At 35.6% G+C, this 72,089-nt stretch overlaps 3 protein-coding genes across 3 annotated transcripts; 1 reads left to right on the forward strand and 2 right to left on the reverse strand.

Annotated features, from left to right (window-relative positions):
* The first annotated feature begins 24,079 nt into the window (after positions 1-24,079).
* On the forward strand, positions 24,080-24,724 carry LOC131167808 (histone H2B.4). The gene has a single exon (XM_058126729.1). It carries the CDS (start codon positions 24,192-24,194, stop codon positions 24,591-24,593), a length of 402 nt encoding a protein of 133 aa, XP_057982712.1. The 5' UTR covers positions 24,080-24,191; the 3' UTR covers positions 24,594-24,724.
* Positions 24,725-25,717: 993 nt separating this feature from the next.
* LOC131168589 (pentatricopeptide repeat-containing protein At2g06000) lies at positions 25,718-31,616 on the reverse strand. Its single transcript, XM_058128139.1, has 2 exons — positions 29,508-31,616; positions 25,718-26,599 (listed from the first exon to the last, which is right to left on the reverse strand). The coding sequence occupies exon 1, from the start codon at positions 31,263-31,265 to the stop codon at positions 29,622-29,624; it is 1,644 nt and encodes a 547-aa protein (XP_057984122.1). The 5' UTR covers positions 31,266-31,616; the 3' UTR covers positions 25,718-26,599; positions 29,508-29,621.
* Positions 31,617-38,329: 6,713 nt separating this feature from the next.
* Positions 38,330-43,619, reverse strand: LOC131168427 (mitochondrial succinate-fumarate transporter 1). Its single transcript, XM_058127841.1, has 2 exons — positions 42,958-43,619; positions 38,330-39,284 (listed from the first exon to the last, which is right to left on the reverse strand). The coding sequence occupies exons 1-2, from the start codon at positions 43,351-43,353 to the stop codon at positions 38,748-38,750; spliced, it is 933 nt and encodes a 310-aa protein (XP_057983824.1). The 5' UTR covers positions 43,354-43,619; the 3' UTR covers positions 38,330-38,747.
* Positions 43,620-72,089: the final 28,470 nt, after the last annotated feature.

A 72,089-nucleotide genomic window follows, 5' to 3' on the forward strand; every position in this document is an offset into this window, starting at 1 on the left:
CACCTTACCACTGCAGAGATTTGTTTCAGCATTATACTCCTTGACATTTACTCCAATCGGGAGAGACGGTTCCATGGCTGCCAATCTCTGAGAATAAGGTACCACAGGTTGGTACTCCTTATTAACTGACTTCTTCACTTCTGAGTTTGCTTCCTCTGATTTTTGTTTGACTTCATCTGTCTCAGTTGGAACTTCGGGTGTCTCATATCACTCTCCACCATGTACTGCTCTCAATGGCTGAGCTGCAATTGGTCTTCTGTCAATCCCAGTGTTCCACTGTCAAGCATAGTCAGTTAAATGATCCAGAAAACTCAATGCCTCATAAGGCTCCTTGTCGAAGAAATCTCCTGAACACACAATATGAACGAACTGTTTCAAGTTAGGAGTCAATGCAGTGTAGAAGTAGTTAACCAAGCGCCATGATTCAAATCCATGGTAGGGACACATATTAACCAGATCTTTAAATCACTCCCAGCTTTCATGAAATTTCTCGTCAGCTCTTTACTTGAATTGACTGATCTGTCCCTGCAAAAATTGAGTTCTCCGTAAGGGAGAAAATTTATGCAAAAATTCACATTCCGTATCATTCCAACTAGAGACAGAATGAGGCATCAAAGAATTAAACCACATTTTCGCTCTATCCTTCAAAGATGCAGTAAATAAATGAAGTCTAGTTAATTCATCGGTTCTAGCACTAGGAAAAAAAAATATTTCAAGTCAACTCAAACTCCGTCAAGTGTCGATAAGGACACTTGGATTCCATCCTGTAGAACTGAGGTATCAATGACATCCTCTCATGCTGAGTCATGAAATCAAGTGCACTATCTGATAAAACAATGTAAGATGGTTCAGTGGTGCATGTTGGCACCAAAAAATCCATAAGATTGTGTTGTGCAGGTGTAGCCATATATTCTTCAAAACTCTTTTTTTTTTCTTCTTTTTTTTTTTATTTTTTTTATTTTTTCATAAAAAAATTTAAAATAATAGGAAAAACACTAGTTTGAAACTAAAACTAACATTCTCCGGCAACGGCGTAAAAAACTTGACTCACTTCTAAAAATGAATAGCACTAGGGCTATCCCAAGTATAGGAGATATGTCATGTAATAATTAGCCCAAATAGGCTAGATCGTCTCCACGGGGAATGCAAATTAGTTCAAAACTAGCGCGAAACAGCAAAAGAAAATAAGAAACAATGCATTGAACATAGTTCAGATTCAAAATCTTGGGTTTTTTTCGGAGAATTTGTGATGGAATTAAAATGACGCAAGACTTGAACGATGAACCTAACATGCATAAAACCAACCAATGACTCACCAATTAAACATTCAAATAACAAAACAAGGATAACTAAAATCAAACTACAACAATGACTCAAGGATAATGAATCGACTCTACACAGTAGTGACTTAGACAAAATAGATAGATCCTACGATATCTAGACATAAATCGAACCTAACAATGACTCAACTAAATGAACATAGACTAAACTAGACAATAAATAAAGCTCAACTAAATAAATTAAAATAAACCTAACAATAGATCTCAAAGGGAAATTAATAAATTATGGAAAACAACTGACATTAACCCACAACCCAAGTTATGAAACTTAGCCCCACATGCTTGCAATCCAAAATTTCCGGGTCAAATTACTTCCTCAATAAATCTTTGCAATAATAAAACAAAAGACAACAACTCAAAAGAACAATAAACTAGATGTCTACTAAAACTAAAAGAAAACTAATCAATCCACCCTATAATCATTCCAAACATTAGACTAAATGTATACTCAGTTAAACAACAAGTTAAACCAACCTTGAAGCATTCAACATAACAAACCCAAAGACAAGAAATTAATTGATCAAATAGACCAGTGAAATAATAAAGTAAAAATTGATATTTAAACCCAACATTAACTGCCCAAACAATGGATTTAAATAACATTAAAGTAAAGAGCCAAAATAAGGGAGAGAAAGAAACCCAACACTCATTGGAAAAATAAATATTCAATGCAATAAATAACTCAACTACACTTTAAAATATCTATGGAAGATGACAAAGAAAAATAAATAATAACTCAACAATACTATTTAAATAAACAAGAAGAGAGAGAGAGAGAGAGAGAGAGAGAGAGAGAGAGATGGAAAAATGGGCTGGCCGTGAAGATAGGAACAGCAGCAGCGCTGCCCCCAATTCTGCCTACTCCCAGCCTCCCCCACGCAACCTCTCTTTTCCAAGAAACCCTAGGTTCCTTTTTCTCTTCCTAGCTACCCCCCTTTTCCCCCCAATGCCCCTAATGCATTTCTCTCCTTTTTGCCCTTAATAGCACACACACGGGGGCTACCAAAACTCTCTCCCAGTGTGCCCTTAAGTTGCATGGCTAGGTTACATCAATGGACCCGGCCCACATCTTTTTATTTCTTCAATTTCTTGTTTTGTTTGCTCCATTTTAAGTTTCTATCCCCCAGCGAACAAGTCTGATTTCAACCATACTAAAACTCGTATCTCTCAAAGTTCAAAACACAAAAGTTGTATATCTCTTTCTCATATTTCCCCATGATTTTGAATCGTCTCAATCGGAACTTGGACGAGAAAGTTACGCCTAGATTACGGAGTAACACCGAAATAGTCCATAAAACAGCGTATGGTAACTTCACGTCCGATTTCGACCTTGATAAAGCTAGTATTTCTCAAAACACAAAACATGAAAATTGTAGAGTGTTTTCTTATATTTTTACATCATCTTGAATCATCAGAATCGAAGGTCAAATGAGAGATTTATGCATAGATTACAAAGTATAGTCGATTTTTAGCTTCCAATAATCACTCTACGATAAAAAATACCAAAAATTCATAATTTACTCAATAAAACCCAAATGTTATAAACAAGACATAATATTAATTTATTTATATTAATTAGGCATTTAATTATAAATATAATTCGTAATACATGAATTAAAACACCTAATTATGCAATTTAAGCGCGTAATCATACCCCCCAACTAATGTTTTGCTAGTCTCTAACAAATAACGTGAATGCAATCAAACCAAGGGAGAAGCACTAAAATTTCAATACTTATAAAAATTACATGTCATGAAATTTGCTTAATGAGTTTAGGAACACAGGACACAGATTAATCCAAGTTACGTCTCAACTAGAAGATTTATACACCATTTAGTAAAATAACCAAGGTAATGGAATGTAACAAAGCTCACGTGTACAAGAGATGATCAAAATTCCAAGATTGACCACCAGCAAATATTAACTATTTCAAACACAATCAATTAGTCTGAGACAATCGCACGGTCTTACTCTAATTCAAAACTATTGTATTGGCGGCTTTCACACTATTACACTTTGAGAATTAGCCTCGATTTTAACCCTAAAGATATTCCAAAAACTTTGTATGATTTTAGTCTATTTAGAAAAAGGTTTTTGGTGAGATGTGCTGGTCCCTAGGATCAATCTACGGTCGTTCTGAGCACTCAAACATATCATGCAGATGCATGCATTATTACAGACCAAAGATATAAAAATAAATGTATATACAAGTAAACACACAAATGTCTTCTTCTTTCTTCTTTGCTCTTTAACTCTATGGAATACGCCAGATATAAGATTTGAGTCGTGTCATGGCATTCATGTCCTCTTGATCTTATCTGTGACCTAAATTATACCTGTTCATGCACTTAAAAGCACACATAAGAACCGTTTGTGTTTGTCAGCATAAAAACGGAGATCGAACTGAAAAAGCCAACAATCTCCGTTTTTTGGATAATGACAAACACATAAGAACAAAATGGGTACAACCTGAAAAGGCTCCCCTTAAGAATATGCATAAAAAAAAATATAAATAGTAAAGCTCAAACATATTCATGAAAGAAGACACTTCAACAAATTATGCATTTAATTTTAATGTTAAAGCACATGCTCAAATATTTGCCCCTATGTTTTTGCCCCTCAAGATATTTGCCCCTATAGTCATAAACATTTTGCTTAAAAATATTCTTCCCCTTTTGGCATAAGCAAAAGGGCTAAGCTAAATAGAAAGGATTGAGCATTTAAAACAAGCTTAGCAAAGAGAACACCGCTTTTTAAAATAATTTTTAAAGAAAACTCTCCCTCTTTTTAGTATAAATTATAGGCATAAAATTTTATAACTGTTTGAAAGATATATGATAGTTAAGCACAGAACAATTTTCATAACTGGTCATTAAGAAATTAAAAAGCATATAACAAATAAGATCAGACCTGGATTATCCACAAACTAGAGCAATTTAGACATATCATAAGACTCGTGAAAGGTTTGAGTTCAACACGCCCGACATATGATAGCAAATGTAGGTTTGAGCATAAGAGTGGTTTAACTAGTTCATATGCATTTTATGAATAATCAATGAACCAGTTATGTAATATAACACCCTTAAAAGATTTCATGACATAAAATTTCAACACAGAATAGCACAAGTCATGAAGCATTTAAGCACATAAGCAAGACATAAAATATATTCTATATAAGTTCAATTTTTGCTTTCATAAATGTATATATTATATATATATATATATATATATATATATATATATATGTGTGTGTGTGTGTGTGTGTGTGTGTGTGTGTGTGTGTGTGTATAAAAATATATCCCCTTAAAATTTTCAATAAATACTGGGGGCTTATGCTTGCAAAAAAAAACTTTAATTTAAAACTCAAGTAAGCATTATTTTCCTGGTTTATCATTTAAGCACAAATCACAAAGTATTAGAAAAATGCAACCATATAGATCCAAAGATATTAAATAAATTTAAGAAAGGGGATCATATGGCAAAACCTAAAATACTGTGGCAAGCAAAATATTTTCATTTATTATATTCAATGAAGACATTACAATAAAGCACAAACCACAATGAATTCAAAAACTAAATCTAAGCTAGAAATGTTGTGAGCACAATGAGATAGAAAAATAATTTCTAGGTGCTCCCCCTATCAATTTGAATATGTGCTTAGATTCTTTTAATTACTTATACTGTTATAATTTGTGAAAATTCATTAAAAATCCAAACAGTATAAGTATTAATTTCAGATTTTACTGGATATGTATTAGACGAATAAAGTTCACCACTAAAATGTTCCTAAACACACATGCGCTAAATATCAAGTGCTAAGTTATGCATGGTGTTCATGTGTACCCTGAACAATCCATATCAAAGTTGTTTAGTAGAGACAGGATATGATGTTCAAGGTATTTAGAAAGGCTTCGGACTCAAAAAGTAGAAACAATAGAAATAACGTGAGTCCATAGGTCAGGTGATTCTACTCCTTTTTCAAGGATGGAGCTTAACCTCCCCGGTATAGTCTCAAGCATACAAAAGTGCATTAACGTTCAAGGATGGATTTCATTTAAGCATACTCAACACATGTTCATCCTTCTAAATATTACTTAGCATGTAGGAGATTATAGGCATTAAGTTCATCTTTCTTAAAAGTGGGGCTTAAACTCCCCCGTATATTTGCATGCACACATACTTGCATTAAGTTCAGGATGATAGTCATTTAAGAGCATTCCTAAAAAATTCATCCTTTCAAAATATTTTCAGCATGCAGCAAATATAGGCATTTAGCACATACTAGCATGACATATTACATTTCATTTTAATACACAATAGCCAATTAAGGCTATACTTAGAGGTAATGCAATAGGGGTTCAAAAAGGATGGCACAACTCAAAACACAATGAGTGTGCATAAAATGAAAAACTCCCCCTAAATCATGCAAATTCCTTAGTCAATGGACCATCATCAAAATATGGGATGTTCAATTTAAAAGGGATGATGCTCTACCATTTGGGTCTGGGGTGAAAGTACATAATCTAAAGAATTTGACCAAATGGTGTCCATGAACTAAGTTCATCCTAAGACACAAACTTCATGTGTACATGTCTTCAGAATATATAGCGGTTTGGATTTTACATGTACTAATCCATTTAGTTTTCTAGCATCCTAGGAAATAAACACTAAGACTGTGCATGTTCTTCAATTTAGCATATAACATTTGAAACATTCAACATGCACCAATGGACAATTCCGCATGCACCTATAACTAAGGATGAAAAATAAAATTCTTCATCCTTTCAAAAATATTTTAGCATGCATTGAATTATCTATCCTAATACATGGTTTTATTTTTGGGAAAAATTCTACCGAAATTTTGGCAGCATTTCGTCAGTAAATAGAACATTTCCCATTTTTCCATGTACCTAAAACCTGATAGATTCACGCAATCAACAAATAATAATCCAGTTTAAGCATGCAAGAACCTATTTCCACTACCAGCATGCAATTCTCATCAACTGCATCCGCCATGCAGGAGGCATTCTAGACTAAGTATGCAATCAGGTAGTTCAATCAATATATCAAATAAAATATAAACTATCCATACGAAGATATAATCATTAGGCAAATGATGGATAGTGGCATTCAACTCAAAGCAGATCAAATTTTAAAAAATATCCATCCATCATAAAATATATTCATTTAGCACACATGGTTATTTGCATTTAACTCAACAAAAAATCATCCAAAAAGTATAAGCACAATATATATTGGATGAATTTTCTAAAATTTGCTGCTCCCCCTCAATTATGAAGCCAAAGAATTATATGTTCAATTAATTGTATTTGGCATAACAAATATTTTCAAATATGGAGATGAGCTTTAAGTTCCATTGTGGATTTAGGGCTATATAATATATATATATATATATATATATATAATATTAATTCCCTGAACATAAAATCTATGTGAAGGACAAGTCATGCTATATTTAAGATTTTTAAATTTAGGCATATATAGCACCAAAAATCATATAACAATTAAAACATTTTGTCCATTTGAATGAGATTTATTTAAACATGCTTATGAGGTTTAATTCAAAAACTGATAATGATATAAGCATGCACCAGCCAGTATTATCACATATTAACCAATCCATAATTATATGTATATATTAAGCTAAGATTGGATGTGATCACTAAAACTCCGTATTGGCTAGATTTCCTTAGGGTTCTCAGTAGAATAAAAGAATATACTAAAATATAATCTCTTAAATATGCAACGCTATCTAATCATTTAAAGCATTTTGATTCCTTATTATATATCCTAAAATCTTATGAGCATCAATAAGATATTCTTCTTAAGTGCACCTCATAAGACATCATGCTATTATCATAAAATATTTATCATGATTTATACAAAGATTTAATACAAGATAAATCATACAAATCATGACATGTAATTAACACAAATGTCATATGATTCACAACAACAAATAAATCAAACACAAGATATATCATGTGAATCATACTATAAGTTATTCAATATATTAGAAGGAGAATGGATATACCTTTAAGTTTTACTCCTTAATCGTTTAAGCTCGGAGTGGTGTCATTATCTCTTTCAATTTTTCAAAATCCTTATGATTCCTAAAATCATTAGCATATAGAAAGATATAAACTTGCAAAGCATTAGTAACTAAGGCACATAAAAAGTATGCATGAAACACAGATGATATACATTAAAACACGCAACAAGCAAATTTAATTCATTTTTAATTTTTGGGAAATTATGCATTTTTAGAATCATTTTTCAATGGGATATGATAACTTTGACAAATACTTTCCAAATCCACCAAACATTTGTTTTTACAAAAATATTTTCAAATTTAACACAGTAAAATCTGTGTAATAAAATCATAGAGGATTTGCAAATGAATAACCCTCATAACAAGGATACACCGAAAAATGAGTCATTGCAATTTTTATGCAAATAACGGTTCAACTTATTGCAACTAGGCTCTGATACCAATTGTTGGAATTGGTGTGATCCAAAGAGGGGGGTGAATTGGGTTTTAAAAATATTTCGGCTGATTTAAATGTTTCACCAATTCACCACAGTTCATATCTCATTCAACATATATACGTGTATGTAAAGCGAGTTTAACAATAAAAGCAAACATACACATGTGCAGTATCTTATTTAAATCAAATGTGTGCATGAGTATAATTTTGACATTAAATAAACATACATACACATGCTGAAATTAAAGTGCAGGAATTTAAATAAGATAAAGAGAGCGACACCAGATTTGTTTTCTAGGTTCGGCTAAACCAGCCTACATCCCCGCCTTGGGCATACCCCCCAAGGATTCCACTATACCTGCTCACTTAACCGGGCGGAGCAAAAACCTTTTACATCCTCTCGTTACAGGGTGAGAAAAACCCCAGCTCAATTACTAGGCTGAGCCGAGTCTCACTTACGGGGCTGAGACTCCCTAGTTCAATTCCGGGTTGAACCAAACCGGTCTTATTTACGGGGCTGAGACTCCCCAGTTTAGTTCATGGGTTGAACCCAACCGGTACATTAAAACCATTTTTGTACATGAAAATGCTTGTGAAAATACAAGCTGAGATGTACATGTTTAAGCTCAAATAAATGCACTCTAATATGATATGCAATAATGCTCAATATAGTAAGGGTGCTTAACTATATTTAAATCCTAATAAAAAGTTTTTTCCAAAAATATATTTCAATAATAATATAGAAGAACCTAGAGTTTTGCTCTATCAATAATTTTTGCACAAATAATATATATGAATATATATAAATGAGAAATATGTTCTCCAACAAAGATTTTTGCAAGTAAGAGTTTTTGGAGAATTTGGAGTTTATGTTCAAGGAAGTATTTGTGCAACAAATAATTTTCTCCCAAAAGATATTTATCAAAGAAATAATCCAGGAGAAAACCAAACTATATTCTCAAAAGTGATTTTCAAAAATAACTAATATGTGAGAGTATAACATGTGAATACGAAAATAAATATATTCTCTTTACAAAATGATTTTGAAATGAATGGATGGTAAGAGAGTTGGAGAGTTTAGTTTGAAAATTTTTGTCCCAAAGAAAAAATTTTTATAATAAACATGGCTTGGGGGAACTTTGATTAACAAATGACTAGAGAGAGATTTAGAGTTAATCAAAGTTGCTAATCTGAGTTATAGAGGGGGTATTTATAGATTTTCAACAAATCTGATCATTGAGGGACACACTTGGTATTTTAGAAAAGTTTAATTAAATTTTAATGACGTTTTAACACTTAAAAAATATTCAAACTCGAGAGCACTGGTCGACCGAGGCAAGTTCGGTTGACCGAAGTTCTTGAGGTTTGGTCGACCAGGTATTAAATGACTTGTGAGTTCAATCGATCGGACTTGTAAGTCCGAAGGCGATTTTCCCTTTTTACGAGGTTCGGTCAACCGAGAAGATTTTGAATTGATTCGGTCAGTCGACCAAACAGTTGAGTTCCCGTACGTGGGAACTCGGTCGACTAGGGCGTTGCAATGTAATATGGGCACGGTCGACCAGGTGGTCAATAAAGTTGACTCCTGGGGAGTTTGGTTGATCGGAGTCAAATGAACTGTAAAAGTTCAGTCGGCCAGGGTCAAATGAACTATAAGAGTTCGATCGATCGTGCTATGGTCAACCTATTGACCCTGCACCGATTCGATCGACCGGGCATTTTTGTACAAGGAAGTTCGATCGACCGAGTATGCACATTTAGTGCATTTCGGTCCTATTTAAGCCAACAATCACCCTATTCATATTATGTTTATTTTAATACAATAAGGGACTTTTTCATGCATATTTGTGGGGCCTAAGGTCAGTTTAAGGCATTTGAGAATTAACCCCAAAAATCTGGCATCAGTCGACCGAAGTTATTGTAAACTTCGTTTAGCCTCGATTTTAACCCTAAAGTTATTCCAAAAAATTTGTATGATTTTAGTCTATTTAGAAAAAGGGTTTTAGTGAGATGTGCTAGTCCTTAGGATCAATCTACGGTCGTTCTGAGCACTTAAAAATATCATGCATATGCATGCATTATTACAGACCAAAGATATAAAAATAAATGCATATACAAGTAAACACACAAATGTCTTCTTCTTTCTTCTTTGCTCTTTAACTCTATGGAATACACCAGATATGAGGTTTGAGTCGTGTCATGGCATCTATGTCCTCTTAATCTTATGTGTAACCTGAATTATGCCTGTTCACGCACTTAAAAGCACACATAAGAACCGCTTGTGTTTGTCAGCATCAAAACAGAGATCAAACTCAAAAAGCCAACACGGTATTCGTCGACGGGTCTTATGCTTGGCCTCATCATCGAGACCATGTGTTCGTCGATGAGATGGCTTGTTTTGAATTTGGGTGGCTCTCGGTTTTTCTTCGTCGACGACTATTCTATGGACATCGATGAGACTGACATATCCACTCATTGTCGAGACCATGTGTTTGTCGACAAGATAGCTATTCTGAAATCAGGTAGCTCTCGGTTTATCTTCGTCGACGAGTACCCTATATGAGTAGACGAGACAAACAATTGGATCGCTACCGAGACCATGTGTTCGTCGACGAGACAACAATTCTAAAATTTAAGGTCTTCTCGGTATTTCCTCATCAACGATTCCCCTGTGTACGTCGACGAGTCTCTATGTGTATTCGTCGACGGGGCCTTGTGCTCGTTGATGAGATGCCCTATTTTAGTGTAATTAAAGGAGACCTTAAATGGAATTCTAACGAGTCCAAGGGTATTCTTTGACTGAGTCAAGGTTCATATTTTCTAGAGATAATTTTACCATCTTACAAGATGTCTTGTTTTGATAAAATATGTTTTGAATACATTTAGACATCTTGTGTAGTCTAAGGTGATTCGGTATGTATGTGCGGTTTCAGTGTTAGTGTTTTACCCTATCATGAACTGCATGCATATATAGTTTGTCCATCTTTTGCTGGTTACTTTTGAACGATACCATGCACAAAGGAGTTATAAAATCAATCTTCCCTACAGACGCACACACAACCCAAAGCTTGTGTATTCAGTGTAAGATCCATGAGTGCTTCGGTTGAGTGGTTGAGTTCCGGACATGTCATATTTTGGGCATTATTGATTGTCATTTGCTTTTTTCTGGTCTGATGCATGTTTGACCATTTATGTTCGCTTTGGAACTGTCCTGTGTTATCTGAACTGGACTAAAGAAAGGTGTTAGCACACTTAAGAACCACTAATAGGTTGTTGTCATCAAAACAGACTGGAAAGAGGACCCTTAGCCACTAAGGCTAACAATGGCATAATTAAACATGATGGTTTTATCATATGGTTTTATCAATATAATGATATGGTGGCTATATGACGGTTATGATATAATGATATGGTGGCTATATGCCAGTTATGATATAATGATATGGTGGTTATATGCAGGTTATGATATCTTGATATTGCGGCTATATGCCGATTATGATATAATGATATGGCGGTTATATGCCGAATTATGATATGACGGTTTTATACTGAGACAGAATATGAGGAGCTTTATGCCGAGATATGATATGTCGGTTTTATACTGAGACAGGAAATGACATATTTATTAGAGAATTATGTACATGTTAGGTTTTATACAGTTTTATGGAAATGAAATCATGTTACAGTTTTTATTACATAAATTGAAATATATGGTTTAAGAATCCTGAGCGATCAGATGTAATGAAAGCACGGTACCATAGCTATAGTTTGGCAGGGAATGCAATCCACATTGGTATGATAGTGTGATGTGGGATGGTTGATTTGGCCTGGGTATAGTACTACTCCTGAAGGACATTTCGGGAGACTCCTCTTGAAGGACATTCCGGGACAGGGTAGGCAAATCATACTTACAAACATACTAGTTTTTATTTAGCATTGGTTGGCCGACCATATGCTAAGTCTAGTCTTCGGACCGCACAACCCGTCATGGGGGGAAGCATGTTGTTAGCCCAGTTAGCCCAACAAGATTGGTTCTTCTATGCATATATTTGTGAATTTACGAGAAATGGGCTATATTGAGCCGAATCATGTTATAAACGAAAGTATATGTATTTTCAGTTATACAGGTGAGTGTAGTTTTCAAATGTCATTTTTTGTTCAGTTAAATAAATGGAAATATTATATTCACACTAAAACTCATATTAGCTACACACTGATGATAATTTAATCCATCTTACTGAGAAGTGTCTCACCCCAATATCCATCTCATATTTCAGGTCCTACAAGGAATCGTGCCTAGCGTGCTACGGCGCCGAGATTAGATATTTTGGTAGTTAATGTAAGTGCCAGTGAGACACTAGTTTATTATGTTTGGTTTACTTTGGGATGTAATATATAATATGGAGATGCATATGTATAACTGGGATTGTTAGAACTCTGGTAAGGTGTTTTGAGGTTGTGTATCTTCCGTTGCATGATTTGTTTTCAGTTATGGACAGGAACACCCGGGATCCCCTTTTGGGGACGGGCGGTGTAATTTATGGTATCAGAGACTATTACAAGAAAATTATGCATGTAGAAATAGCACTCCGGGCTCCACCGGGTTCAGGGCGATACAGTACAACTATGTAATTTTATATTATTTGTCTTCTAACTACTCTTATTTATAGTGTTATGTACCTTTGACATTGAATACTTCATAAATAGTTAAAAAAAAGCATGCAAACATTCATAAAAAGCAACTGGAAGAAAGGTAGAAGTTAAATATATATAAACTATGTTGCATAGGAGTGGAGACCACTTAATTTTTCTCCATGAACAAAATTATTCGAACTTTTAATTGTTTAAAAGAATGTTAGGTAACACATCGTCATTCATTATTGGTTTTTATTTTACAACAATTGGATAGATTCTATCTTTCATGTTTACATGTAATAGGATATTTTATATTTTCCTTCTATTTAATTGAAGACTTATCTGTAAATACAAGTTCAAAGTATTCATTGACATTAAAAATGAAAAATAATCTTATTGTGATTCTTTTATTTACATGTTACTTTTTTAGGTATTTTTTTGCAACTACATTACAAAATTAATGCCACAATTTACAATTTCTTTTAGAAATGTTCATATTTGTATTACATAGTTTTTCAAACCAAGTATTAGAATTCTATGATAAACATTAAGTACCTTTTAACTATTACCTCTTAATGTACAATAGTAGATATACACATTATATATTGGAAATTTATTTCATTGTATTACATATTAATGTACAATAGTAGCTACAAGTTTTTGCTAATGACTATTTTTTTTTTCTGTCAACATTTCATAAAATCAAGATTTTAAAACTTATGAATATTTTGTCATAAACCAAAATCCCTAATAAGTTGCAAAGCACGTGCATTGTGCTTAGGGGTGGTAAAACGAGTTAACATGCCAGGTTCGGGCGGGTCATAAATAGGTAGGGATTAAATGTGTTTGGGTTTGGGTTGACCCGTTTTATTAATGGGTGAACTCGTCCGTTTAATAAACAGGTAACCCGCTTAAAAATATAATTTATTTATTTTAAATGTTTTTTAAACATTTTATGTAAAATGACATAAAAATTTTTTTAGGGTTTTTTGGGTGCCGAATGCCGTTGCCGAACAAGGATTGGGGGAAATGGGGAATGACAGTTTTTGTCGATCTGTGTAGTGGGCGCCAACTGCCGATTGCCAAGTGGAGAGTGGTGTGGTTAAGTGGCTGGAGTAGGTAATGTCGAAAAGGTGAAAACTGCAAAGTGCGAATGTAACACCCCGACCCCGAGGGGCCTGGGATATTAACTTTTTACTACTAATTTACAGCGGAAGCAAAATAAACTCAATTTTTATTAAACCAGAGCGCTAATCATCCATATTACAATCATTTATTTCAAAAGAAGAAAAATTACACAAACATAAATATCTGAAACCATACTAATATTTCTAATCAATCTTTATTTTTCTAATCCCCACCCGCATGCTTGCTAAGCCTGATTTCCGACATGTCCTTCAGAATTATCTGAAATAAAATATGATTGGGGTGAGACAACGCTCAGTAAGTAAATAAGATTATTATTAGTGTGTGGCCAAAATGAGCTTTTAAAGAATTTCATAAAATAATGTTTAATACTATAACTTCAAGACTGCTTTTAGAATAAACATAAGTTTAAAAATTTCTGCATAAAACTTTTGTCATCAATTTCAACAGTAAATTTTTACAATCATATACTCTAACTGCTAAATTAAACTTTTAACTTTAAAACTGTAAAAATATTTAATGATAAACATACATATACTTTTCCTTATACGTTTTCCTTATATCGTCATTTAAGCACCAAAATGATCCTTTACACGTAAACTTACACTTTTCCTTCAAATCATCAGTAACTTTGTACACGTAATTAAATATGTATAAACATATATTATAAAAACCCACCCTTATGACTGTTTGCCGTAAGTCATGTTTACCCCCATGACTGGGTTGTACGGTCCGAAGACTGGACTTAGCTGGCTGGCCGACCAAACTAAATCAACGTACGTAAACTTTAAGTGAGATTTTCCTTATTAAGTCATGGTTCGGAACCAGGTGTGCACTCAGGAGAAATCCACTAACATAAATAACCACTCTGTAAACAGTGTGGGTGCACTCTGATCCGTATAAACTTTAAGCTGCGGTACCGAGCATCTGTAACTTTGAACTTTCGTTGCCATAAGGGGTTTTAAAATCATCTTATTATAATTTATGCAATTTAAAATAATATCGTAAAAATCTCATCTTTACTCATATTTTCACCAAAAAAAAATGCAACGTATAAATAAACTCATGCCACACAATTTTTGTGCTAAAAATATATATAATTTTATTTTTGAATAGAAAGAAATGCTGAAAATTTACCCGAGAAGATTAGAACATTTCTTAACCCAAAAATAGATGCAAGTATACTAAAGATAGAACTGGTATAATTAAATATGCGTAAAAAATAAACCCATGGAAATTTTGTGGAACTAATTAACATAATTGAAATTTACTTGTAAAATAAACTCGAGTATAAATTTTAAATAAAAAAAACTAACATAATCAAAATTTACTTACCTTCTTCTTTTACCGTGTGCTACGAACACAATAATTATCTTTAAGAAATGAGATCGGAAAAAGTGGGTGATTGAGAATTTATTCAAAAATTTTCTCTCCACCACAAATTCTTTCACTCACTAATCCTTCTCTTCCTTGGAAAATTGTTGTGAAAAATGAAGGTTGAGAGCTCCCTATTTATAGGAAAATTTTGGGAAAGAAATAGAATTTATAAAAGTGTGGGGAGATAAGTGAAATTATAATTTTTTAAAAATTAAAGATTGGGCAAGGTATGGGTTGAGTATGGGATGAGGATGGAGGCCATGTGAGAGTGCTTGTCACCATTCCCATTAAATAAATTCTTAATTAACTACTTACCTAATTAATTAATCAATTAGTTAATTAATTATTTTATTATTTTATTATTTTTCTTAATCATTATTATCATTATTATTATCATTGTTATTACTTTTAAACTATTTTTAGTATTTATTTATTTTATTATTTATTTTTGAACAAGAATTAAATTTGAATTTTGAAAACTCATGTGGGCCCCACACAACTTCGAGACCCGAATGGATCCTACATAACTCGAATAATTCTTATACGATTTTATGCATCCTAAATAGCTTTGAGACTCGTGTAAACCTCCATACGGCTTCGGGACTCATGTGGGCCCCACACAGTCTTGTGGGCCCCGCATATGATACTTACATTATTATTATTTTATCATATATTTCTACAAATTATGTCAGTCAAAACATTATTTTATGTACTTATTTACGTATATAAACAGTGTTTACCCTGTTTATCCTATGAAATTCCATTTTGACCAGGCCGACCTCCAGGGAGCGACTGAGCCGCAATGGTCTCTGAGCACTCGCTTAGACAAGGTCTTTCTTAGGCATCAAATATGGAATCAAGGATCCTAACAGAGAAACACTTTCTTTTTTAATACTAACTATTATTATTATTATTCATTTTTTTTTTCTTGGATTATTACATCCTCCCCTCCTTATAAAAATTTCGTCCTCGAAATTTACAAAGATTTAAATGAGTACCTTGTATAATGTTGTGCTTTTACCCAATCCTGCTATCGTCGAAAAGATGTGGGTATTTCTAGCGTATTTCTGCTTCTAGCTCCCATGATGCTTCCTCAATGTCGTGGTTGTGCCAGAGCACTTTTACCAGTGAAATCTTCTTTGTGCGCAACTCCTGATCCTTCTTGTCTAAAATCTGGATTGGTACTTCTTCATATGATAGAGTGTCACTAACTTCTAACAACTCATAATTTATCACATGAGAAGGGTCTGGGACGTACTTCTTTAACATTGAGACATGAAATACATCATGAATTCTCGATAGTGTAGGAGGTAAGGCAATTCTGTAAGCGACTGGACCAATCTTCTCCAATACCTCGAATGGTCCAATATACCTGGGGCTTAGTTTGCCCTTCTTCCCAAACCTCATAATTCTTTTCATTGGAGCTACTTTTAAAAATATTTTATCCCCCACTTCAAACTCCAACTCACGTCGACGGGTATTCGCATAGCTCCTTTGTCGACTTTGAGCGGTTTTTATTTTGTCCCGGATGAGCTTAATTTTCTCAGAGGTTCTTTGTATAATCTCGAGACCTAAAATTCGTAGTTCGCCAACCTCATCCCAATATAATGGGGATCGACACTTTCGGCCATATAACGCTTCATACGTTGCCATCTCTATGCTGGACTGATAACTGTTGTTATAGGCGAACTCAACTAACGGTAGATACTGAATCCAACTTCCTTTGAAATCCAGTACACAAGCTCTCAACATATCCTCCAATATCTGAATGGTTCTCTCTGACTGTCCATCAGTTTGAGGATGAAATGCTGTGCTGAAGGTAAGTCGTGATCCCAAGGCTCTTTGCAAACTCTTCCAAAATTGTGATGTGAATCGTGGATCTCGATCTGATACGATAGAAACGGGCACGCCATGTAGTCTAACTATCTCTTGAACATATAATTCTGCAAGCTTGGTCATAGAGTAGTTAACTTTGATTGGAATAAAGTGAGCGGTCTTTGTTAGACGATCAACAACCACCCAGATGACGTTCTGTCCATGGAGTGCTGGAGGTAGCCCAGTTACAAAATCCATGGAGATGTGCTCCCATTTCCATTCAGGAATGTGGAGTGGTTGCAGTGGTCCTGCTGGTCTCTGGTGCTCAGCCTTTACTTGCTGACAAGTAAGACACACAAATTGTGCAATCTCCCTCTTCATGTTATTCCACCAAAAAGACTCTCTCAAGTCCCTATACATCTTCGTGCTTCCCGGATGCACTGTATAAAGAGATCGATGAGCTTCTTCCAAGATTGTTCTTTTGATATCTTTGTCATTGGACACACACAATCTAGTTTGGAATCTCAAAACTCCATCGTCAGAGATGTTAAAGTCTCCCTTCAGTCCACTCTGTACCTTACCCATAATCTTCACTAGCTCTGCATCTTTCATCTGTGTAGCCTTAATCTTTTCTTGTAAGGTCTGTTGGATTACCAGATTAGCAATAAGAGCTTGATGATTTCCTTCTACTATTTCCACACCAAATCTTTCCAGGTCCATCATAATTTGATGTTGGGTCACCATTGCCGAGACTGACGCATTCATTGACTTTCGACTTAATGCATCTGCTACCACGTTGGCTTTTCCTGGGTGATAGTTGATGGCGCAATCATAATCTTTGATTAATTCTAACCATCTTTTCTGTCTCATGTTTAATTCCTTTTATGTGAAAAAGTATTTGAGACTTTTATGGTCTGTGAAAATCTCACACCTTTCACCATAGAGATAGTGTCTCCAAATCTTTAAAGCAAATACCACAGCTGCTAGCTCCAAATCGTGTGTGGGATAATTCTTCTCGTAGTCCTTGAGTTGTCGAGAAGCATACGTAATGACCTTTCCCTGTTGCATTAATACACACCCGAGCCCTTTCCGAGATGCATCACTGTAGATCACAAAACCATCTTCTCCTGATGGAATTGTCAGCACCGGGGCAGTGATGAGTCGTTGCTTTAATTCTTGAAAGCTTTGCTCACATTCATCAGTCCATTCATACTTCACATTCTTTCTTGTCAATCTCGTCAGAGGACCAGATATTTTAGAAAACCCTTCCACAAATCGACGATAATATCCTGCCAGACCTAAGAAACTCCTGATCTCATGAACATTCTTTGGTCTCGCCCAATCCACTACTGCCTCTATTTTACTTGGGTCCACAGAAATACCATCCTTAGATATCACGTGCCCTAAGAATGCAACTCTTTCTAGCCAGAACTCACATTTCGTAAGTTTGGCATAGAGTTTCTTTTCTCTTAGTATTTTGAGTACTAGCCTCAAATGGTTCTCATGTTCCTGGGGGCTTTTTGAATAAATCAAAATATCATCAATGAAGACCACCACAAATTGATCTAGATATTCATGAAAAACCCTATTCATAAGGTCCATAAAAGCAGCAGGAGCATTGGTCAGTCCAAATGGCATGACTAAGAATTCATAGTGACCATATCTCGTTCGGAATGCAGTCTTTGGAACATCTTCTGATTTGATTTTCACTTGATGGTACCCTGATCGGAGGTCAATTTTAGAGAAGACTTGTGTTCCTTGGAGTTGATCAAACAAGTCATCTATGCGAGGTATTGGGTACTTGTTCTTAATGGTCACTTTATTTATTTCCCGATAATCAATACACATTCTCATCGATCCATCTTTCTTTTTAACAAACAGTACTGGTGCTCCCCATGGTGACACGCTGGGTCTGATGAATCCTTTGTCCAGCAACTCTTGTAATTGTTCCTTCAGTTCTTTCAATTCTACTGGTGCCATTCTGTATAGAGCTTTAGATATCGGTGTCGTCCCTGGTAGTAGGTCGATAACAAACTCGATTTCGCGATCAGGAGGTAGCCCAGGTAAATCCTCAGGGAATACATCCGAGAATTCCCTTACTATTGGGATATCCTCAAGCTTCAATTCTTCCTTTGGTGCCTCCACCATGCATGCTAGGTACCCTTGACATCCATTCAAGAGTAATCTCTTTGCTTGGATTGCCGACAATATTTGTGGTGAAGGTTATACACGAGTTCCATTGAACTTGTATTCTTGTTCTCCAGGAGGTCTAAACACCACCTCCTTATTATAGCAATTTATACTAGCATAACTAGAAGTTAGCCAGTCCATCCCAAGAATTACGTCAAACCCGTGCATATTAAATACTACCAAGTTAACCGGTAGTATTCTTTCCTCAATACAAATTGGGTAGCCTTTAAGTATTTTTTTACATACTACCGACGTTCCCATTGGTGTACCCACAGATAACTCAGTCTCTAATGGCTGAGTCTCTACCCTGCATATTTTAACATAAGCTGTAGATATAAAGGAGTGTGTGGCTCCAGAATCAAATAATACTACTGCTTTCTTGGAGAATATGGGAATAATACCTGTCACCACATCACTAGTATTTTCGGCATCTCCTGGAGTGAGGGCATAGACACGTGCCTGAGTGGTGTTCTGTTAATTGTTGCTTCGAGGTGCTTGGTTGCCTCTTCTTTGTTGATTTTGTGGGCATTCTCGTTGCATGTGACCAGGTTCACCGCACCGATAACATACCCCTAGTCCGGCTCGACACTCTCCCCCATGTAATTTTTTGCATTTTGGACAAGGGGTGCCTTGTGCATTGTTTGGGTTTCTCGCTGTTTGCCCTCGCCCCACATTGCTGCTGCTACTGTTGCTGTTGTTGTTGTTGCTCCTTTTCCAAGGTCCTTGATTTCTACCAGGGTGAGACCCTTGTGGCATGGGCCTCTTTCTCTGCTCGGATATCTCCGCACTCCTCTGTAGACTTTCTTCTGCCTTCGTTGCTTTGTTCACCAATTGGGAGAAGTCTTTGAGCTCGAATACTGTTACCATCTCATAAATCCTTGAGGTCAATCCTTCTTCAAATTTTCGAGCTTTCTTTGATTCGTCTGGAACCAAATAAGATGCAAAACGAGATAATTCAATGAACTTTGCTGCGTATTGTTGTACATTCATATTTCCTTGTTTCAACTCCAAAAATTCCCTGGCTTTAGCATCTCTGGTGGTTTTGGGGAAAAATCGTTCAAAGTAGACTTCCTTAAAGCGCTCCCACGTAAGGACGGTTGGATTTGGTCCTTCCTCCAAGAGTAACTTTTTCGAGTTCCATCAACGTTTGGCTTCACCAATCATTTTATAGGCTGCATATAGCACCTTCTGTTCGTCCGTACAATGAAGGACTCATAGTATTTCTTCCATTGCTTGCATCCAATCTTCTGCAGCAATTGGATCAGCTTTTCCCTCAAAAGTCGGAGGGTGCATTCGATTGAACTGTTCAACCGTACAACCTCCATGGGTTGGTGGATCATTCCGATCCTTAGAGTTCCGCAGAAGTTCCTTCATGACTTGTGCCACGTCACGCAACACTGTAGTAGCATTGATGTCTTCTCCATTGCGAGTACTTGTATTATTCTCGTTTCCTTCAACACTTACGTTGTTGTTCCTTGGGTCCATTCTGAGGGAAAGGACTAGAGTTATTTTAAAATCATAACCTCATTTTTAAAATTTTATCAAATTTATAGGCAAAAGAAAAACATCCTAATTTACCCGTTCTTACCCACATCATGGTTATGCCTATGCTCTGGTAAAATTATTTCTTAAAGTCTACAGAACCTATAACCTATTGCTCTGATACCAAATGTAACACCCCGACCCCGAGGGGCCTGGGATATTAACTTTTTACTACTAATTTACAGCGGAAGCAAAATAAACTCAATTTTTATTAAACCAGAGCGCTAATCATCCATATTACAATCATTTATTTCAAAAGAAGAAAAATTACACAAACATAAATATCTGAAACCATACTAATATTTCTAATCAATCTTTATTTTTCTAATCCCCACCCGCATGCTTGCTAAGCCTGATTTCCGACATGTCCTTCAGAATTATCTGAAATAAAATATGATTGGGGTGAGACAACGCTCAGTAAGTAAATAAGATTATTATTAGTGTGTGGCCAAAATGAGCTTTTAAAGAATTTCATAAAATAATGTTTAATACTATAACTTCAAGACTGCTTTTAGAATAAACATAAGTTTAAAAATTTCTGCATAAAACTTTTGTCATCAATTTCAACAGTAAATTTTTACAATCATATACTCTAACTGCTAAATTAAACTTTTAACTTTAAAACTGTAAAAATATTTAATGATAAACATACATATACTTTTCCTTATACGTTTTCCTTATATCGTCATTTAAGCACCAAAATGATCCTTTACACGTAAACTTACACTTTTCCTTTAAATCATCAGTAACTTTGTACACGTAATTAAATATGTATAAACATATATTATAAAAACCCACCCTTATGACTGTTTGCCGTAAGTCATGTTTACCCCCATGACTGGGTTGTACGGTCCGAAGACTGGACTTAGCTGGCTGGCCGACCAAACTAAATCAACGTACGTAAACTTTAAGTGAGATTTTCCTTATTAAGTCATGGTTCGGAACCAGGTGTGCACTCAGGAGAAATCCACTAACATAAATAATCACTCTGTAAACAGTGTGGGTGCACTCTGATCCGTATAAACTTTAAGCTGCGGTACCGAGCATCTGTAACTTTGAACTTTCGTTGCCATAAGGGGTTTTAAAATCATCTTATTATAATTTATGCAATTTAAAATAATATCGTAAAAATCTCATCTTTACTCATATTTTCACAAAAAAAAATGCAACGTATAAATAAACTCATGCCACACAATTTTTGTGCTAAAAATATATATAATTTTATTTTTGAATAGAAAGAAATGCTGAAAATTTACCCGAGAAGATTAGAACATTTCTTAACCCAAAAATATATACAAGTATACTAAAGATAGAACTGGTATAATTAAATATGCGTAAAAAATAAACCCATGGAAATTTTGTGGAACTAATTAACATTATTGAAATTTACTTGTAAAATAAACTCGAGTATAAATTTTAAATAAAAAAAACTAACATAATCAAAATTTACTTACCTTCTTCTTTTACTGTGTGCTACGAACACAATAATTATCTTTAAGAAATGAGATCGGAAAAAGTGGGTGATTGAGAATTTATTCAAAAATTTTCTCTCCACCACAAATTCTTTCACTCACTAATCCTTCTCTTCCTTGGAAAATTGTTGTGAAAAATGAAGGTTGAGAGCTCCCTATTTATAGGAAAATTTTGGGAAAGAAATAGAATTTATAAAAGTGTGGGGAGATAAGTGAAATTATAATTTTTTAAAAATTAAAGATTGGGCAAGGGATGGGCAAGGTATGGGTTGAGTATGGGATGAGGATGGAGGCCATGTGAGAGTGCTTGTCACCATTCCCATTAAATAAATTCTTAATTAACTACTTACCTAATTAATTAATCAATTAGTTAATTAATTATTTTATTATTTTATTATTTTTCTTAATCATTATTATCATTATTATTATCATTGTTATTACTTTTAAACTATTTTTAGTATTTATTTATTTTATTATTTATTTTTGAACAAGAATTAAATTTGAATTTTGAAAACTCATGTGGGCCCCACACAACTTCGAGACCCGAATGGATCCTACATAACTCGAATAATTCTTATACGATTTTATGCATCCTAAATAGCTTTGAGACTCGTGTAAACCTTCATACGGCTTCGAGACTCATGTGGGCCCCACACAGTCTTGTGGGCCCCGCATATGATACTTATATTATTATTATTTTATCATATATTTCTACAAATTATGTCAGTCAAAACATTATTTTATGTACTTATTTACGTATATAAACAGTGTTTACCCTGTTTATCCTATGAAATTCCATTTTGACCAGGCCGACCTCCAGGGAGCGACTGAGCCGCAATGGTCTCTGAGCACTCGCTTAGATAAGGTCTTTCTTAGGCATCAAACATGGAATCAAGGATCCTAACAGAGAAACACTTTCTTTTTTTATACTAACTATTATTATTATTATTCATTTTTTTTTCTTTGGTTATTACGGCGAACTCGCCAAACTACAACTGCGATTGCGATTTTGTGAAGGCTGCAACTACCTTTTCTTGAGAGGCTTTGGGCAAAGGAAGCCTGAGCTTCCAACTTGCAATTACCTCTGTGCGAATGTTGTGAAAACCTCCTTTTCTTAGATTTGTGAAGGCAAACCCTAGCTTGTTGAAGATAACCCAAGATTGTGAAAATATCGAATGGAATGGAAATGGGATGTGTAGGGTTAGGTTATATTATATATAAATGAAACACTCGACCAAAACTCACCAAATCCATTTATTAAATGAGTCAGGATGACCCGTTTATAAACGGGTCATCTTGTATTAAAGCCAAACCCGATTTAAACGGGCGGGTTATGGGTCACTCGTTGAGTTCTGACCCGTTTTGCCACCCCTAATTGTGTTTGCGTGCAGCTAATTAATACTATAAATCAGATTCTCCCTTTGGTATCATCATTCAAAAATGTCAAATTTATCCATATAACTACCAATGATTATTTCAAAATATTTCTTTAACTACCCACAACTCATCTAAAATATCCTTATAATTATGTTAAATTTATCCCTATAACTAACAATGATTATTCCCAAATATTCCTTTGACTACCCACAACTATTTCAAAATACCCTTATAATTATGTCAAATTTATCCCTATAATTACTCATAATTATTCCAAAATACCCTTATAACAATCTACAATTATGTCAAAATATCCTTAAACTATTTAATTATTTATTATTTTTAAAAAAATTTAAAAAATAAAAAAATAGTGAAACATGTGCATAGCTCGTGGCTAGTTTATCTAATAAATATCATATCTTAAATTCGGAAAATACTGGGATGTAGTAGCTTGATTTCCTTATTGGCCAATTCACAATATTTTGTCCACGTAAGTTTTAATCCCGCCACCCAACGCCTTTCAAATCCTAACCTATTTGAAAATTATGCCGCGTCTCATCTCCCGCTCCACCTTCGTTTAATCCCAGCCGTCCGCTCCAGAACTCTAAATGGACGGTCCTCACTCCTTTATCCGCGTCATTTAAATTCCACCAATCACATTTCTCCGCTAACTCATATATAAGAAACAACCCACAACACACTCTTCACGAACTTGTTTGCAGAAGCTCTTGCTCAGATCTCATTTCTCTCCTTCGCATCCTCCCTTTCAGTCCGAGAAGCATCTGCAATGGCTCCCAAGGCCGAGAAGAAACCAGCGGAGAAGAAGCCTGCAGAGAAGAAGCCGAAGGCGGAGAAGAAGCTCCCCAAGGACGCCTCCTCCTCCGACAAGAAGAAGAAGAAGGCGAAGAAGAGCGTGGAGACCTACAAGATCTACATCTTCAAGGTGCTGAAGCAGGTCCATCCTGACATCGGGATCTCCGGCAAGGCCATGGGGATCATGAACAGCTTCATCAACGACATTTTTGAGAAGCTTGCTCAGGAGGCCTCCAAGCTCGCCAAGTACAACAAGAAGCCCACCATCACCTCTCGGGAGATTCAGACCGCCGTGAGGCTGGTCCTTCCCGGAGAGCTCGCGAAGCACGCCGTTTCTGAGGGGACTAAAGCCGTTACCAAGTTCACCAGCTCTTAGGGTTTTAATTTTTGTTGGAATCGTTGTCGTTTTGAGATTCGTCGGTTGGGCTTTATGTGTAAATTAAGTTAGTGCTCTCTGTTCTGATTTGTAATTGCCTGGAACTAATCAAACAAGATTATTTGGCACGATTTCTCATCAAGCCTTTACATTACTTGCATAATTAAGAAATTCTGATGAGCGTTATGTCTTGTTCTTTCTTTGTTTGTTATCGATGGTTCTCTCATTTGGAAAGACCTAATCTATTTGCCAACTAAAACTGTCGTGAAATCCGAAAATGGGAAAAATTCAGATATAGATTTTAGAGCCAACTAGTCATTTTCTGAGTTTGGTTGGGTTTAATTTCTGATATGAATTGAAATTTCAAACATTTCACATTTGATATCTAAGCAATTACCATCAAGTAGCCTAATAAAAGATCTGATATTTCATATTTAGAGCATGTTGTTGCAGTTACCAGTGGAGCACGCTTAGTTACACACAATTTGACAGATGACGATGATTAAAAGATCATCTAGCTAGTGATTTAATCATTTTTTTTTTCAAAAAAATAAAAATACAAATAAAAATACAGAGAGCAAAAAATGTCAAGCACTTCAGGAGAAAAACAAACAATTTGGCTCCATCAAGTCTTATTAAAAGAAAACACAATTTTAAGATTACTTTGATTCATGAAATGTTTATGTTAGAATTGTAATATTTTATTTAAAATGTAAAATTTAATTAAAATTTAAATACTTTATTTTATAATATATGGAAAGTTAAACACTTATTAAATTACATGTGTTAATGCATTTATATATAAATAGATATTTATATATAAATTGTGAAGGTAGGTAAGAAAACAATCACTTATTCTAATTTTATTAAAACTAATTCTATAATTTTAGTGAATAAAAATTGTATGGTATTTTTTTTTTCGTGCTTGTATATCATATTGAATATTTTAAAAATAATTCCAATCATTCAAACTAATTTTAATGTATACAATGTATGTAAAGTAAACAGAAATGTAATACTATACATTTCTATATTTTAAAATAATGTGAATTAAAATTAATCCTATACTTTCAGTATATATAAATATAAACAAATGATAAAGAAAGCAGGAACTTCATCTTTAATTTTTCTCGCAACCTTTCACCCATTATTGAGATTAAATGAAAATTTTGGTTTCAAATATTCAGGGCAAGGCCAAAATATACATACATACGCTTTGCCAAAAGGAATTCCCCAAGGAAACAGGGCCATATGGAAATAAAATGAACAATATTAGCTACTACCTATATCTTGAAACAGAATACTAGAGGTAGGTAATTATAGGGGAGGGAACAGAATAAAAGAACAAGAAATTCAATGCAAAACATTTGTGTCAACAGCTGCAGGTGGAACTGATGAACACCACCCCCACTCAAATATGGAGGATTCCAAAAGATTGATGGTCTGGATCTTCTTCTCCGCTCTTTGCTGGGGTAACCTGCATTTCTTCTTCACCCAGTTAATCTGCATTTCTTCAGGGCCCCTTTGAAAATAATTCCAAAGACACCACAATACCCGTTTTCTCAAATGCCCCTGGTCATGATTGTTTTTAGCAGACAGATTTTTGAGTTTGAAATCACTTTAAGCATCTTTCTGAGAAGCAGTTTGGACCAAATTGTATGCAGTTAGCAGTTAGGACACTGTGAGTGAGATGAATAAAATTTTCAACCAAGACTTCCTATTGCATCGTTTTTCGATTGGAAAATCTCAGTTCACATGGAACACCTCAATGATCTACATATCACTTCTAGCTTTATTAGTGTATCTTTTCTGAGGTCAAATCCGAAAACCATCCATCAAGCTTTCTAGAGTACACAGAACCATGTAGAACATTCACTTGGTGTCTTCATACCATTTTCAAACTGCCCATACATGCTTTCTGATGGAATTTGAAAGTTGTTACGGTGGCCAAGGACTGACTGCCTTCAAGGATCCATGGGGATACAAATCATACACTAGCTCTCACCCTGCAGGGTCAATGACATTAAAACTGAATAAATTAGAAAGTCAAAAAAATATTGCAATGCAAACCAATATATCACACAAAGGTTAAAAAAAAGGATATATGATCATGTTCTTTGATGCCTCATGGATATCAAAGGCAGCCCTATTCCATGACTTTGCTTCAATTTTAGTTAAAAAAGAAAAAAGAAAAAAGCAAAAAATGAAATTAGATTGCAATACAGGAGTCAGGACAGGTCTGACCATAATTTTTTTTTTGAAACATTATGGATCCAGGGCATAAATAAGGTAGATACATATTTTTGCTTAGCGAGTCAGCAGCCATCAATTTTATGTCTAGTAGATCTAAGTTGGCTTTATTAGTGGGCTGTGGTCTTTTGGATTGGCCCTTGTCCTGTCTAGGTGTCCCATTGGGGGTATTCCTAAGCCTCTGATTTTTTGGGAGCCAGTGGCGGAGACATTTGGATGGGTGGAATGGTGCGTTATTTTCTTTAGGGGGTTGTGTTACCCTTATTCATGCTAGTCTTGCTTGTATCCCTCTTTATTATTCAACAAATTTTAGGATTCATGTGGTGATAGCTAGTAAGATTGAGAAGATCATATGGGATTTCCTTTGGTTAAGGATTGGGGATAAGATAGATCATTTTGTTAGTTGGGAGACTGTCCGCAGGTCTAGGTTGGAGGGGGTTTGAATCTTGGTAAGTTTGTGTCAAGAAACACTACTCTTTTGGCTATATGGTTATGGCAGTCCTCCCTGTGGCATAGAGTCATTAAAAGTAAATTTGGTATGCATGTGAATGATTGGGATGCTATGTTAGGAATTAGATGTCCTTCGGAAAGCCTGTGGAGGTGTATTTCTCTGTCTACTCCCTCTTTGTTCCTATACTAAGTTTCTCTCAGGCAATGGTTCTCATATTCATTTTTGGGAAGAATTTTGTGTGGGTAATGCTGCTTCCTATTCTTTTCCTCATCTTTATCATTTGAGTTCAGGTCATAATGAGGATATATCCTTCTTTTTGATTTCTGAAGGGCATTCATTTTATTGGGACTTCCATTCCCGTAGAACTCTTAGTGATAGAGAAGTGGAGGAGTAGTCTTCCTGATTGATGTTACAGGGGACTTGCTGCCCTTCCTTCAGGGTGGATAGACGTTCTTTGTCTTTGGACTCTTGGGGGGGCTTATTCTTGCAAATCTTTCTGACTGCTTGATTAATGCTAATATTTTCCTTCCACTACATAGAATTATTTGGAAGGCCAAATTTCCCTCAAAGATCAAGCTGTTTCTTTGGTTGATTGTTCTTGATAGAGTTAACACCAACAATTTATTGTAGAGTAGGGGATCTTCGAAGCCATTTTCTCATGATATACATTTTCTTTTTCTTGATAGTTCTAAAACAACATCTCATTTGTTTTGCACTGTTCGTTTGCTTGGAATATATGGAATAAGCTTTCTGGTCTTTCAGGAGAAAATTGGGTTTGTCCGCAGTTGGTGGAGGATTTGTTGGCCACTTCTTTTGCTGGTTTGTTAAAAGACGCTTTGTGGATGTGTCTGGTTTTTGCAGTTCTATGGGGGTTTATGGATCGAATGAAATGCTCATATATTTATGTAAAAAAGATGCTGAAGATATCTTTGCTATGGGAGAGGATTCATTATTTGGTCTCGTTTTGCTATGCTTCTGCTGGTTTTTTTTAAAGGAGTGAGGTTTTCTGATATCCAGCAGGATTGGTTGGCATTGTTAGTCTTACTGTTTGGGTTTTGTTATATTTTTTATTTTCTTTTTTATTTCTTCTGTTGTGCAGGCTTTCTTGTTCTCCTTGTACATTCTTCTTTCTCTAATAAATTCATCTTCTTTTGCAATCAAAATATAAATATATATATATCTCCACTCCCCCGGTTTTTATCTGGGGTGAGTATCTGTAGCTCCATCTTCATTTTTCACCCATGATCTCAACATCCACTTAAGTCATAAAACATTCCATGGAATGGCTGTTCTTATTGAGCTTGACCCAGAGCAGACAGTCCTTTGCATCACATCATAAAGCATTTGAAAATTCCCTTCTAATTTACTACCCAAAATTTTTAAGCATGAGTATTTGAATCTTCTTTATTATATTCAAAGATGCATCTTTGTAATTAATTGGAAAAGTAATTTTTCATTAGACATAAGATTGGTAAAATGATTTACCAGTTCATAACTTCAAAATACATATTATTCTAGCATAATTGGGGCTGTAAACTCAAAAATAATGTTTTACTAATTTAAGAATCAGGTATAATGATCTGTAAGTTAAAAATAAAGAATTCGCAGGTTGCAGCCAGTACTTGGCATGCAAAAACTGTGGCATAGTCCAATTTCTATTTAAGGGCAGCAAATCAATTTTTATGTCACCACAAAGCAATCAGTTAAATTTAACTTTCTTCATGATATAGCACTATTCCATATGTTTCTCTCCTGACTTGACTTGGATGCTTTACATCACTGTCCATCAACTGATTTATTTATCTATTTTTTAAATTCCATCTCCAAGACCCCTTCAAAACATTAACGTTATGTTATCCACTTCAGTAATGCATCCTCATCAGTTACTATTTAGCAATCAAAGATTGCACCATCAATATGAAATCCTGCTTCCTCCAATTTAAATTAACAAAACAGCCAATTTTTATAAGTCAAATCACATGGAACTGCAGTAAAAGCTAATTGTTCATTAAATGAACATTAAAGTGAATGGAACTAGATGGCTTATCAACAACTAGTCAATTTGCTTAATTCAAGAAAAGAAGATAGATTGGGGCTAGAGGTAACTTGCACGAGCAATAACAAAAAATATCATTTAGCACCAACTTAAAAGCAATCAAATTGCAAAAACTAGTATACACATCTCAAGGAAAACAAAAAGATAAAGTACTTACTGCTCACTGACTTATTTGATTCATAAGTAGCATGCGCAGTAGTGGAAGGACCTCCAACAAGGCAACAACTGCTAGGTCCACAATGTCAAGTGCACTTTCTCAGCAATTTATCTATTAAACAGCCACTGGGATTTCTATATTTGTTCTCATTGGGATAGGTCTTTTTGCAGATGACAATCCCAAGTTCAAATCCTCCGATGCAGCCTGAATAATCCGACTGGCTTCATTAGGCATCCCAGCCTTCAAAAGGCAAGATATCAAAGAATTCACAGTGATATTATCCGGGGCACAACCAATTGCCTGCATCTTATTAAAAATGCCAAGTGCTTCAAACATTCTCCCCTTCATACAGTGCCCAATAATGAGAATGGTAAATGTCAGTTTATCAAGTTTACATCGCTTCTCCATTTCTGCCACAATAACATTTGCCTCATCTAAATTCCCAGCCTTGCAACACCCATCAATCACAGGGTTGTACATAAATGGCTGGGGCACAATATCCTTCCACTTTGGATGCCTCAACAAGTCACGAGCCTCTTGTACTCTATTCCCCTTGCACAGAGCATTAATAAGAATAGCAAAAGTATACTCATTGGGAGACAAGTTTCTGGAATTCATTTCATGCCAGAGCCTTAGACCCTTGTCCACTTGGCCCGATCGGCAATAGCCATCAATCAGGGAAGTAAAGGTGACAACATCAGGAAGGCAACCAAGAAACAACATCTTATCATACATGGCCAGTGCAGCCACCATGTTGCCAGCCTTGCCAAAGCCATTGATAAGAACATTAAAAGTAATTAAATTGGGTTTTATTCCAGAACTTGTCATCTCAATAAAAAGAATAGAAGCCTCCTCCATCTTACCCAACTTACAAAAACCTGATATAACGGATGTATAAGTTATAATATCTGGCGAAAAATCACCTTTTGACTGAATTTCCTCCAACAAGCAACGCCCTCTATCTATTTGATTGGTCCTACACAATCCATTTATAAGAGTATTGTAGGTAATAACATCAGGAGAACACCCAAAACTCTCCATATCATTGAAAAACTCAAAAGCCTCGTCAACTTTCCCCACTCTGCATAGACCACGGAGAACAATATTAAATGTGCAAGCATCTGGGCGAGAGAATGAACTCAATTGCTCTTTGAAGAGGCGAACAGCCACATCTATTTGATTCATTTTAACCAAGATATTCAACAAACTATTATATACAAAAGAACTAACCCTTACTTCATCACGCTGCAGTTGGGCAAGTAATCCCCTGACAATGTCAAACTTGCCCGCTCGTGCAAATGACGACACCAAAAATTCTAAAACCGAAGAATCAGGCAAATGCCCATCATTCCTCATGCAATCAAAAACAAACTTCGCTGAATCGTGGAGGCCTGACTGGCAAACTGACCTCAAAAGGAAATTATACGTTCTCAAAGAATGCTTGAGCTTCAAGTTCAAGCTACTGAATTCGAAGAACTTCAAACCCAACTTGGGATTTAAGCATCTAATGACTTCAAAAGCAATCGACGGGTTCACTGTCTTACCCAAATAATCCTGGAAATCGTCTAGAGAATGTGCACGGACACAAAGTGTGCGTACGACCTTAATGAACCAAATCTCAGGGTTTTGGACGACCTCTTCGCAGTCGTGGAATGGGCGAAGGCGAGATCCTCCGAAAGGGTGGTCGTGGAAACAAGCAACGGCGATCTTGGAGGCTCGAATCCTCAGGGGACGAGCGAAGAAGAAGAAAAGGATCATCTGTAGCGCCAAGCCATCACAAGGCCCCGTTGTGCATATCAACAAAATTTATACATTAAAAAAAAAAAAAATCTTCTTTGGCCATCATGTTCGGGGAAGATCGGCTGGAAGACACCATGTATGCTCTGGATTAGCTTGAATTCCTTCTTTCGACTTTCATTTTGTCGATTAGGTCGAACCAGGTGGGATCAATCAGCATACTAGCTTTGCCGCGGTCCAAAACCCTAGCTCTCCCCAGCTGAGCCTGATAGACTGAAACTCGTTGAAGCCTCGTGAGGTCTAAAACTCACGGCACGGTTCGGTCCGGCTCAGACGAATGCTGAAGCTGTTAGGTTTGTGGACCGCAGGCCCAGTATCGTGTTTCAAATGAGTTCCTTTAAGTTCGTCAGACGAAGCTTCAGGCTATCGTAGGCCCTTCTTAAGCCCATTGGGCCCATTATCTCCTCTACTGGGCCTATAGCTGAGTCGATCCAAATTTAATTAGGATAGTTATTGGGATTAGGCTCCTAATTTTATGTGGAACAATAAATATTAATTCAGCCTATCTTGAAAAATAATATTTTATTCACAAAGAATTACTATGAAAAAGGTTTTATACTTTATGGGTAGTGAAATATGTTATGAGATCTTTAACCTAATTTATTTTTTAGGATTCCTTATCCTTCTGCATTCTTCCTGTGTGTTCATGAATTTATTTTTTATAAAAAATAAAAATATAAAAAAATATAATTAATTTTATATAAAAATGAAGAAATACAAAAAAATAGTTTAAATTTATGTATTGTGACTGTTCTAGAGCCTTAAAATATTATTTGTTGACATGTAAAAATAAAAAATAATTTAAAATATAAAATAATAAATTTAAAATTAATAGAAAATATATATACACGTGCTTCGTAGAAGTAGGACAACAACTCTTTTACTACTAATATAAAGGCTTTTTTACTTAGAGAAAAATGTGGATTAGTTTTTTTTGGGTTTAAATTCCTAAAATATCCCTATTAACTTTTTATATTTTCTAAGAACTAAAACTGGTATAATTAAATTCAGCATATATTTTTTTTAATTTAAAAGATAAAAAATTTAGATCAAGGCTCTAGGTGCCTTTCGTGCCTTAATGTGTTTTGCATGTTTGACAGCAAAAAAAAATTCATACGTTTTAAGTTTAAAAGAAAACCTATTCTAGTTCTCTCAACATTAGGTAAGGGTAGATGAATCTTGTAGTTAGGGACTAATGGTAAGCTATTTTCATCTCCACCTTGGAAACATTGAGACATAGGGCTTTGAGGTGATCCTTAATCTCTAAATGCCTCGCCTTCTTCTACTATGCATCATCGAAGCACTTAGTTATGAGCAAGGATTTAAAGTTCATCCTATCATGAGTGGCCTTAAGTTTAGTTTCTAGCAATGCCACTACTTAAGCCTATTTAAATATCTGATAGTGTAGATGGAAGTACTAGCTTCAAAGGGTTTCAAGGCCAGACATAAGAGATGCATCTTTAGAACAATCACCTCGCTAGCAAGGATGTTTAGACAAACATTATGTTCCCTAGGAAGGAATGTTAAGAGTTTGGTGATCCACTTGTTGACTATTGGGAAAGTGGTGGACATTGCCTCAATTGTGCCAACTTTGGAAATAAGGGATTGTGAGGAATGATGTATTCCCAATAGGAGGGGGGTGGGGTGAATTGGGTATTTTAAAAAATTATTCCTAAATTCAATTTAAATCGCAATCAGTATTTTACAACCTAGGGTCTTTCTAAGAAGTTACCAATTCCCCATATAATCAAAACATGTATATAAAAACAATCAAGACAATAAATAGTAAAACAATTGAAGTTACCAATTGAAGTCTGTATGATTTTAGAGGAGCTTGCAGGAAGTTTTGGAGTCTCAATTAGCATTCAGCATGACATTTTATCCCCAGGCTGATGGGCAAACAGAGAGGACAATCCAAATACTTGAGAATTACTATATTTTAAATGACATAGATGTGGGCTATAGTACAAATACTTTTACATGATATCTCATTTATAGTTTTAATTAAAAGATATATTTTGCATATAAACTCATATGCCACACACTGGCATAACATGCTTCTCCTTACTGAGAGGTGTCTCACCCCAACATTATAAACATTTCAGGTAACCCGGAGAGACGTGCGGGACCGGCTTAGAGATAGAGGAGACGACTGTGTTGACATAGTTCTGGGGTGAGTTTTGGGCTGAGTTGTAGATCCTTCAGCATTTTGGGATTTTTGGGGAAAGGTGTACATATATGTATATGGTGGATATGTAGTACTATGATATTGTGTATTTTGGGATATGATTTGGATATTTATGTTTTTCCGTTGCATAGGTAATATACATGGAATGCACAGGTTACCATGGCATCCACTCTGGGCCGTAATGATGATAGATATTTATATACAGGGTATCAGAGTTATGATATATAGCTGGACAATAAAAAAAAAAAGTGGTATGAAAATTTGGGTTGTTACAAAAAATATGTGACATTATGTGTTATTTTTACATTTCTGGCTAAAATTCCCATGTCAACACTGACCAAGCTTGCCCAGGAAGCAACTGGTAATAAAACAGAACCTTAAGACTAGACCAAAACCCGGTTTTAAAAACTCAATTTGAAACTTAAAAGACTCCAAAAAATTTTAAAAGACTCAACTGAAGACTTAGGACTCAAATTAAAAATTAAGAAACTCAATTTAAAATAACAGCACTCAATTTTGAAATTCAACCAAAAGTTTAGAAGAATCAAATTTTAAAATTAAAATTAAATGGACTCGGAATTTTCAGAAACATAAGACTTACTTCACAATCTAGCCTAATAAAAGAGATTTATTTTGAAATTACGGGACTTCAAAATTTTTCCTAGAAAACCGGGACTCAAAATAGAAAAACTATTTTTGAAATAATTGGGACTCTAAAAATGGGAATCAAATTTCGAAAAGAACTCAATAAAATAAACCAAGACTCCAATCAGACTTAAAGTTAGATTTACTATACTAGGTCCTTTCAGAAAGGCATGATAAAAATTAGGGTGTCTACATAAATCATTGTTGCTGCCACTATGAACAATTTCCTTTTCCACTTGCGTCCTCTCTCAAGCCATATGCAAATATGGCAACCTTGCTTATTTCCCCCCTATAATTGGGGAACAATATCTTCACATGGTGGCATACATATATAATACACAATATTTTGCAAGCTTTATCATCTTCAACACATATAAAGATGATGAACAACTCATATTTTGGAAATGGACATGGTTTGATATTTCACATAATATATTCACTTCATCAAGTTTCAAGCATGGATTAAAATTAGATATATGGCCAATGACGAACTTGTTACATTGGTCGAACTAGTGGGTCAATTTGATGGTCAAATTGTAGATACACATTATATGTGATGTTAGCTATCTGTATTATATACAAATAATTTTTTTTTATTTGAAATATATTATATTTAAAGTGTACTTTTCTTTTCATTGGAGCAACACTAGGAGCTCCTTGTGGTCTCTTTCTACACTTTTCCTATGATAGATCACTTGGCGTTTACTTCTAAAACAAAGATTGACCATGGTGTGTAACAACCTCCTTATAAAATAAATTCTCTACTATTTTAAATTTAAAACAATTTCCTACACAGCGGAAAGCAAATAACATGAAATACAACCTTATATATATATATACAATACCAGAGTGTCTAAATATTCCAAAAATATTACATATTTTACTTTTCCCTCAAGAACTACTCTTACTAATACCAAAGCTAACAAAATTGAACCCCAAAACGCTCACCCTAAAAAAGGGCAGACTAACAGCTTCTCTATCTGCGAGCCTGCTCCGCTCGCCCAACTGGCTCACCTAAAAAAGAATTCAACACCGAGATGAACCAAAGTTCAGTAAGACGAAACATGCTATCACTAGTGTGTGGCTATTAAGATGTGGATCTGTAAAAATTAATCCGAGTTAAAAGTAGTACAAATAACTAAAACTGAAAATGCTGATGCTACATAACATATTATAAAACCTTTAACTACATAATTTAGCATGCCAAACTGTATAAAATTACTTTTCATAATAATACTACTATTTCGAAAAATCTGATAATACTATAATATTTGAGATTACTTCCCTAGATGGCTGTATGTCATGATTTAACCCCTCATGATAGGGTTGTGCGGCCCGAAGGTTGGATCTATCTTGGTTGGCCTAACAGAGTAAACCACTCTACTCCTCGGTCAGATCGGCCCTCCTCAACCCATATCTGATGGGGAGCCTATCCACAACTAGGCACGATCGACCTCATACCACTTCCTATCTGAGTTAAGTGGTTGCACTCTGAACTGAATATTTGTATATCTGTAGCTACGGTACTGTGCTCTGCTGTCTGATCCATCAGGGTCTGATACTATATAATACGTTTCTATATACAACTAACTGTTTTACCATGATTCTGTAATAATTGTATAAACCATACTGCTGTGATAATATGTAACTATATCAACTATATTTTTTTGAGATATCTGTAAATCTACCTGTTATGGTGCTGTAAAACTATAAAATCATGGTATTTTGAAAGATACTGTAAACGCATTTCAATGTCTGTATATTCTGTACAACATATTCCTGAAAATACTGTAAAAACATGTTTCTATACTGTGTTTATACTCTCATGGCACACAATAATTTAAAATATGTTGACATCAATAATAAATTGCACAAATTTATGTTTTGAATAATAATATGGTAAAAACATAAACTTCATATTGAAATCATACTAGGTTTTCCTAGCATAGCATGTTTCCCTTACCAAACTGTCGAAAAGCCCCTATCGCATACTGGTCCTACACCCGTAGGGCTTCCTAAAACCACATTTTCCAGAACAGAATATCAATATTTCTTGATCTACATCATTTCCTACAACTGTCATAAGGTCAAAGACTGAATAAAGGGCCTTACCCTGATTCTGGGGAGAAATTCGACTCAATCCCACCGACGATATGCCCCAGCAGACTTAAAGAGATCTCCGTTAGGAGCGTCGTGGTGGCCTCAGATCGTCGATCCGACGACTGACGGGGCCAAAATCGAAGAAAGTTGGAAGGAGAGCCGTAGGAGAGAGAAAGAGGGAAACGCGACGCTGAATTTCTGCTTTTAACCGAGGTTTTGCACTATTTATACTGCAGGATTCGTCGACAAGCCACGTCACCTCGTTGACGAGTCCTGTAGAAAGTTCATCGACGAACCTACCCCCTCGTCAATGAATTTTAAACTTCCCAATAATCCTTTCTCGGTATCTTCTTGTCAACAAGACGGGACCTCGTTGACGATATCCTGAAGAACCCTCGTTGACGAAGTCCGCTGCCTCCTTCTGTTCCTATTTTTATTTTCCTCCCTCTTTATTATTTAAATAACATTATTCTTCGGGTCGTTACAGTGTGAGTCTTTCATCGTTTGGTTTTCCACTCCCACTCAACTTTCTTTTGTAGTTTTATTTTTTATTTATTTTTTTAAAATTATTTGAAATAATTATTCATATATGTTCCCAAAAAATGATTAAGTGACTTTATCGTAAAGAGAGCGTATAAAAAGATTGCTTAGGGAGGATTCAATTATACTTTGTTTAATAATATAACAATGCTTAAAGTTTGTTAGTATAGTAAAATGATTTCTATGGGTAGTGCTAGGTTCAAATCATACTTCTTGAGCTTACTTGACCTAATAGGTTAGGTAAATTAGGTTCATGAGTAATTCAACTTAGAGAACCTTATGGGTTAAACCAATTTAGCCGTCATTTGGGAGCACTTAAAAAAATGTTTATAACACATATTACTTATATTAAAAAAAAAAAAAGTAGTATTTGACATGTATTATGACAAATATTTAATGCAAAATGTGCTTTTTAGAATCACTTTTTTTTAGAACATTTTAAGTAAATTTTGAGAAATAATGAAAGATAACTTTTTAGTCACTTATAAGTGTGATTGTTCATAGACGGGTCAATTTTCGTAAATATAAAAAATTTTGGTGGTTATTTTGTAATTAAAAATATATATTGGAAGATAATCATATATTATTAATTATATATTATTTTAATATGTATTATAAAATATTAATTATTGATGACACATAATTCAATTCTTGAATGAAGAAGAAGAACCATCTATTGATTTAAATTAATATTAAAAATTTAAAAATACTAATTAAATTAAGAATATTATTTTAACATAAATTAAAATGATAATCATATGCTATAAATATATATTAAGAACAAAACTATTTTTAATTAAAAAACAATATTATATTATTTCTACTTTATAAAAATATTTAAATGTTAATTAAAACAACAACTAGCATAATTATTAATTAAATTGTTAATTAGAAATATTATATTTTAAATTTAAAATAAATTAAAAAATAATAATGTATTATTTTATTATGCATTTAATATATTAATTTAATGAAATACAATCAAATTTTGGAATTAAATTTAATTATTAATACTATTTTTAACAATAATTAATGTGATAATGATATGCAATAAATATACATTAACAATAAAATTATTGTTAATTAAAAATAGTTTTATATTATTTTAATTAGTATAGTACATTAAAATTTTCCACTAGTAAGATGATGGTTCCATCGACTAATAAGAATTTCTATGACGTTGATTAAAAATATCAACTACTCATAAGTGGAAATATAGATGATGGTCCTCTAATGTTCAAGTAAATAAAATTTCTGTTTGAATTGAATAAGTTAAGAGGCAATTGACATTTCAAGGCTCCTACCACCAGCTAATTTAATTAGAAGCAATTACCATAATTTATCTAGTACATTTACAAGGACATCCTGGTGTATAGAACCCTAATTTTTTTCTCCAAAAAAGATTAATAAAAATAGAAGTTTGAAATATATATATTTCAAAATCATTATTTTCTTCTTCCACACAGTTTTTCAAAACAAAAAACAAAACTTGAAATATTTCTAGTGCATCCTATTGACAGGGTCCACAAATTTTCATTTCTGTTGAACCGAATTTGATATAACCTACATTTTATAAGTCATCATCCCAAACACTTCATTTGAATGGTACAATGGATTCCAATCGTCTCTTTAGAGATTGACAAACAAAAAAAAACAAGGGGAAAACGATAGGGTTCCGAAACTCCCTCAGGAAGCACTGCTGCGGAGTCTCCTTCAATTCTGAGGCAGCTCCCATCACAATTGACATGCAAAACAACCTAATTAAGGGAGTAAAGGGCAAAACTAGGGAAAATTTTGATCATATCTTGCTTCATCACCGCAGCATTATTTGGATGGCCTCAAGAATCAACGCGCTTTTAAAGGAACCCCAAAGAAAGCAAGCAAGAATGGAGAGCAAAAAAATTTCAAGACAAGCTTTCCCTTGTGTCGAGAGCCAGCAAAAGCCGAAAAAAAAAAAAGAACGATGCGACTCACAAGGGTACACTGTGAATGTATCTTCTCTCATAGAAACCAGTTATTTGATCAGCCACTGCCCACATGATAGCCTGGCCAGGCGGGATCCTCATCAGCCGGGGCAGCAGTCCCTTCCACAGGGCAAGCAGCCCTTCCTCAGCATATATTGTTCTGATTGCATGGACCATGCCTTTGTACTTCAGTTCACCCCCAGCTCGACTCTGAGCCATCAGCCTTGTTTTTACGACATCAAAAGGGCCAGTGCACACAGGGCCAGCCGTTCCTGCAAGAAAGCCTGATATCATTGACTGCCATGGTTGGAGGACTTTTCCATCGCCTTCGTGTTTCTTCCACAAGATTACGTCGAAAGCATTCTTGGCTGTAAACATAGCAGCCTGGTTTGTGCCATTGCGCATTACAGTTGGGGCAGCCCCTGCCCACAGCCCGAGGAGGCCTTCTTCTCGAATGATCATTCTGGCACAGTGTACAGGACCCTTATACTTCAGAAGCTCAGGACTCAATCCTCTTTGTTGCTGCAGCCTAATTTTCACTACCTGCATTAATCAACCCACAAACCAACTTCTAAGCAATTGTGATGTTTTTATGCATCAACTTAGGATAATGTTGGTAATGCCATGTGTCATGCACTAGACTAAGCTCCTCTTTGGTACTAGTCATAATATGTACTTGCATCATCTATTACTTCCAAGAAGTATTACTTGCATCATTTATTAATTACGAAAAGAATTACTAATAAATAAGCACTATTTATTTCCTCATAAAAAATGTACTCAACCCACACTATTTGATTTCTTATACAAAAAAAATTCGATACAAGCAGTAATAAAAAATCCACTCATATAATAGTTTTTTTGAATAGTTAGGACATGCTATTATGGCCACTTCCAGACATTGAACAGCATATACTTCATATTTTACTATAATACCAAAACTGGAAAAAGCTATCATTTCATTTCCTACATTTCCAATATTTGCTGGTATAGAAGCATCTTGAAAAGCTTAGCATCTGGAAAATTAACATGATGCGTACAGCATGTCAACCCTACTTCTAGACAGAAGGCTTTGCAATAAAAAATATTGGGAAAAAAATTTTTTTTTATTGGATAAGATAATTTATATTAAAGGAAAAAAGATTTAAAAACAATTAAAAAAAATCAAAGGAGGACAAGACATCATCCAAGAAACCACTAAACAATGACAACAATGCTGCCCTCGAATCCCTTAAGGCCAAACAGTGACATCCCCAGAAAAAGCCAAGGATTGGGCCCAGAAAGAAGACCAAAAGACTACTCTACCCCAAAACAAATGAGGAGAGGTTGTACGAGCCTTAAAAATTCTTGAACTCTCATTCCATAAGTCCAAGAACATAAAATACCCCACACTGTCATATAGCTCTTCCTTGTCAGCTCTTTCCATAGCCCCAATATCTTACTTGTTAATTCAACCTGTTTTATTATAGAAAGTAATGAATTACCACAAATTTCCCACATCAAGAATCCAATTGAGCTTGGTAAAGAACAAACCTTAATCATAGGTATTAACAAAAAAATTTAAATGGTTACTTAACATCTTAACTCATCTAAACCAAAAAAAGATAATGTTTTCATCTAGTATCTAAAACTCTGAAAATCAATTGCTGATGCAAAACACACAACACAATGTGCACAAAACTCCCATGCCATATTGATGGTCTAGGGAGGGCATGAAGTATACAGCCTTACACCACAAATTTAGAGGCTGTTTTTGTGACCTGAACCAGTGACCTTCTGGTTTGAATGTAGCATTATTCCCACACATATATAAACAAAGAAAGTATTTTTAGTAAGTCTGCGTCAATTTGTGAGTAAACAGAACAGTTTGCCCCTTAATAAACTAATCCATAGTTCTGTATAATGTTTAACTCTAGTAATGCTTTTAGTTTTGGAAGTATCCTGCTTAAACATCTTCATAAAACAATAAGATGACAGTTTTCATCATGTTTCTACAAATTTTTTTGAAACATGAAACAACCAGCAAAATATACTTGGTTAGGGAACTACAACACAAGGAAACAACTAGAATGAAAAGCAGTCACTCAGAAACCAATTTGAAAAAATTCCTGCAGAGCATGATTCTTGTCTCTTTCTTTCTCTCCTTTTTTTTTCATACTACTTTAATGTGAAGGAATTCTTTTTGTCAATAAGCTGAAACGAGAAGAGGTATAAAAGTAAGGAGAATAGAGGGAATGGATTGAAGGAAGCCATGCAATTACAAGGTTTGCCCTAGCATGACAGCATTCGGGGCTGGGGCAGGGCTGGAGTAATCAATGTCAGGATGAAACAGGGGATCTTTTGAACAATTTGGCCCTGCATTAAGTAACCAAAGGCTGATCATATTGCACAAGTACTTATGTTTTAAGTATTTTTTTACAATCGGTATATATTTTTCTAAGTAGTTCCAAAACGGGAGCCAAGAAGCAGAAAGCTTAGGTAGATAGAGAAACATTGGATGGAGCCTCATTCAACAAGCAAGTGAACTCAGAAGGGCAGGTACACTGGATGCTCATTCAAGAGGCTTGGATGATTCTAGAATTTTAGATGCTCAATCCAAGATTGAGGCACAGCTTGTATAAGGAATGAAGGCATCATCTGGAGTGGTGTACCAAAAAAAAAATGGCCAAGGAAATGACGATGGGAGTTCCTCGGCGGTGGAGAGTCTACAGGAGACAAGAAATGGCTTTAGAGGTAGGCTGAGAAAGGTGGAGATTGGGTAGAGAATAAAAAGTGGGGCGATGCTTTGGAGGAAGATAGTGATTTCCATGACAACTTTGAAACTGATGATGGTTCATATCACGAGTCTTCTCACCATTGAACTAATCTGTGTGTGGTTTCTAGCTTCAATATAAATGCAAAAAGAAGTTTCAATCTCTGCACTACTTACTGAAGATTTGAAAGGTGGAGGCGTACAGAGAGGCGTTTTAACCCTTCTGAAGCAAGATATAATCCATACAACATTTAAGCATAAGCCTTTGGAAACTTTTTTTTCGATATATATATATATATGGAAAGAAATTACATCACTTATAAAAATTAAGAAAAAAAAAAAATGAGAATTACAAATAAAAATTAAAAAATAAAATATAATTTACAAACAACTCCTTGACATTCTAAGAATACTTACTTTAATTTATTAGGTAAATCATGCCAAGAGATAACTAGAATATTTCAAAGTTAAATTAGTTTTATTATCTAAGATGCAACTCTCAGTTGTTTAAAAAGATCAGGAGATTACTGTATTCCTTTAATCTAAACATTTGGAATCTGGATAGCCTTTTCCAGCTAAATCTAACTTAAAATTCACACATTCAAAATGCTTAAGCCTCGACTGGAAGGCACAAAAGAATGAAAAGATGCACCTTTTATACAAATGCATAAGCCTCATTGAATAATGCATTTGGTGTTTGAAATTTGGCATATGAGAATATGCCTCAAGGCATTTTTGGCATGCCCTGTCAAGAGGCAAGCCTCAAAGCAGGCCTAGCCTTTTCAAAGCATTGCTAACTACCATATTCCTGCCATGAAAAGTACAATGATGATGATATAGGCTATGTGATCTCCTATGATTTGTGTGTAAATGGGAACAAATTCAAAGGCTTGGCCAGTTGTAAAACCAATTTAATAGGCAGGACAACCAAATGCATTCCAATACACAAAGGGGACTGCAAACTTCATTCAATGCTCAAAGCTAGGAAGCCTTAGTGAAATTACTTGCACTGCAAGACTGCAACTTGGGCAGGTTAAGTTGGTTAACCCAAGTCCAGCTCAAATTCTGGTGGGGTTACACAATTCTCCCAAAGCTCAGACTAGGCTTGCATTTGGAAACCTCATCTGATTCTCTAGAATTGTGTTTTGTCAAAAATTCAACAGAAATCCTCCACATTTTGTGATATATATTAATTAAGTCCAAAAAAAAAAAAGAAAAAAAAAAAGAAAAGAAAATTGCTAAAAGAGTCTCGACGGCAGTTAAACATTTAATCAATCGCCTGATCTGTTTTTGGAACAAGCCTTCTCTCTCATTCTGGATTTCTAATTCTTATGTAAGTTATAACCAGGCCTACTTCCTAAGCACACAAGTTTCTATAGCTAACATATTATTTTGAGGCAACTCTAGAGCTTTATTCGCATCGTAACATATAATTCTACAAGAAAGCAAAACAAGTGCATTGACCTCAAATGGCGTAACGATAACGAGAGCTTCGAGAACGCCCGCCCCGAACCCGGCGAGAACCCGACCCTGGTGACTGAGTTTTCCGGTCTCAGAGTCCTTGAACGCGCCCTGAAGAACTGCGTTGGAGCCCATGCGGAGAGCGTATTTTAGGGTTAGGTGAGTAGCGAAGGGGGTGAGGCCCTTCCAGAGGGCCCGCACGCCCTCCGTGCGAGTGATAGTGGCGCCGCAGTGAAAAATTCCGCGGTAAGAGCCGGAGCGGTCGAGCTGCAATCGCGTCTTTATGACGTCGATTGGTTGCAGGCAGCACGCCTCCATGACCCCTCCGATGGAGCCGGAGATCGCCTTCATGTACGGAGGGATCGTACGCTGGGGAGGAGAGTTCTGGGATTCCGCCATGGGAAGCAAGGATTAGGGTTTCCGAGGAGAGAAGAAGGAGAAACGTCGTCGTTCCGAGTCTGTTTCTCCTTCTTCTTCTTCTTCTTCTGACACAGAGAGATTTCACCTGCGAGTGCGGTTGGGACAGGAATACCGAGGCGTGATCAGTGCATGAGCATCCACTTCGGTGGCGGACGGGTAGACCCACGGTAGGAACCCGTTCACCGGAGCAGTATCCGCCCGTTTAAAATCGAATAATATCTGAATTCAACTATTTAGTATGAATCGAAATCTTCATAAATTACAAGGTGCGTATTTCAACAAAATAATTAAAAAGTTATAAAATTATTTCTTACGACGCTATAAGATATTATAAAGTTATATAAATGAAAAGAAATACAAAATTATAGTTAATATATTTTACACAGGAATATATGATTTCTAAACAACACCAAATTCCTCTTTCCATATTGATTTATTAAATTTTTAAAAAACTATTTTAAAAAATATTTTCTCTTTTTATTAGATAAAACTTAAAACTCCCAACATTAATAAATTTCACTAAATAATTTAAAAAAAAAAATAATCTCAACTCAACAACTTTCCGTCAATTTCTTTTTTGGTACTATTATATATAAAATTAATTTGAATTATTAATTTCTTCTCTCTTTATTATTTGTTTATATTTATATCTACTAAAAGTATTAAATTATTTTTAATTTATATTGTTTGAATATATATATATATATATATATTAAAATTAGCATAAATGATTGAAAATATTTTTAAAGTATTCAATACAATATATACAATACAATACAATTTTTCTCCACTGAAATTTTTAGAATTAGTTTTAATTAATATTATTTAAAAACATAGAAATATATATACCGTGTTACATTTATGTTTTTCTCACTTACCTTCCACCAAAAAGTTGTAATATTAAAAAATTACAATTATACACACACACACACACATAACTGCATGTAATTTAAAAATGTTCAACGTTGCATACATTACAAAATAAAATATTTAAATTTTACTCAAATTTTATATTTTAAATCCTCATTCAACATTATTATTTATATCCGTATTTTATTTTTCTCAATTAATTTTACATTTAAATTGATCTGCTACAAATAAATTTATATCATATATATATATATATATATATGTCATAATATTTTACGTACTACATATATATTATATTATTCATATGAATTTATCAATATTTTTCAATTATGTTGAACAAATAATATAAAATAATGTGGTAAATTATGATATTATGTCAAAACTAATCATCCAAGTACATATATATATATGACAATTAATCTCACTAAAAATACACAAAAAAGTCATACCAAAATATTATTTGTATTATTGTTTTAAAGGTAATGTTTAATGAAATAATATATACTCCAAATGTGATTTTCCTATGCACCTTTACTAATGATAAAATTGTATTTATATTCAAGTTTCATGTTAAAATGATATATAATTGCAATTTTATATTGTTAGGATTGATCTTAAGATTTGGATTCTCTCATAATCAGCGTCCATTATCAAAATTCACAACTTGATTTTTTCTTCTAATCTTTTGGCAATTTTTATTCTCTTGAAGACAAAGTTAATCATTTTAATGTCACCTACATATAATTCAAACTTTTAATCTTTCTTTTTTAACTTACCTTATATGTAGGCACCGAGACACATGTGGCACAAATAAATCTTTTTTTCTCCGACCCACTTTTAATGTTTGATGCAGGTGGACCCATCTCCTTCTCCTTCTTTTCTTTTGTATTTTTTTTTTTACTTTTTAAAAAAAAATATATGACAGCTGGAGATTCAGCAGAAAAAGGAAGTCCTACTATTGTCCTCCCTTCAAGAATCATCTTCGATCGACAACTCATGATGAAAATTTTTTCCTTTGATTAAATAAATTTGATTACTTCTTTAAATAATTCCTTCCTATTATTAAAATTGTCAGCTGATCAAGGAAGCTAAGCTCATGTATTTTTTTAAGTGATTTAATTGGTAATTAATCCCACTACAAATATACAAAAAAGTTATACTTAATTTTTTTTTTATTCTATGTGTTTGAACATAATGTTCAATTTCATGCTAAAATGATATATTGCTGTAATTTTGTATTTTCCAAGTTCTCTGGTGATCGAGAAAGTTGGGTTGATCTCTTTTTGCCTTGATTTAATTGATAATTAATCTCATTAAAAAGAAATTATATTTAAATATTTTTTGTAGTATATGTGTTTTAAAGTTACTGTTTAACGAAATTATCTATTTCAGATATGTTTTTCCTCTATATACATTTACTAATAGTAAGGTTGTATTTATGTTAAAACTTCATATTAGAATTGTATATTATTGCAATTTTATATTGCTACCACTGGTCTTAATATTTAGATTTGTTTTTTCAATTATTTCATGTGTTTTTTTTTTTAAAAAATTATATTATCCCACTGTGAAGCATAGATAATCTTTTTAGTATACATTAATTAATAAAGTTACAAAAAACACGGTATACGTCAACACATAATATTCAAAAAATAATAAATATACAGAATTTGAGAATAAAAGCATAGTAAAATAATATTATAATATTTCCCCTGCATCATACTTTAAATAATGTATTGTATCCATGTACATAAAGAAAATATGTATTATAAATATAATTAAAATTTTATAGAATCATTAATTATTGGTCACAACAACACATTTATTAAATTAAGTCATACATATTCAATGCACATAAGGTATCGAATTTCTTTTAAAAAAATTTAGAATTTCCAACAATGCTTTTCAACCAACACATAGTTATTTTAATAAATTTGTTATTTGTGACTCTTATATTTTTGTTTTAATAAATAAAGTAGGAAGAAGGAAAAACATGAAGGGGGCAACACAATAGGCCTTGTCGACAAAGGCCCTGTGTTCGTTGATGAAAGGATAACAAAGGTTCGTCGACGAAGGTTCTGAAGTTCGTCGATGAATAATTACTGAAAGCAGGAAATTTCAGACCTATGGTATCATCAACGAAAGTCTTGTATTCGTCGACGAAGGTTGTTCTTGGTCTTGTCGACGAATCCCAGTGTTTGTCAACGAGAGGCACCTGGACTGCGGCAGTTTCTTCAGAAATTTGAATTTTTAAACGTTGGGTGGTTGGGCAAACAGGGGAAAACCTCTGAGGAACCTCTATATATGTCATCTGGGCATATTTTGAAAGATTTGTAATCATTGGAGAAGCGTATTGTGTACATTTTTATTTCCATAGTAAAATTTGTGTGTCATTGCTTCCGTGGATGTCGGTTTTGCCAAACCACATAAATCTTCTTGTTGATCTTGTTTTAATTGTGTGTTACTTACATTTATGTCATGCCCAGAACCCGGTAATGGGACTCAGGGGTGAATTAGTAACCTAACATGTCCTTGTATCATACCAAACAACAATGATACACCATAATGAAAAAGGGTCCGATCCCGAGGGGTTCCCGTACACCCTATACACATTCACATATATGAAAAATAGGTAGCGAAATTTGTTCTTTCTATACATATACTGTACCATACCAGAGTCTATACAAAAAGAGTCTAAGCTCCATAATACAACACAAACCCGGGTGCTAGTCAAAACCCCAAAATGAAAACCCGATAAGGTCCTAGTACTTACACAAGTACTTCCTGCAGTACACCGACCACTACGCTCCCAACACAAGGACGCTAGTTCCGGTTACTCGAAGGACCTGAAAAACATGTACGTACGATAGGGGTGAGACACATCTCAATAAGGAAGATCCATGTTATATCGATGTGTGACGTATGAGTGTTATCATGATATAAAACATACACAGTTAAACCAATTCTAGTATTTTCACAAAACAAGAAATACAATCTGATGTCGTCACACCCTTTGGCCGAAGCCGGACTATCTGGTGATATTTCACATCCTTCAGCAAAAGCCGACGATCTGGTGATATTTCACACCCTTCGGCAAAAGCCGGTACCCCTGGTAACCTAGCATAACACCAGCCCACAGTGTTGAACTGGTGTAGATCTGGTACTTTTACACCCTTCGGTAAAAACTAGCCGATATAGTGGTATTATGCACTCTTCGACAAAAGCCGGATATCAAATGTGGAACAATTCGGAACCCCGTGCCTATTTTCTTTCAATAAAACACAACTCATGCATGTTCATATAACAAATAAATCCACACTGATTTGGTAATCACAACAATTATGGTTTTCAAAATATAATTTAAAACAAGTCAAGACACAACCATCTCCATAACACAATATATATCACAATATATTTATGGTTTTCCAACAAAACCAGAGATGCAACCCAATGCCCCCTTTTCCACAAAATTGTAATATGCAAAATCCATAATTTTACTCATTAGATCCCTCCAAATGAGCAGCCAAAACATATACAGGAACATGAACCACAGTTCTACCGAGTCTGATTCCGAAAATAACTAACATAAACAGAATCCCCTTACCTTCCCCCAAATAGCCAAACCCGAACTCTATAGCTCCTAAACAGCAAACTGAGTTCCCAAAACCTATAAATTATAGTACAAAACATACTCACAATTCCATTCCCTACAAGACTACCGGAACGGAAATGAAAACCGAGCCTTACCTCGATTTCGAGTCAAAACCCAAAAATGCTCGAAACAAAGATCCGTTCCATAAATCTCGAAGAGAATCCTTCCCTAATCCCCATAGTAACGTCAGATCGTCGATTTAGGCAACGATTGGTGAAGAAATCTAAAGAGAGAGAGTGAATTTCAAGTTCTTAGAGAGAGAGAGAGAGAGAGAGAGAGAGAGAGAGAGAGAGAGAATTTCCATTTCTTAGCTAGGAAGCAACCCAAATGGATATTTATAGTACCTTTGACCGACCAACCTCGTCGACGAAGCGGCGTCTTCATCGGCGAGTCAATGTAGACGATTCGTCGACGAAACAGTGGCCTCATCGACGAGCTTGAGATTTCTGGGTTCCCAAAACCTCTTGACTTCTCTTTGTCGACGAGCTCCTATATTTCGTCGCCGAACAAAAAAAAGGCCTTCGTCGACGAACTCTGGCTTCTTCGACGAACTCTACCCAAATACTATTTTACCCTTCTCTTTATTAATTTATTCCAGATATCACAGTTCGGGTTCTTACAACCTCTCCTCCTTACAAAAATTTCGTCCTCGAAATTTGTAATCTCTGATTTACGAACTCATTCACACAACCAAAACACACTCGACTCTAGAAAGAACTGGCAGCCATTTACAACATAGCCCCGTCACAATAAATATACATACCCTCACTTATGCTAAAGGAATATTGTGGTTGCATACATAAACCATCTCAGGAGTTCACAATAACACACACTCCCAAAGACTAACCACCTATCCCAATACCACAATAGGGTAAGACACACATACTCAGAACAACTGCGGATACTTTCGACATATCTCCGCTTCCAATTCCTAAGAAGCTTCCTAAACCCCGTGATTCTGCCACAATACCTTCACTAATGGTATGTCCTTGGTACGTAGCTTTTGAACTTTATGGTTTAGAATCTGCACGGGTACCTCTTCGTATGCTCAAGTATCCCCAATTCCCAAGTTCTCGTAACTAATAAAATGCGACGGATCCAACATGTACCTCCTCAACATGGATACGTGAAACACATCGTGGATCCTCAAGAGTGCTGGGGGTAGTGCAATCTTGTAGGCTACCAGACTCACTCGCTCAAGAACCTCGAATGGTCCGATATACCTCGGACTCAGCTTGCCCTTCTTCCTAAATCTCATCACCCCTTTCATCAGAGCGATTCTCAGGAATATCTTACCCCCCCTCCCCCACCTCGAATTCTAACTCACGGCAACGAATATTTGCGTAACTCTTCTGCTGACTCTAAGCTAATTTAATCATCTCTCAGATCAAACCCACCTTCTCAGACGCCTAGTACATGAGTTTAGGTCCTAACACCTGACGTTCACCAACCTTATCCCAATACAGAGGAGTTCGACACCTCCGACCATACAAAACTTTGAATGGTGCCATCTCGATACTGGCCTGGAAGCTATTGTTATAGGCAAATTCTACTAGTCGCATAAACTGCATCCAACCACTACCGAAATCTAACATGCAAGCTCGTAACATATCCTCCAAGATCTGTATAGTTCTCTCCGACTGTCCATCAGTCTGGGGGTGGAACGCTATACTGAAAGTAAGCTGCATCCCCAGTGCTTCCTACAAGCTCTTCCAGAAACGAGAGGTAAACCTCGGGTCTCAATCTGACACAATGGACATCGCCACCCTGTGCATTCTAACTATCTCTTGCACGTATAGGTCCGCTAGCCTACTTAAAAGGTAGCTAACCTTCATCGGTATGAAATGAGCAGATTTTGTCAATCTTTCCACGATCACCCAAATGACATTCTGCCCATGAAGTGCTAGCGGAAATCTGATCACAAAATCCATGGAAATGTGCTCCCATTTCCATTCCGGAACAGCTAAAAGCTGTAACGGCCCTGCCGGCCTCTGATGTCCAGCTTTCACCTGCTACCACGTTAGACAACGCTCCATAAACTGAGCAATCTCCCTTTTCATACCACTCCACCAGAAAGTCTCGCGCAAGTCTCAATACATCTTCATGCTACCAGGATGTACCGTATACAAAGAACAATGCGCTTCCTCAAGAATCATCTCTGATCTTGTCGTTGTTTGAAACACACAACCTGGTTCCAAACCTCAACACACCTCTCTCAGCGATGTTAAAATCCTCAGCCAACCCCTACTGCACTTTCTCCACAGTCTCAACTAACTCCGCATCACTAGCCTATACGGCTTTAATATGCTCAAACAAAGTTGGTTGGATCACCGAACTAGTAATGAAAGCCTGATGATCTCCAACCACCAACTCAATGCCAAGGCTTTCCAGATCCCATCTGATGTGATGCTGAGCTACAAGCGCAGATACCGCCATATGCTCTGACTTCCGACTCAACGCATCAGCCACCACATTGGCTTTCCCCGAGTGATAGCTGATGGTGCAATCGTAGTCCTTAATCAGCTCAAGCCACCGTCTCTACCTCATGTTCAACTCCTTCTGCGTGAAAAAGTACCTAAGTGGTCAATGAAAATCTCGTATTGCACACCATACAAGTAGTGTCACCAGATTTTCAGAGCATAAACTACCGCAGCTAATTCCAGATCATGCATAGAGTAATTATTCTCATATTCCTTGAATTGCCGAGAAGCATACGCTATTACCTTACCTTGTTGCATAAGCACACATCCCAAACCCTTCAGAGACGCGTCGCTATAAATCACAAAACCGTCATCTCCCAAAGGAATGGTCAAAATCGAAGCAGTAACCAGACGATGCTTCAACTCCTAAAAACACTATACGCAATCCTCTATCCACTCAAACTTCACCCCCTTCCTGTTTCATCGTGTCAGAGGTCTAGACAACTTAGAGAAGCCCTCTACAAACTGACGATAGTAACCCGACAGTCCCAGAAAACTTTGAACCTCCTGCACACTCTTCGGTCTCACCCAGTCGACCATAGTTTCAATTTTACTAAGATCAACTGAGATACCACCCTTGGACACCACGTGGCCTAAAAATGTGACATGATTCAACTAGAACTCACACTTCTTCAACTTGGCATACAACTTCCTTCCACGCAAAATCTGTAGTACCAACCTCAGATGGTTTTCATGCTCTTCCGGACTCCTTGAATATACCAGAATGTTGTCGATGAATACTGAATTGGTCCAGGTGCTCATGGAAAACCCTATTCATCAGATCCATGAACACCTCCGGAGCATTCATCAACCCAAAAGGCATAACTAAGAACTCGTAGTGGCCGTATCTGGTTCGAAAAGCAGTCTTCGCAACATCCTCAGATTTAACCCTCACTTAATGATACCCTAACCATAGATCGATTTTCAAAAAGACCTGCGTCCCCTGCAACTGGTCAAAAAGATCATTGATATGAGGTAAAGGGTAACGATTTTTCATAGTCACCTTGTTGATCTCATGGTAATCAATGCACATATGCATCGACCCTTCCTTCTTCTTCACAAACAAAACTGGAGCTCCCTAGGGCGAAACACTAGGTCAGGTAAAGCCCTTGTGCAGTAATTCCTGCAACTGCTCCTTCAACTCCTGAAGTTTTGCTGGAGCCATTTGGTACAGAGCTTTAAAGATTGGTGCCTTTCCAGGCAGCAGCTATATCGCGAACTCCACCTCACGATCCAGAGGTAAACCGGGTAAGTCTTCGGGAAACACATCCCGAAACTCGTTAACCACTCAAATATCCTCGAGCTTTAAATCATCCCGCGGTGGTTCCTTCACACAAGCTAGGTACCCCTGACATCTGCCCAAGAGTAAACTCCTTGCCTGTAATGCCGATAGGACCTGTGGCGTCGAACACACACACGATCCTACAAACTTGTACTCCTGCTCCCCAGAAGGTCTGAATACTACCACCTTTCCACAACAGTCGATTACAGTATAATTGGAGAATAACCAATCCATCCCCAGTATGACATCGAACTCAGACATGTCGTATACCACAAGATTCGCCGGTAGCAGTCTTCCTTGAATTACCACTGGGCAGCCTTCTAACATCCTCCTACAGAACGATACACACCCAACAATTCTTCATTCATGACTCGAGTCTCAACCCCACATAGTTTTATAAAGTTAGCAGATATAAAGGAATGGTTTGCACCCGAATCAAATAAAACCATAGCTCTATTCAAAAGCAACATCATAGTACCTATCACCACATTCCCCGCATGCTCAGCATCTACTGGAGTAAGCGAGTATACCCTTGCTAGAGCTGTGCTCACTTGATAAGTTCCCTGGAATACCTGATTACTTCCCCGACTCTGACTTGGAGCGGGTGTACCCCTCTTTGGTGAGTGACAATCCTGAGCCATGTGACCTAACTAGCCAGAGTTGTAGCAGTTACCCCCAAACGGCTGGCATTCACCGTCATGCCACTTATGGCATCTGATACAATGATCACGCAACTGACTCGCCTGAGAACTCTCACGCTTGGTATTCTGACGATAACCCGAGCCCTTGTTCTTCTTCTTCCATGATCCTTAGCGAGACCCAGACTGAGAACCAGAAGGTACTGTCCTCTTCTTCAAAACCTGATCCACCTTATCCTCCTGGATGCTGGTCTCGACCATAGTGGTCTTATCCACCAAAACCGAGAACTCATGGATCTGAAGTATACCCACTAGTCTGCGGATGTCCTTCCTCAAACCCTTTTCGAATCTCCGAGTCTTCTTATACTCGCTCGAGATCAAGCACGACGTGAAACGGGATAGCTCTATATACCGAGCAGCATACCCCTGCACCGTCATATTTTCCTATGTCAAAGCAGAGAACTCATCAGCCTTAGCATCACGTGTGGAGGCTGGGAAGTATCTTTCAAAGAACACCTCCTTGAAATGGTTCCATGTCATCTCTGTAGTCCAGCAGACTCACTGCAGTCCACCAACGCCCCGCCTCCCCAGACAGCTAGAAGGTAGCGTAGAGGACTCTCTACTTATCTGTGCAGTGTAGGACTTCTAGAATCCTCTCGGTCTTCTCAACCCAGTCCTCTGCTATCATCAAATCGGGTCCTCCTGAGAAAATCGGAGGGTGCATACATGTGAACCTCTCGATGGTACACCCAACAATAGGAGAACGTTCGCATCTCCTAACACTCTGCCCGATCTCCTGCATGACTTGCCTCGTCAACCCTCGAGGCACAGAAGAAGACTCATCGCTCGCAGTCTCCTCAGAGCCACTTTCCAAGTTATTATCCTTGGTGTAACAACCTTATTAATTCTATAAATATTTTATAACTTTCCAATAAAAAATATTATGAAATTCCACTAATCTGATACCTTCTCATATATATATAACTATCAACCTATGCAGCAGAAAGCTGAATTCATATAACCAAAAACACAAATATACAATACCAGAGTGCTAAAATGCTCCCAAAAAATACATATACTACTATTCCCAAAATACTCTCAGCTAAAAATAGGCTATACAGAGGTGACCTCCCAAAAATTCTCACACTATTGACAGGGCAGCACTGAAGCCTTTCTACCTGCGAGCCCGATCTGCTCGCCTAACTGGATCACCTGAAAAATGTTAAAAGTAATGGGATGAGACAACGCTCAGTAAGACGAAATATGTTATTACTAGTGCGTGACAAGTGAGTTACATTTCTATAAAAGAAAAAAATTTGATTCTGAGTATCATGAACAACTGAATCTGAAAATACAGGTACAATTAGTATGTAGCAACCCTCAATAAAATATAACATAATAAATAAAATGGTCAATCCGAACCCGTGGGTAGCGGGGACACCTGTCAAACACAGCGGAAATCTACGCAACAGTAAACATTAAAATCCAAACATTCATCCATAAAGCATAATACCAGAACTTTCTATAACATTATAAAACTGTACTTCTATACATCCTCTTATACATCAAAATATCTCTAGGGTCAAATACAAAATAACACTAACCCTATTACAAAATCTTACCCTCCTCACAGGGTAATCTCACTAGCTCAACGGCGGCCTTGACCCGCCGATCTCTCAGGGGCTCCTGAAAAATTAATTAAGTTTGGGGGTAAGACACTTCTCAGTAAGGGAAAATAAACTAAATACAACTGTGTGGCAACATGAATATTTAGGGTACATATACATATACGGTACATTTCATAATTCTGTAAACATTCATCATATCTTACTAGATAAACATATATTTTCACATCTATTAATAAATCATAGCATACATAAAACATCTGTTATAACTGTAGTACTAAAAACAAACCTAGGATGAATAGCTAGCTGGTGTCATGTATTACCCCCCATGACGGGTTGTGCAACCCGAAGGCGGGACCCGACAATGGCTGGCCGACCACTGCCGAATCAAATATGTTTGTAAGTACGATGAGCCCGCCACACCCTGGTCCGGACTGTCAGGTGGACATCCACACTCTACTAGTCTATTGAAAGCCACATCGACTATCCATTTCCCATCCCTTCATGGGATGGTTAGCACTAATCTGACGTAGATATCTGATCTACAATATAGCTACGGTATTGAGCTCCTGAACTGAACTAAACTAACATCTTGGTTGTGATAACATATAATACATGATCATATATATAACATCATTACGGCCTCGTGCCGAAAATATAGTAATTACAGCCTCATACTGAAATTATACATAAATACGGCCTCACTCCGATATCATAAATATGGCCTTGTGCCGATAACATAAATACGGCCTCGTGCCAATAACATAAATACGGCCTCGTTCCGATAGCATAAATACATCCTCGTGCCAAAATCGTTTCAGGTATATATATATATATATATATATATATATATTGAAAATAAAACATTTATCATATATTCGTCAAAATCATCACAAAATAACTCATCTTTTCATGATACCTGAAACCATGCTTTGTTCGTAAAATCTTTCATATCTTAATACATTTCACATAAAATAATATTCATGCCACACATGTGCTGTTTAAGTCATACTTTATATTCTAAAATCGTGATTTTCTGGCATCTCATACATACATATATATCTTAACATCATAGCAGTATTTTCCCAATCGTACATTCCATTCGTAATAAACAAATATAACATGTGCTTTTCTGAAAATAAATTTACTCATAATCAATAATAATTTGCGTGAAAAATAACTGCTTTAATTTATTCCCTTACCTGGCTACTGAGAAAGCCCCCAAAATATCCTAAGCTAACCCCCGTATGATTTCCTGATCAATACCCTGAAACTCAAAACTCTCAGTATTAAATATCAGTATTTTTATGCATACATCATTTCCTATAACTACCATAAAGTCTAATTTGGCTTAAAAGACCTTACCTCAACTTAGGGATGATTTCCAACTTCGTTTTCCCAACGATCCGCTCCGGAAAACTCGTAAAGAACTTCGTCACGAGCTTCGTGGTAGCCTCAAATCTTCGATCCGGTGACTGGCGAGGCCAAAATCGAAGAGAGAGAGAGAGAGAGAGAGAGAGAGAGAGAGAGAGAGAGAGAGAGAGTAGAGAGAGGGAGAGAGCGAGAGAGAGAGAGAGAGAGAGAGAGAGAGAGAGAGAGATAGGGCGAAGATGGCTTAAAAATGAAGATAAAAATCAGATTTTTGATATATATAGGGTCAGATTCGTCGACGAGACACGTCACCTCGTCGATGAGTCCTTCATTAAATTTGTCGACGAGACCCTGTATTCGTCGACGAAATTCAGGCAGGCTGCCTCAAAACCCCTCTCGGTATTTTCTCGTCGACGAGGCCCTGTATTCGTCGATGAACCCAGGCAATCTCTTAAAATCATTTCTACGGCCTCCTTCTGTTCCTGTTTCTATTTTTCTCCCTCTTAATTATTCAAATTCCATTTTATTCGGGTTGTCACATAGTATATATATATCTCACCACCCTTGTCCATATTGCTTAACATATCTGTCTTTTCAGGTTTATATTCATAATACTTTTAATATATATATATATATATATATATATATAAGCATTTTCCCCGTTTCTGTAAAACTGTGTATATAATAATAATAATAATAATAATAATAATAATAATAATAATAATAATAATAATAATAACTAGAAAACTTCCCTGGATGGCTATATGTCATGATTTAACCCCTCATGACAGGGTTGTGCGGCCCGTGGGCGGGACTTATCACTGGCTAGCCTACGAGGATAAATCACTGTTCTACAAAATTTTGATCGGCCTCCTCAACCCATATCTAATGGGGAGCCTATCCACTTCATAGTCACGATCGACTGCTATAATCCACATACTATCTGAGTTATGTGGTTGCACTCTGAACTGTAAATAGTTACGATACCGTGCTCTGTAAACTGTATCTGTAATGGTCCATCAGGGTCTAATACTATATAATACGTTTCTATATACAATTATCTGTTTTACCATGATTCTGTAATAACGGTATTAACCATGACGCTGTAATAAACTGTAACTATATTAACTGTATTTCTGAAATTAACTGTAAATCTGTATGTCATGGTACTGTAAAACTGTATAATCATGGTATACTGTAAAGCATATTCCCTGACTGTATATTCTGTAAAACATAATCCTGAAAATACTGTAAAACATGTTTCTGTATAAATACTATAAAACATGATTTTGTACTATATCCATATTCTTATGCCACACGGTAATTTAAAACATGTTAAACATAACTGATAAACTGTATAAATTCCTGCTCTGAATAATAACCTGGTAAAAACATATAATTTATGATGAAATCATACTAAAGTTGCTTAGCATAGCATATTTCCCTTACCTGTTTCCTGCGAAAATCTCCTATTGTGACGGGTCCTACTCCCGCAGAATTTCCCACTCAACACCCTAAAAACCATAAATTCTAGAATAAAATATCATTATTTCTATGTCTACTACATTTTCTACAATTGTTGGAAAGCCTAATTTTGAGTAAAAGACCTTACCCTGAATTTGGAATGAAATTTAACTCAGCCCAACCGACGATTCACTCTGGCAGACTTGGAGAGAACTTCTCTATGAGGGTCGTGGTAGCCTCTGATCGTCGATCTAGTGACTAACGGGGCCAAAATTGAGGAGAGAAGAGGGAGGAACCGTAGAAGAGAGAGAGAGAGGGTTTTTCTGCTGAAAATTTCTGCGAAAAATTTGAGTTTAACTTTATTTATACCATGGGCTTCGTTGACGAGCAATGTCATCTTGTCGACGAGGTCAAGAAGGAGGTTCGTCAATGAATGCTATCTCCTCGTTGACAAAATTCAAAACTTGGAAAAAGAGCCTCTTGATATCTTCTTGTCGACAAGACGAGCCTATGTCGACGAGATCCTTATGTACCCTTGTCGACGAACCCCCTGTGTTCGTCGATGAGGACCTGAAATTTTTTTTTGGGTCATTACACTTGGGCTCCATTCTAAAAATACGATAGGAATCTATTAGGACTCCTAATCAAGTAAAGTTAACGCAATTATTTACAACTAATCATGTTAACTACTATCTCACAAGTCTAGGTCTGTTCTATCACACCGACACGAAAGTCGTCAATGGTTTACCGTGATTTTACTGAAATCGTCATTCTAGGAAAAACATAGGACACCGCCAACAAGTCCCTGTCTAGCAACACAACAACCATCGACCTACTCTACCTATTTCCTACATCCTATACTCTGGTATGTACACATAGCTACGCCTAACCAAGTCTACAAGACCTAACAACCTGGTTAGCTCTGATACCAAGCTATCACGCCCCGAACCCTGTAATGGGACCTGGGGATGAATTAGTAACCTAACCTATCCCTGTATCATATAAAACAACAATGATACACCATAATGAAAGAGGGTCCGACCCCATGGGGTTCCCGTACACCCTATACACATTCACATATATGACAAATAGGTAGCGGAAAATGTTCTTTCTATACATATACTGTACCATACCAAAGTCTATACAAAAAGAGTTTGAGCTCCATAATACAACACATAAACCCAGGTGCCAGTCAAAACCCCAAAATGACAACCCTGTAGTAACCGGGAAAAAAAATATATATATAATAATAATAAAATAATAAAATAAAATTAATTAATTAAATTAACAAGTAAAATGTATAGTATGATAAGGAACAAATATATATATATATATATATATATATATATATATATATAAAGTATAAAAGCTTCTTCAAGAAGCTACACTTTAATAAATGTTTACTATTATATATATATATATATATATATATATATATATATATAAAATAACACAAGCTTCTTAAAGAAGCTTTGAGTTCATTCTCTCTCTCACTCTCTCTCTTCTCTCTCACTCTCTCTCTCTTCGATTCCGGGTTAGTTTTATGCCGAATCGACAAACCGAAGCCACCACGACGCTCCTGGCGAAGTTCTCTACAAGTCTGCCGGAGTGGATCGTCAGGAAAACGAAGTTGGATTTCATCCCAAATCCAAGGTAAGGCTTTATATTCAATATTTGGATTTTTGGCAGTTGAAGAAAATGATATACGCGTAAAAATACTGAACTTTAATACTAAAAATTTTCAGTTCCAGGGTATTGATTGGGAACGTTGGGAATCATCCCTAAGTTGAGGTAAGACTTTTTAAGTCGAATTTGACTTAGTGGTAGTTATAGAAAATGTTGTACGTACGAAAATACTAAACTTTAATTCTGCGAGTTTTCATTTTCAGGATATTGAGTTGAAAACCTTGTGAGTACGGGGAAGATTTTCTTAGGGGCTTTTCAGGAATCAGGTAAGGGAATAAACTAAGCTAGTTTCATTTTGAGAAAATGTATGTATATATATGTAGCATTTGGTTTCAGGAAAAAATAAATATATTTATATATATGATTTATATTTGGAAAATATTGTTTAAATGATGATATGTTGAATACGTAGAAAATTTGTTTAGTGTGGCATGAGTATAAAAATGTTGTGAAATACTATTTTTTTTGGGAATGGAGACGATATGGATTTCTATGATGGAAAACCGGCGTACGGGCCAAGATATTTTTATATGTATATGTGATTTGCCGGCATATGGGCCGTGCTATGTGGATGAGATTTGCCGGCGTACGGGCCGTGTTATGTGGTTTGCCAGCGTACGGGCTGTGCTATGTGATTTGCCGGCGTACGGGCCGTGCTATGTTAAAATGTGCAATACCGGCGTACGGGCCGATGATTTTCATGATACACGTATATATGTGAAATGATATGATTGAAGTGAAAATAAATTATATGAGATATTTATGTATCACGGTTTTAGTATATGTATATGATATCAGAACTTGGTTGGCTTGGTCTAGGCTAGCACTTGCACGGTACCGTTGCTATGTGTCCATGGTCCTCGTGACCATGATATCTGTGTTAACGCCGCTGTACGGAGTGGTGTGAGATTGGATGGTCGATGTGGTTATTTTCAAGAAGTGTGCTGTTATCGCCCCTAGTGTACGGACCAATCTGGGTAGACCCATTGGACCTACAGACTACTATTTGACTTGGCAGTGGTCGGCCAACCATTGTCAGGCCCCGCCTTCGGGCCACACAACCCAGTCATGTGGGGGTAATACATTACAACAGCCAGCTAACCTACTAGGATTGTTTTATATTATTATTAGTGTATGAGATGAGATATGTTTATGAAAATGCAGTATATTCTACTATGTGTTGATATGCATATGTTTTCCCATATTTGATAAACAGTATTGAATATGTTATGTATGGTATATGTAGAACACAGAATACTCATGTTGCCACACACTGGTATTAGTTTAATTTCCCTTACTGAGAGGTGTCTCACCCCTAAATCTTATACATTTTTCAGGAGCCCCTAATAGGAGAGCGGGAAAAGCCCCGCTGATCTAGATCAGTTGTTTGCCCTCTTTGGAAGGGTAAGTTTTTGGTAGGGACAGTTAGGTTTTGTGGGGATTGTCCCTAGATTTCATTTTTGAGATGTATATACTGTGAGATAGTAATTGTAGTGACTCTGGTATGTGTTATGTATATTATGATAAGATGTATATGATTTTATACTTTCTGCTGCGTAGGCTTCTGCAGTATGTTTTGTTATATCCCTGGTGCCCACAGGCCCAGGTGGATTGTGACCTGCTGAGTTGGAATGTATGATGTGATGATAATTTATTTATAAAAAAAAAAATATATGTGAAAAAGGAGCAGGTCGTTACAACCCGATAAGGTCTTAGTACTTACACACGTACTTCCCGCAGTACACCAACCACTATGCTCCCAACACAAGGATACTAGTTCCGGTTACTCGAAGGACCTGAAAAACATGTACGTACGATAGGGGTGAGACACATCTCAGTAAGGAAGATCCAGTTTATTCGATATGTGGCATATGAGTGTTATCATGACATAAAACTAAGGTATGAATTGCTTGATACTCGTGTTTGCAGTCTAAATGGTATTTTTTGAATTATACACTGATTAAAGGTTTTTGACGAAACGAACGTGACATGTGATATGAATTGGAACATATTGAACTGTTATATTTGTGAATGGATTGTTAAAATTGAAATTCCATTATGTTATTTGGAAATGTAGAAAAACAAGTGTTGGTTAATCACCGAGCTTTAAAATGTAAAAATGATTGGACCGAGAGCGTTTGTGCCGGTTAACACCACTGACTGATAAAAAAGAAAAATGCATAAAAGATTGCATGATTACGATTGTGAAAATACTAGAGCTGCAAAAGTTGTTATGTTTTACTGTAAATTATATATATGACTTATTGGGACCACAACTTGTTACTAAAGGAGTTGAAAGATACTCCAGAGGAGTTGAAAGATACTTCGAAGGAGTTGAAAGATACTCTAGTTTATTAGAGGCTTTAAATAGCCAGAGGCGTGGTTCCGTTGCTAGTAAGGTATAGTGCAACCACACATGTGAATCAATGTGGGTATCAAGATAGTCGGCTTGTAGGAGTGAATGGGGCCACTGGTGAAATAATGGACCAGGTGGGGCAGTCAGACTATATATGTGATACTTGACAGTGTTTGCACGAACAGGGCTTTTTCAGAGTTATCAGTGCACAACCCATTCCATGAGATAATTAGGCATATTACGGAAGTTTCAAAGCTGGTCATTGTCCTAAATTTTCATATACATGATTTAAAAACTAAAATGGGTAAAGTCACAAGGTTGAATACCGTGTGGAGGGAACCTTATAGCGTATGAGCCTATACCCTACCCTATCCTTGGGGATTCTCGCTTGTAATGATGTCGTATTATGTTTATATATCTCTGATAGTACTGTACTGTGTATGTTATACTGTGCAACTATTTTTAACTGGAATAAACTCATGTAGTCACGTGCTGTTGTAATATCTTCCACCTTACTAAGAAGTGTCTCACCCCAATCTTACAACCTTTGTTTCAGGTCCTACAGGACGTCGGTCCTAGTTCTCCTAGAGGGACTTTGGCGCGTATAGTGTTGTTAGTAGACGTAAGTTTTTTTTTTTTTGTTTTTTTTTGTATTAGTACTGGGTAGTTAGCTAGGTAGAATGCAAGTGAGAGTAATATGTTTATGTTGTAAACATGGATCCTTTATACTGAGGAATGTAGATATAACTCTAGTATATGTCTAATAGAACCCCGAATGATAATGTTTATATTTTTCGCTGTGCATAAATACAAATATGTATAAGTTACACCCGTTTGTCCTTGTTTAGGGCGGGTTGTTTATGTATGTTTATCAAATACAGGTATTATGTATGTGTAGTAGCACTCTAGGTTCATATAACGGTTTCGGGCATTACAGCATGGTATCAAAGCAATTACCCAGCCGGAAGTGTGATGAGATTCACAACGCTTGGGTTTGGAAATGTGGGTTCGTAACGAGGACGTTGCGTTCTGTAAGTGAGGGAGAATGTGATACCCCGTGGAAGAAATTCTTAAAAAGGATTAGATGTTACTACCCATATCAACAAGGTGCACCTTTCTTTTCGGGAGCCTTCCCATAAGAACTCCACTGTTAAGAATGCTTGACTCGGAGTAATCTTGGGATGGGTGACCTTTTGGGAAGTTTTCTTAGGAAGTGTGTGAGTGAGGACAAAACACACCGAAAAGGTCATATGTTGGTCTATAGGGCTAGTCATTAGTCCGATAAGGCCCGCCCCCCTATTGTTTGGTCCAGGTGGAGGAGGAGAGATGCAGTGCTCCCTAGCAGACCCAGGTTAGGGCGTTACATGAGATCTTTTCTCCAGTGGTCCAACATACTTCTATCAGAGTTGTGTTGGGGTTGGTAGCTCATTATGATCTTCATTTGGAACAAATGGATATGAAGATGTCGTTTCTTCATGGTGACTTGGAGGAACAAATCTATATGGTACATCCGGAGGGATTCATTGAACCGAGAAAGGAAAATTTAGTTTGCAGATTGAAGAAATCTCTTTATGGGCTGAAATAGTCTCCAAGGCAATGGTATAAACGGTTTGATTCCTACATGATCAAACTTGGCTACAAATGATGTGAGTATTGAAATTAGGATAGCTTCCCAAGAGGGGGGTGAATTGGGAATTTAAAAACTTTCTTTTTAATTCCTTTTAAGAATACTTAACTTCTTTTATTGTTTAACCAATTTTTTTATTTGTTTGTTTAATTTGTCAAATATACAATAACTTGGTTTCTTTTATACAATCAACAACACAGGCACTTAAACAACTAAATAACCAAACAACCTTTCAATCAACCACACTATCAAAACTAATCAAACACAATTTCAAAGCAAACAACCAAACCAAAATTAAGATATACAGTAGTAAGAAATTAGGACGGTTGTTTATTTATGTATGCCTTATAAATATGAATCAAGCCCTGTAGTTGATTGATATGTTTGTTAAAATAAATTTGCTTCTTTTATATGATTTACAACCACACATCCACACTCTTCCCAAAATTCAAAATTCAAGTAAACTATTAGTTAATTTTCTTTGGGTGTTTTAACCAAGTAACGTACTCCCGTATGGTTTCCGCAAAGTATGATTTAACCAACGTACTCCCTTTCGGTTTCCGCAACCCAAATAAAAAATAAACTTTAAGTTTGTTTGATTTCTAAATATACGTAGTGTAGATTTGAAATTTAAACCATCCACGCAATATAAATATGCTGAAAATAAAGAGTAAGGGAAAGAGAGAGTGAGACACAGGATTTTACGAGGTTTGGCTTCAACACAACCTACGTCCTCACATTTGGAAAAACCACCAAAAGATTCACTAAATCTGTTCCTTTACCGGGTGGAACAATACCTTTACACACTCCTTCAGAAGGCTATAGCAGCACCTCTCTAAGCGATAATCCCTCGCCTAGCCAACGATCCAGAAAACCTGAAATTGTCACAATCTACAAGAATATAATATAAATTCTGTGCACAAAAAGTACTCTCAAAATTTAGAGCAGGTTGTACAAATTGAGATGTAAATTATACTTCAAAAAAACAAAGCAAATTAGAATATATGAAGCTCTAAAGTTTTTAGAAGTCACCAATGGTTCGTTTAAAAGAGAAATGGAATTGCAAACCAGAACCGAGATTTGAACCAAAATTGTAGAATTCCTCTCCAGCAAAAGATGTGAGCAAAGAAGAATTTCAGGAGAATTTCAGCACAAGATGAATTTCATTCTCTCTTTTCTTGTGTTTTCTCTTTCTTGTTTTTTTCATTACCCAAAGATGTATTTATAGGCTTTTTCAAAGAATAATGTCCTCATTAAATTAAGTAGCATTAAATTATTGAAATAATTTTGAAATTCAAAATTTTTCAAAAAAATAATTTTCTCATTTAATTAGGTAGTAATAAATTATTGAATTAATTTTGAAATTTAAAATTTTTCAATAGAACAATTTCCTCATTTAATTAGGTAGCATTAAATTATTGAATTAACTTTGAAATTCAAAATTTTTCCAAAGAACAATTTCCTCATTTAATTAAATTATTGAACTAATTTTGAAATTCAAACTTTTTCCAAAGAACAATTTCCTCATTTAATTAAATTGTTGAATTAAACTCTTCTTTGCTTAATTAATCTTGGAATATTAACTTGTTTAACCTTAAAAAATGTGTTCCAAGACTTAAACTAAAGTCTCTAAGTCTCTTTGCCTAATGAGCTTCAAAATAAAAAAGAAGAAAAAACATATTTTAAACTCTTTTAACAAGGTGTTTCTTAGTTTCTTTTGACTTATGAGAGCTTCACATATTTAACTAGCATTTGGCTTTGAAGTACTTACAACAGTTCTTCTAATTATGGTCTTCTTAAATTCTTCAGCCTCCTTTAGCCTTTTGAGATTCACTTTTGACTCTAGGTTTGCTTGCCCTTAAACTTCTTCATTTGTCATTCATTGTCTTCAACATTCTGAGAAGCTTTTACTAGATTAACATTGAGCTTCAACCTATCAACCTTGAGAATTCTTTTACATAAAACACATTACTTAATATCATATGTTAAAGCATCCTTCATTTTGTTATCATCAAAACAGGATTGAAAAGCCTAGTTAGGTCAACAAGTATGATTGTTGCGTATATGTGAATAAACTTGATGATGGATCACTTATTTTCTTGTTATTGTATGTCGATGATATGTTGATAGTTGTAAAGGATTTAACTGAGGTAAATTAGTTAAAGGACCTGTTGTATAAGGAATTTGACATGAAGGATCTTGGTTCAGCCAAGAAAATACTTGGGATGGACGTTCACCAAGACAGGACTGTAAGAAGATTATGGCTATCTCAGGGCGGTTATGTGCAGAAGGTGTTGAAGAGGTTTAGCATGGCTGATGCAAGACCGATGAGTATACCTCTAGCGAATCATTTTAAGTTGTCTACTGCAGATTGCCTAAGTTCGGATGAGGAAATCCAGGACATGTCAAAGGTCCCCTATGCTAGTACTGTGGGGAGTTTAATGTATGTCATGGTATGTACGAGACCATATTTAGCTTATGCAGTGAGCGTCTTGAGCAAGTTCCTCTCTAATCCACCAAGGCAGCATTGGGAAGTTGTAAAATGGATACTCAGATACTTGCGAGGTACATCGGGATATGGCATCATGTTCGGCAAGCAACAAAGTTGTCCTTCAATTTTGGGTTTTGTTAATGCTGATTATGTTGGAGACATGGATGACAGAAGGTCTACAATGAGATATGTGTTTGCCCTTGTAGGAGAATCGGTATGTTGGAGATCCATGGTACAGTCTCTGGTAGTATTGTCCACGACTGAGGCGGAATATATGGCAGTTGCTGAAACTGTAAAGGAAGCCTTATGGCTTACTGGTTTAGTCAAAAAGCTGGGATTATACCCAGATGGTGTGGTGCTGCATTGTGATAGTCAGAGTGCCATTTACTTGGCAAAGAATTAGATATACCATGTTAGGACCAAGCACATTGATGTGATGTTCCACAGGATTCAAGAATTGATTGCTTCAGGTGAACTTGTGTTGGAGAAAGTTCACACGTCTGAAAATGCAGTGGATATTATGATGAAATCAGTTACTTCTAAAAAGTTCAAGCATTGCTTGGACTTACTCCATGTCTCCAAGTGATAGAAGGGAGACATACCTAACCAAGCATTTTTCAAGTCCAAGATGGAGCAATTCATGTTTTTCGGGAGTCTCCTAAGGGTCGTATAATCGCTAAGGTTGAGATTGTTATTTGTGGCTCTTATACTTATGTTTTAATAAGCAATGAAGGAAAAAGGAAAAACATGAAGGGGTAGCACAACAGGCCTTGTCGACGAAGGCCCTGTGTTCATTGACGAGGGGACAGTAGAGGTTCATCGACAAAGGTTCTGAAGTTCATCGACGAATAATTATCGAGAGTAGGAAATTTCAGACTTCTGCTATTATAGTGATCCTAAAAAAAAAAATTATTCTTAAAAATTTTTAAAATTAAAAATTTTAAAATATATATAAATTAATTAAATTATTGTTATTAATTAAATAATATAATATTATAATAATATAATATTATAATAAAATATATTATATATATAATGTTAAGCTATCCTAAAGGATCTTGATCCTTTAGGAAGCCTTCCCTTTCTTTTCTTTTTTTCATTCTGTGAATAGAGAGCAATGCTCCTTCATCTCCTCCGTCCCTCTCTCCCACTCTCCTCAATCTCGTTTCCGATATTTGGCCAATCAAAAATCCAGAAATACCGTTGGGCTATGTTTGCCGCCACTGACACTTCTACTAGAGCGGATCTGTCGTGGGAGCGGCGTAAGCATATCTCCTGGGGTAGGGCCAATTTTCAAACTTACCTTAATTTCTTTTGAACTATAAGCCCAATTAACGAACGGAAATTGTCAGGAGATTCTTTACAATCTAGTCGAAGTGGGGTTTCGAATTAGAGCTCCGAGATACCAATCCTAAATCGGAGGTAAGTTTAATAATTTAGGCTTTATTAGGCTATTTAGGGTATTCAAAGCCTAGGGGAATTTTAGGGAAAGTTGCTCAAGGGATTGTGATGAGTAATGTAGTGAAGTTTAAATTTCAGGGTTTCAGGGATTTTGAACGCCATGGGGTGTAGACTAGGGTGTTAACAGGCTTTTCAGGAATCAGGTAAGGGAATTAAGTTAAGTCAATAATTTTATGAAATTTGAATCAATTTAATTGTTATGTTTATATAAATATATATTTATTTATTTATTTATTCATTTGGGAATTTAAAGGTTTTGAAAACCAACCATTCGAAATGGATTTTACAAACTTAGGATATATGGTATAATATTTTTGAATAAAATGAATGGTGGAAAGCTTGTTTGTTTTTATGGATATATTAAAATGTAGAAAATCATGTAGCAGATGATTTAATTTGTATGAATTATTGTATATCTGGATTTGGGATTTTGAAATACTGAATTGTTTGAGAAATACTGAAAATATTTGTGAAAATACTAGAACTATTTATAAAATGTAGAAGTTTGAACTAACAGTCAATGGCTAGGTATTGTTTGATTGGCCAAGGGCCAAGATTATTATTTGACGGCCGAGGGCCGAGTTTTAATTGATGGCTATATGTTGGATTATATTTTGTGGCTAAAGGCCAGGCTTTTGGAATAATATGAAATATATGTGAATTAACGTGTTAAATGGTGATTTCTATTATCTAAATTGCATGATATGCTTTAGGAACCCTAGGGGCCAGTGTATTGTGAGCACGGTATCGTTGCTAGTTATTTTTTATGTGGCTGTGTGCGCCCACACTTGTGCTGAGAGGTGTAGGGTGGCCTTGTCCGATTTGCCAACGTGAGGAGAATGTACCCCCCTGGGTGAGGGCAATTGGACTAGTAGTTGGAGCTGTAGATACCCGTGGAGTATGTTAGCGGAGAGTACATATGACTATTGTGGGTGGATCCCCCAGGATAATAGTCCAGCCTTCGGGTCGCACAACCCGTGCCATGGGGGAAATAAATGGCGTGTTTGTCATAGGGAATGTCTTATATGCATATCTATTAATTTTTGTGAATACGAATAATTAATAAGATAATTTTAAGGGCTTACTGAAAAAGGCGAGTGCCATAGTAGCAACAGTGGTATTAGAGCAGAGGGAAGCTACTTGTATGGGCGGGTAATCTTCTCTATCCTTGGCTAATTGTGTGTGTTAGTGTAAAATAAGAATGTTTTCATAAATGTGTTTATCTACTTAGTGAACTAGTTATTTTTTGTACATTAAATGCATGCCGGTCACACACTGACATTAATTTAGTCTTTCCTTTACTGAGTTGTGCCTCTCCCCTACTTTACAAACTATCTTTTCAAGAAATCCTAGAGATCAGGTCTAGTAGGCTAGAGGAGCTGGGCTAGAGAGGTAAATTTATGTAGGTAGTGTGTATGGACAGAGAGTTTATTTTTGTGGAATTTTATGGGTTGTAATTATGTGAAAATGGATATATTTGTGTATAAAGATAGTTAGAACTCTTATAATGTAATTTGAAGATTTTATATTTTATTTTCGCTGCGTATATGTGTTTTATATTTGATGAATAAGGTATTGGATACACTAACGTCACTAAAGTAGCACTCCGGGCCCACGTGATGGGTTGGGGTCGTTACAGGTATCGTCGGTGAAAGTCTTGTATTCGTCAACGAAGGTTGTTCTTGGTCTCGTTGACGAAGCCATGTGTTTGTTGACGAGAGGCACCTAGACTACGGCAGTTTGTTTAGAAATTTGAATTTTTAAACGTTGGGTGGTTGGGCAAGCAGGGGGAAACCTCCGAAGGACCTCTATATATGTCATCTGGTCATATTTTGAGAGAGTTTGTGATCATTTGAGAAGCGTATTGTGTACATTTTGATTTCCATAATGAAATTTGTGTGTCAATTCTTCCATGGATGTAGGCTTTGCTGAACCACATAAATCTTCGTGTTGATCTTGTTTTGGTTGTGTGTTACTTACATTTACTTGTTGTTTATTACGCTGTGCATCTTCATTATTCGATCCATATCACAATAAAATTGATTTTTTTAAAATAAAATGAATGCAAAAATTCAAATAGAACTAATTAAAACATAAAAAAGAGCAACTAAGAATCAAACTACAATGATTGACATCTTTTAGTTTTAAATTTTCAAATTTATATAGTATTATTTTTTATAAAAATTAATATAATTTTATATTATTTGTACCAATCTATATAAATACAAATTTAAAATATCAATTTTAAGTTTTCAAGGGATCACAAATAAGTCTTATAAAAAATATATACAGGGCTAATTTATTTTGTAATAAATGAGAAAAATAAATTAGACATTAAGATTATGACTAGTTACAAAATAAAGTGAATAGTTAAATATTTTTTAAAAAATATATTTGTATGTCAATGTAATACACTATTTTTTTTAAAGAGGAAATATAGTATTTTTTTTAAACATAAAATATATTTTATACACATACACATGCACATTAATATAATGGTCATGGTTGTTGAGCATGAATCAATCTCCAAGAATAAAAGTACCTTTGAAATGATGAAAAAGAATTTAAGTTACATTAAATAATTCTCTTTCTGCTTAAACAAAGGAAACATATAGGTATTGAGAAGAAAACCATTATGCAATCCACGCGCGACTTTTTAATAAATTAAATGGCAGAAGACATTGAATTTTCTTGAAATTTAACAAAAAAGACACTAGTCTCTTTTGAGGCTTCAAAAATTTTAGAGATTTCTTCTAAAATTTCAAAAATATCGTAGACTTCCCTTGAAATTTATTAAAAAAAGACAATATTTTCCTTGAAAGACTTATCATTTTGTAAAATACAAAGAAAAAGTTGTATTTTACTTAGCTAATCCTTCCTATGCACATTCTCCCACCTCATTAGCCACCAAAATAGAATCAAAATTTTTTTACAACACATAAAAAAGCAGTTTTTGAGATTCATAAATAGTAGTACTTGAAAGTCACATTCAATCTTTAAACATTGACCTCACAATGATTCTACACCAAGCTAATTAGGCATAAAATCGTTGACCTTAATTAGACTTCTCTTAGGCTCCAAAGTGACAGAAGTGGAATTAATATTCTTACCAATTCATAACTTGCCTCTTATGTTTTCATCACATCCTAACAATCCTAGAAAAATTCAAATTGAAGTTATATGGACAAGGAGCTTGTTCCTCACCATCCCAAACAGAACTGCCCTCACCTCTTCCTCAAAGGTTGCCATGAAACAGCTCTCCAAATCCTTAAATTCAATCATATAAGTAAAACAGTCTTCCTTCGAATAATGGTTTTTAAAGAAATATATAATGTCCTTAATAATAAAGTTAGGTTCTCTAATAACCTCACTTATAAACTAGAATCCAATTATGAATTCTTTTCTCTAACAATTTAGCCAACTTATGAAAGAATATAACTACAATCACCTTTCCTAACCCACTCAAATCTAGTCGTTTGCCTCCAACTTCTAACTTCCCTGAGAATCTAATCAATCAAGTTGTACCTCGTTCTTAAGAATCAAGTAGTTTACTCATACATCTCAAATGACATGCATAAATTCATAGAGTTTCAAATAAAGTAAAACAGGAAGGGGAAAGGGGAGGTTCAACGAATTCAGCTTCCTAGTGTTAAAATATTCCTTGTTGGAACTAGGAGTACATCATCATATGTAATTAATCCAAAGAAATAGTTTGTTCAACTTAGTTAACTATATCTCCAATGTTCAATCTAAGCCTAGTTTCCTTGTAAATTATGTTTCTCACTGTCTAACAAGTCATCTACAATTTACAGAACCTCGCTCAACTACCATAATCTCAGGGATTTCCCGTGGTTACCATCTCATTTTCACATGTCACTTGTTTTTTCTTCTCTTTCTTTTTGTTATCACGTTTCAATCATTCAATATTCTTGGGACATTGACCTTTTTGTTAGGTGCTTCAATTTCTTATGACATACTTTTATTCTTTCAAATAATATTTGTTGAATTAAATAGAATAACATAAGAGATGTTGAATTCTTTTTTTGTTAAATTGGGTTCTCAAATTAGCTCTTCAAAAAGTAGAATACAACATATTAATAATGTAGAGACTCAAAAACTATAGTAATTAAATAATAAAAGAAAAGAGAGGAAAAAGAAAATTTCAAAAGGGACTCACAAGATCCCGTTGACGAACGCAGGGCGCTCGTCGACGAGCATACTTCTTGGACTCGTCGGCTTGAACACATGTCTCGTTGACAAGAACTTACCGAGAGGGATTTAGCAGAGCCTAAAGTTCGTCGACGAGGGATTCAAGTTCGTCGATGAACTCCCTTCATGGACTCGTCAACGAGTCGTCGACAAATTTGCATTTTATAAATAGGCCTAACTCGGTTTTTAGCGAGAAATTCATGCAAAAAATTACTCTCGCTCTCTCTCTCTCTCTCTCTCTAAAATTCATTCCCCTCCACTTCTCTCTACTATTTCGGCTTTGTTCTTCGCCGGTTCGACGATCGGAAGCTACCACGTTACTCGTGGGAAGATTTTCTTCAAGTCTGTTAGAGTAGATCATTGGTTAGGCCAACTTGGACACTATCCCAAAACTTGGTACAACCGATTGTGCCCTCAGGTAGAGTTGTGAGCTCCTTGGCGTCCAGATAAGATGGAGCGGGCCTTTCATGCTATAAGCATCAAGATATGCATACAGTTAAGCTAGCACTAGAGGGTTAACTAGTGTTTAGCCCCGCCTTCAGGCCACGCAACCCAGTCATGAGGGGGTAAGTCATGACATATAGCTATCAGGGGGAAGTTTACAGATATATAGTTATGTATAGTACACACAGAAAACGAAGATTACGTATTATAGATAGAAATACTGTTGAGTAGATAATTCAGAAATTTTCATATTCTACCTGATTTAAGCATGTGTTATTATACAGATGTTTTCTTGATATATATATTACAGTATTAATTAAATGATATGTTGTCAACTAACTCATATGCCACACACTGGTGATAACATATTTCTCCTTACTGAGAGATGTCTCACCCCAACATTATTAAACATTTCAGGTAATCCAGAGAGGCGAGCAAGGCCAGCTCAGAGGTAGAGGTAGTGTTGAGTTGACGCAGTTTTGGGGTGAGTTTTGGGCTGGTCTGTGGAGCCCACAGTATTTTTGGGACTTTTGGGAAGTGTTATGTATATGTGTGTATGGGTACAACTAGGTATATAGTACTCTGGTATTGTATTTTGGAATATGTTGGATTTGTATGTACTTCTGATGTTTAGGTGTTATATGAAATGCACAGGATACCATGGTCCCACTTCGGGCCGTGATGATGATGGTTACGTCCATGTAAGGTTTCAGAACTCATTTATTAATATAGAAAAGGGAAAAAAAAATTGATAGAAATTTCAGGTTGTTACGAATAATCTCTAAAATTATTATTGAAAACTTTTACGACTCGTTTGATTCGGTGAAACAACTATTCATTGGAATAATATGGAATATAGTTTAAATTTTAGGAATCAAGAGAATAGTTATTCCTTATATATTTTTAATTATTTCATTCAACATGTAATAAAAGAGGAATAGATATCCTCAAAATGAAATTTGGGCATATTTATTCCTTGTCTATTCCTTATTCTGAATTCAAAATGTTTCATGTTATTATTTGCTTTAGAGTAACAATATAATTTCTTATACAAGTAAT

Source organism: Malania oleifera, chromosome 11 (genome assembly GCF_029873635.1).
Source record: "Malania oleifera isolate guangnan ecotype guangnan chromosome 11, ASM2987363v1, whole genome shotgun sequence".
Taxonomy (NCBI): domain Eukaryota; kingdom Viridiplantae; phylum Streptophyta; class Magnoliopsida; order Santalales; family Ximeniaceae; genus Malania; species Malania oleifera.

Coding starts and splice junctions, on each gene's coding strand:
- LOC131167808 (XM_058126729.1), top strand. CDS start 24,192: ATGGCTCCCAAGGCCGAGAAGAAACCAGCGGAGAAGAAGCCTGCAGAG.
- LOC131168589 (XM_058128139.1), bottom strand. CDS start 31,265: ATGATCCTTTTCTTCTTCTTCGCTCGTCCCCTGAGGATTCGAGCCTCC.
- LOC131168427 (XM_058127841.1), bottom strand. CDS start 43,353: ATGGCGGAATCCCAGAACTCTCCTCCCCAGCGTACGATCCCTCCGTAC. Junction 39,285..42,957: donor TTATCGTTACGCCATTTGAG/GTCAATGCACTT, acceptor TGATTAATGCAG/GTAGTGAAAATTAGGCTGCA.